Raw genomic sequence first — 62,947 nt, forward strand, 5'->3', positions numbered from 1 at the left:
ACTTATATTCTTGTATATAGGGAGCAGTATTATAGTAGTTATATTCTTGTATATAGGGCAGTATTATAGTAGTTATATTCTTGTATATAGGAGCAGTATTATAGTAGTTATATTCTTGTATATAGAGGCAGTATTATAGTAGTTATATTCTTGTATATAGGAGGCAGTATTATAGTAGTTATATTCTTGTATATTAGGAGCAGTATTATAGTAGTTATATTCTTGTATATAGGGGCAGTATTATAGTAGTTATATTCTTGTATATAGGGGCAGTATTATAGTAGTTATATTCTTGTATATAGGGGCAGTATTATAGTAGTTATATTCTTGTATATAGGAGCAGTATTATAGTAGTTATATTCTTGTATATAAGAGCAGTATTATAGTAGTTATATTCTTGTATATAGGAGCAGTATTATAGTAGTTATATTCTTGTATATAGGAGCAGTATTATAGTAATTATATTCTTGTATATAGGAGCAGTATTTATAGTAGTTATATTCTTGTATATAGGAGGCAGTATTATATTAGTTATATTCTTGTATATAGGAGCAGTATTATAGTAGTAATATATTCTTGTATATAGGAGCAGTATTATAGTAGATATATTCTTGTATATAGGGGGCAGTATTATAGTAGTTATATTCTTGTATATAGGGAGCAGTATTATAGTAGTTATATTCTTGTATATAAGGAGCAGTATTATAGTAGTTATATTCTTGTATATAGGGGCAGTATTATAGTAGTTATATTCTTGTATATAGGGGGCAGTATTATAGTAGTTATATTCTTGTACATAGGGAGCAGTATTATAGTAGTTATATTCTTGTATATAGGGCAGTATTATAGTAGTTATATTCTTGTATATAGGGGGTAGTATTATAGTAGTTATATTCTTGTATATAGGAGCAGTATTATAGTAGTTATATTCTTGTATATAGGGAGCAGTATTATAGTAGTTATATTCTTGTATATAGGGGGTAGTATTATAGTAGTTATATTCTTGTATATAGGGGCAGTATTATAGTAGTTATATTCTTGTATATAGGGGGCAGTATTATAGTAGTTATATTCTTGTATATAGGGGGCAGTATTATAGTAGTTATATTCTTGTATATAGGGGCAGTATTATAGTAGTTATAGTCTTGTATATAGGAGCAGTATTATAGTAGTTATATTCTTGTATATAGGGGGCAGTATTATAGTAGTTATATTCTTGTATATAGGGGGCAGATATTATTTGGTTACATTGTAGAATTGATACGTTTTTGTTTTCTTTCTTAGTGATCAATTAATTCATCAGGGAATTGATTTACAACTAGATCCAAAGATAACCGGTGTATTTTCTGGGAATCCTTATCCATTTGGGATTGACCCGGTGAGTTGATTTACAGTTTTCTTGTCGTTTTTCTTGGCACGTGTATTTTGCTCCCTAATATTTCCTTTTGTCCCCGGTTTTCCGCAGATCTGGAATATTGCTAAGAACAAGCTGACTTTCCTGAACTCCTACAAGATGAAGATGTCGGTGGTTTTGGGGATCACGCAGATGGTGTTTGGGGTGGTTCTCGGTTTGCTGAACCACATGTAGGTTTGGTTGACAGTAACTGGGCTGATACTTGGGCTGTGATATTTTACTGGATCTCCACGTCCGCTGTTCTGTTTTATTTATTTTTTTCAGTAATTTCCGGCGACACATTAACATCATCCTGCAGTTTGTCCCGGAGATGATCTTCATCTTGTGTCTGTTCGGTTATCTGGTGTTTATGATCATCTTCAAGTGGTGCGTGTACAATGTGAATAACTCCCAGGAGGCCCCCAGTATCCTCATTCACTTCATCAACATGTTCCTGTTTAACTACAACGACCCGACCAACGCCCCGCTCTACGAGCACCAGGTAAATCTTCTGGGGGGACCTGAGAAGTCCCGATCCGTGGTCCGTCTGGTGTCGGAGGATCCAGTGACGGAAATCTCTAGTCCTGGAGGGGATCTGACGCTTTAGGATTCTTTAGTTGTGGGATCTGTCAAGGTCTGTTAGGGTGGAGTTGAATTTATTGTAATTGCTCATGTTATCCAGCAGAGGGCTCCAGCTATCTATACACCAGCATGCTGGGACTTGTAGTTCTATTACTTGTGTAGTTCGGTCCCTGTAGCATTTCTTCCCGCCGCCGTCCCCGCGGTTTATCGCGGTCAGTAATATCATGTAACGTTTTTCGGTTTCAGAAAGACATTCAGAGTTTCTTGGTCATATTTGCGCTCCTGGCCGTTCCTTGGATGCTTCTAATAAAACCTTTCATCCTACGAGCCAATCACCAGAAACAGCAGCGAATGGTGAGTGGGGGTCACCGGGCTTTATTATTGGGGAGTAGATTTCCCTGTGGGATTACTATGTACGCAGCTTGTTCCGCTACGGACCATGTCTATGACGACACCGCGCTAGGACTGGAGTTTTTGCAATATTATCAAATTGGCTTGACGTCTGAGATGGCTGACAACAGAAAACAATAGTTTTCACCTGTCCTACCATCAGCCTAATCCCTAGCCTGAGATGGCTGATAACAGAGGACAAGTGCATTGATTTCTGTCCTGCATCAAATGTGGAAAAGTATTTTATTGTAACCCTATTAACCCTTTATCGACCGAAGTGTTTATACCGGATTAAACTGATGTTTACCTGCAAAACCACGTGGCCATTAACAATCAATGTAAAGACTGTTCTGAATTGCGGTAAACCTGCACGTCGGGGGGTATTTCGGCCGCTACATGTGAAGTCACTGATTCCCGGCTCTGCTTTCTGTATCTCTCACAGTTGCACTCCTCATCCTCACCTGAAGAAGATATTGAGATCACAGACGTGGAAAATGCACAATCAAATCACTCCAAAAAGGAAGAAAAAAAGAAGGAACACGGGGCTGGACATGGAGACCATGGAGGGCACGATGATCATGGAGGACACGGGGGTGAGGTAGGAAAGGGGCAGATTATACCCTCATAAACTGTATTAAACCGCGCCAATCATGTCCCAGGCATCGGCAGGATTTAATCCGCACCCACAGACTGTCCTTTACCCATACCATAGCTCCACACACGTCTAATTCCACCTACTTTAGACAAGACCCTCGCCCTTTCAGGATCGGGCTGTCTATCAAGACTAAGTCACGTATAGACAGTATAGAGTTGTATCTATATATCCTTATTTAAAGTCTTTAAAGTAAATAACTCATTGCCTATGACACGGGGTCATTCTAGAAAAGTGATGACAAACAGCAATGGAAGCCCCCCTAACTGTGACGTGAGTGTAGTAGAGAGCTGCAGTACCAGCCCTAGCAGGCAGGTGGCAGCAGAACTGTAGTACCAGTCCTAGCAGGCAGGTGGCAGCAGAACTGTAGTACTAGTCCTAGCAGGCAGGTGGCAGCAGAGCTGTAGTAACAGTCCTAGCAGGCAGGTGGCAGCAGAGCTGTAGTACTAGTCCTAGCAGGCAGGTGGCAGCAGAGCTGTAGTACTAGTCCTAGCAGGCAGGTGGCAGCAGAGCTGTAGTACTAGTCCTAGCAGGCAGGTGGCAGCAGAGCTGTAGTACTAGTCCTAGCAGGCAGGTGGCAGCAGAGCTGTAGTACTAGTCCTAGCTGGCAGGTGGCAGCATAGCTGTAGTACTAGTCCTAGCAGGCAGGTGGCAGCAGGTGTCTTATCCTGCAGAAGCTTCTAGTGTTGGTTTTCTCTGCCGAGTCCATAGGTGTCTAATCTGTCGTGTCTGCACTTTATGGTCTCGTTTGTTGTAATTCTTGGGTTTATATCCAGACCACAAGTCACATGACTAATGAAATGTATGAAATCGTGCAGGAAACGTCTTGTGGCGGCCACGAGGGATTGCGCAGGAAATCTGATGAGCCGCTTTAGTAACGAGATGATCATTTCTTCTGTTCTCCACAATAATCAGGACCTGGCCCGTGTGATGGGGACTTGCTGCTCATTGTTCTCTCTCTTTACAGTTTGATTTTGGGGACGTCTTTGTTCACCAGTCCATCCACACCATAGAGTACTGCCTGGGCTGCATCTCCAACACGGCCTCCTACCTGCGTCTCTGGGCCCTGAGTCTGGCGCATGCACGTAAGACCGACCTCTCACCTGTAACCTCGTCCCTTCCCCCGTCCATCACTTCCTCCTCTTTCTCCAATGACTATGTCCCCATGAGGGACTGAATACAGAACTGGGGGTGTCTGTCTTAAAAAAACCTATTTTGGAATAATAGAGGGGGGGGTCCCTGTTCAGGATTCTAATCTTTATATCCGCGCAGCCACTTTGGATAAAGAGCGTCTGGAGGACCCGGCTTGTCCGCGCATAACACATACATCCCATAGGTTTCTATAGCATCTGAGTAATGCTTCACTTATCCTGTGGTGGCGCTGCAGGTGAATTGGACACTTGCTGCGGGATTCCCATACAGATTACAGCTGATCGTTCTGCGGGGCATCATGTGATGAACTTATTATTGGGGGGAACCTTTCTAACACAAATGGGTTGTCTAAGTCTAAGCCATTAAACCTTGTAATGACCTGTGATGTGCTATAATATAGGAAATGTGTGTGTGTGTATGTGTGTGTGTGTGTATATATATATTTACTGTCATGGTGAATCTTAAAGTTGTGTGAGGATCAAGTAGGGAGCCCCTCCCTGTACACTTATAATAAGCCCCTCCCTGTACACTTATAATAAGCCCCTCCCTGTACACTTATAATAAGCCCCTCCCTGTACACTTATAATAAGCCCCTCCCTGTACACTTATAATAAGCCCCTCCCTGTACACTTATAATAAGCCCATCCCTGTACACTTATAATAAGCCCCTCCCTGTACACTTATTATAAGCCCCTCCCTGTACACTTATAATAAGCCCATCCCTGTACACTTATAATAAGCCCCTCCCTGTACACTTATAATAAGCCCCTCCCTGTACACTTATAATAGGCCCCTCCCTGTACACTTATTATAAGCCCCTCCCTGTACACTTATAATAAGCCCCTCCCTGTACATTTATAATAAGCCCCTATCTGTACATTTATAATAGGCCCCTCCCTGTACACTTATGATAAGCCCCTCCCTGTACACTTATAATAAGCCCCTCCCTGTACACTTATAATAAGCCCCTCCCTGTACACTTATAATAAGCCCCTCCCTGTACACTTATAATAAGCCCCTCCCTGTACACTTATAATAAGCCCCTCCCTGTACACTTATAATAAGCCCCTCCCTGTACACTTATAATAAGCCCCTCCCTGTACACTTATAATAAGTCCCTCCCTGTACATTTATAATAAGCCCCTCCCTGTACACTTATAATAAGTCCCTCCCTGTACATTTATAATAAGCCCCTATCTGTACATTTATAATAGGCCCCTCCCTGTACACTTATGATAAGCCCCTCCCTGTACACTTATAATAAGCCCCTCCCTGTACACTTATAATAAGCCCCTCCATGTACACTTCTAATCTTCTTCCTGCACACTTACAATAAGCTCCTCCATGTACGTGTATAATAAGCTCCTCCCTGTACGTGTATAATAAGCTCCTCCCTGTACGTGTATAATAAGCTCCTCCCTGTACGTGTATAATAAGCTCCTCCCTGTACGTGTATAATAAGCTCCTCCCTGTACACTTATAATAAGCCCCTCCCTGTACACTTATAATAAGCCCCTCCATGTACACTTCTAATCTTCTTCCTGCACACTTACAATAAGCTCCTCCATGTACGTGTATAATAAGCTCCTCCCTGTACGTGTATAATAAGCTCCTCCCTGTACGTGTATAATAAGCTCCTCCCTGTACGTGTATAATAAGCTCCTCCCTGTACGTGTATAATAAGCTCCTCCCTGTACGTGTATAATAAGCCCCTCCCTGTACACTTATAATAAGCCCCTCCCTGTACACTTATAATAAGCCCCTCCCTGTACACTTATAATAAGCCCCTCCCTGTACACTTATAATAAGCCCCTCCCTGTACACTTATAATAAGTCCCTCCCTGTACATTTATAATAAGCCCCTATCTGTACATTTATAATAGGCCCCTCCCTGTACACTTATGATAAGCCCCTCCCTGTACACTTATAATAAGCCCCTCCCTGTACACTTCTAATCTTCTTCCTGCACACTTACAATAAGCTCCTCCATGTACGTGTATAATAAGCTCCTCCCTGTACGTGTATAATAAGCCCCTCCCTGTACACTTATAATAAGCCCCTCCCTGTACACTTATAATAAGCCCCTTGCTGTACGTGTATGATAAGCTTCTCCCTGTACATTATAATAAGCCCCTCCCTGTACATTATAATAATCCCCTCTAGTCTTTTCACACTGATAAGTTTAATGTTTGTTATTAATATATATTTTTTTATCATTTCTATATATTCTGACCCTTTTTTTTTCTCTGTTCCTTTATTGCGATTTCCTCATTTGCTGCTGCTTCATTGACCCGCCCTTGGTTCCTCCCCTGCAGAGCTCTCTGAGGTGTTATGGACCATGGTGATGCACTTTGGACTCTCCAGCGCCGGTTGGGGCGGCCTGATTGGTGTTTTTGTAATTTTTGCCGCCTTTGCTGTCCTCTCGATAGCCATATTGCTGGTCATGGAAGGTCTGTCCGCCTTCCTTCATGCGCTGCGTCTCCACTGGTAAGTACAGGGGTGTCCATGTTGCTGTATATATTCACGTCACAAATATATCCTGATGATCTTGCTGTCTTGAGCCGGCTTCTGGAATCGCCCAATATTTAGATAATAAATATAATATCCCACACATTCTATTTATCGGTTAACAGCATGAGAGCTCCTCGGGGGCGGGGCTTGACACCACATGAGACAGATACATTATAAAACATCCCCTTACTGATCCCACAAGCAGTTGCTACTACTAAGGTCACAGTCAGTCATTAAGGGGTTAAAGTAAAACTTCTTATCCATTGAGCGTGCATACCGAGTGACATCACGGGGAGCTGCAGACCATCCTGACCAATAGGAGACTAATAAGCAAAGAAAAAAAGTTGGTTTCCTTGGAAGCGGCGCCGCCTCTTCCTCGTCTTTGTGTTGTCATGTGATGTTCCCGAGCTGTGCGGTGATTACGGCCTCTCTCTCACCTCCGTCTCTCTCTCTTAAGGGTGGAGTTCCAGAACAAGTTTTACTCCGGCACGGGTCAAATGTTCAGTCCCTTCTCCTTCCAGCGCCTCCTGGACGGATCTGATGATTAGACTGAATATTCTCCAATCATCACAGAAAATGAAACGACCGAAATGAAAAAATAAATTTTCAAAAAATTCCGCCCTGGACGCAATGTTTTATATCATCCGCCTCGGACGTGGAACATTCAGTCTTTATAATAATAAAATACCAAAAATATTCACATTCGTTTTGTGTCTTTTACTGTGTACAATTCTAATCTAATTCTCCAATCACATCCAAAGCTGCATTTATAACATTGCTGGTTTGCTGTTGGCCCTCATCTTAACATCTTAATGCCTCTCCCTGCTGGTTCAGTCTCTTCTGTGGTTGATGTAGTATTTACACCACGCGCTGTTCATGTTCAGCTATTAGAGGTGTGTCAATTCCAGGTAGTAGCTTGCCTCATTGTAAATGCAGCTTTGGATGCGACTGGAGCATAAGACATGAAATAAAAGCAGGATTCTGACTGCGGCAGATCCATCATCAGCAATTTACTGACGGCTGTAATGCCCAGACCGGTGTTCATTAGAGGAGAAGCGTCGCTGTATACATTGTACCGGAGGAATCTGACATTACCCTGTGATTTCAGCGCGGTCCGCAGGATGTTCTCGCCCCGATCCTTGGGTTATATAAATGTCCTGTAATGTAATAACTGCCATTTTCTGCAGATTAAAATATATAATCTCCTGGGATAAATCGCCCCATTGTTCAGTCACAGGTGGAGCTGACGAATTCCATCTGCACTGAACACGTGAGCAGCGGCGCCTGAGAATCTGATCATGGAAACCTCAGTCCTAACATTGGCGCTTCCTCCATTAGATCAGTCTTCAGGTTATTCATCTCTTTGATTTTCTTCCTTTCAGACCTTGTGTATATAAACCAGGGGGAGCAACCGCCTGAGCGACCAATCAGATCACTGATTTTATTTCTTAAACCGCACTGGAAAGTGAACGTCGTAATCTATTGGGATGTTCCGGGCAACGACTCCACTGTGGTTTCAAAATTATTTTTTAAAATAAAGTAAAAATGGCGGAAAAGCTTTATAGGGTCTGGCCGCCATGTTCTCCGCATGTCTGCCAGTTTAGGGGCGTGGCTATATTTCTCAGCTATGGTACTTTCTTGATCCCGCAGCACTTCGTGTTTCAAGGGTGCGTGATTAGGCTTCCACGCCAACGTATAAAAAATGGGAACTCCGCACTCCAAGGTATTATACAATAAGTGATATTTTATTTCACGTATAGCGAAATGTAGTAATTCAAAAATAGGTTTTACGTTTCGGTCCATACATTCGACCTTCTTCAGACACGGATTCCGTCCGTAGATAAGGATATGCGGCATTTGCGACCTCGGTCGCTGTTGGGTAATGGCGCTGTTACTTAACAGCGACCGAGGTCGCAATCGCCATTATATTTCTCAGCTCCCATAGAAATACATAACATTCTGCTGCCTGCAGCCAACACTAGGGGGAGCTCACTACATACAGATATATACAGCTCCCATAGAGTTACATGATAACATTCTGCTGCCTGCAGCCACCACTAGGGGGAGCTCACTACATACAGATATATGCAGCTCCTATAGAGTTACATGATAACATTCTGCTGCCTGCAGCCACCACTAGGGGGAGCTCACTACATACAGATATATACAACTCCCATAGAATTACATAACATTCTGCTACCTGCATCCACCGCTAGGGCGAGCTCACTACATACAGTTCTATACAGCTCCCATAGAGTTACAGAATCTGCTACCTGCAGCCACCACTAGAGGGAGCTCACTACATACAGATGTATACAGTTCCCATAGAGTTACATGATAACATTCTGCTACCTGCAGCCACCACTAGGGGGAGCTCACTACATACAGATATATACAGTTCCCATAGAGTTACATGATAACATTCTGCTACCGACAGCCACCACTAGAGGGAGCTCACTACATACAGATATATACAGTTCCCATAGAGTTACATGATAACATTCTGCTACCTGCAGCCACCACTAGGGGGAGCTCACTACATACAGATATATACAGCTCCCATAGAGTTACATGATAACATTCTACTTCCTGAGCCACCACTAGGGGGAGCTCACTACATACAGATATATACAGCCGTCATTGAACTCCATTATAGATCTATATGCAGTGAGCTCCCCCTAGTGGTAGGCAGATTTAACATTTCATTTACAGAGATTAGTGACCTGATTTATGGACCATGATGCTTTGCAGTTTGGGGGTAAACGATCTGATCACAGGCGGCGGTTACATCACATCCCTCCCCTCAGCAGTAACTTCTCTATAATCTGGAGGATTTCTTCATGGATGGAGAGAATTATTTATTTGGCAACAAGATAATGATAATTTGCAGCCGCCTGTTACGCTTTCTCGTTCTCACTGTGACATTGCGGGTAAGTTACATGTCGCGGTGTCAGGTGACCGATTTCCAGAACATTGTGTGATTTATAGGATCTGATCTCAGCCAAATGGAATTGAAGCAGCAGGAGGATAATTCATGTTCCCTGGAGGCGGCGGATTCACCAATATCACATCTATGGTGAAATATACGGGTCGGGGTCACGTCTACGGTGGTCGGGGTCACGTTTTTGGACCTCGGGGTCATGTCTATGGAGGTCAAGGTCACATCTATGGAGGTCGGGGTCACGTCTATGGAGGTCGGGGTGTCATTGTATAAGTTGGCTGGTTTGCCACTCAGGAATATGGAAAAGCTGGATGACAACGCGTATGGGCGCTGAGATGGCGGCCATTTGGCTTTTTTTTTTATCCAACTGTTCCAAATACTACTAAGAAATGTCAAAAGACCGGAAAAGAGCCGCCGCTTCTCAGTAAGTGATCAGATCCCACCTCGCGTTTCACATGAGCTGATTGGTTACAATTAGCAACTGCTCCACTTTTCCTTTGCAGCAGTTTTGATGACCCCCCCCCCCCCCCATCCTTCATTTCTTGAGTCCTTTTCCTTTAAGAAGGTGAACGTCCCTCGGTTGGGGGTGTGGCCACAGTGCAGGTACCTGAGATAACGTCTCACAACAGCCGCAGAGACGGAGGAAGAGTGCACGACCCGGGACATCACAGCAGGGGCGGCCGGGGTAAGACGCGGCCACTACGGAGAGAATTTAGGGGGAAATTCATTTTGGGGTGTAAATGCAGTGAAGTTTGAGGGTTCAGTTCATCCACCTCATATAATATATACGTTACCTGGAGGGGGAGGGGCTTATGAGCCGTATCTATAATCATTGATGTCTACGTAATATAACTGCGAACCGCACCCTAAATAATGGACGTTAAATATGGATCTGATCCACTTGTAGTAGCCCCCCATAAAGAAGGGTCTCTAAAGCTTATAAAGCCGTGGGGGGAGGGTCCTCAAAAAAAAGTTGATTTAATTTGACAGCAAAAAAATCCCAAAAGTTCTGCACTTCAGCGAAGCGGGGTTTGTATCGTGTCTGTAATAGAAGAAGTGACCAGTGACCCTCGTGTTGGGTGATCAGGAGGAGCCGTCGCGTGTGCCGCTGCCCGAAACCACGGAGATATCAGGGAGACGTAAAAACCAATAAGACGTAAAATCACGAGTGTCGCCAAACCGCAAATATAAGGAGCTGTCTTATGTGTCGTATCTATGACTCGTGACTCTCCTCTAATGCTCCCACCAAAGAGGACGGGGGGGGGGGGGGGGTGGTGTTGAAATGTAACATAGACTACTAAAAAAATATTTTGCCCCATTGGTGTCCCCCTTTTATCCTGTGCATCCATAGGGGGCAGTACAGGGGCAGTATTCTAGTAGTTATATTCTTGTATATAGGGAGCAGTATTATAGTAGTTATATTCTTGTATATAGGAGCAGTATTATAGTAGTTATATTCTTGTATATAGGAGCAGTATTATAGTAGTTATATTCTTGTATATAGGGGGCAGTATTATAGTAGTTATATTCTTGTATATAGGGGCAGTATTATAGTAGTTATATTCTTGTATATAGGGGGCAGTATTATAGTAGTTATATTCTTGTATATAGGAGCAGTATTATAGTAGTTATATTCTTGTATATAGGGGCAGTATTATAGTAGTTATATTCTTGTATATAGGGGCAGTATTATAGTAGTTATATTCTTGTATGTAGGAGCAGTATTATAGTAGTTATATTCTTGCATATAGGGGGCAGTGTTATAGTAGTTATATTCTTGTATATAGGGGGCAGTATTATAGTAGTTATATTCCTGTATATAGGGGGCAGTATTATAGTAGTTATATTCTTGTATATAGGAGCAGTATTATAGTAGTTATATTCTTGTATATAGGGGCAGTATTATAGTAGTTATATTCTTGTATATAGGGGGCAGTATTATAGTAGTTATATTCTTGTATATAGGGGCAGTATTATAGTAGTTATATTCTTGTATATAGGGGCAGTATCATAGTAGTTATATTCTTGTATATAGGGGCAGTATTATAGTAGTTATATTCTTGTATATAGGGGCAGTATTATAGTAGTTATATTCTTGTATATAGGGGCAGTATTATAGTAGTTATATTCTTGTATATAGGGGGCAGTATTATAGTACTTATATTCTTGTATATAGGGGCAGTATTATAGTAGTTATATTCTTGTATATAGGGGGCAGTATTATAGTACTTATATTCTTGTATATAGGGGCAGTATTATAGTAGTTATATTCTTGTATATAGGGGCAGTATTATAGTAGTTATATTCTTGTATATAGGAGCAGTATTATAGTAGTTATATTCTTGTATATAGAGGCAGTATTATAGTAGTTATATTCTTGTATATAGGAGCAGTATTATAGTAGTTATATTCTTGTATATAGGGGGCAGTATTATAGTAGTTATATTCTTGTATATAGGGGCAGTATTATAGTAGTTATATTCTTGTATATAGGGGGCAGTATTATAGTAGTTATTTTCTTGTATATAGAGGGCAGTATTATAGTAGTTACATTCTTATATACAGGAGCAGTATTATGGTAGTTCTATTCTTGTATATAGGAGCAGTATTATAGTAGTTATATTCTTGTATATAGGGGAGCAGTATTATAGTAGATATATTCTTGTATATAGGAGGCAGTATTATAGTAGTTATATTTTTGTATATAGGGGCAGTATTATAGTAGTTATATTCTTGTATATAGGGGCAGTATTATAGTAGTTATATTCTTGTATATAGGGAGCAGTATTATAGTAGTTATATTCTTGTATATAGGAGCAGTATTATAGTAGTTATATTCTTGTATATAGGGGCAGTATTATAGTAGTTATATTCTTGTATATAGGAGCAGTATTATAGTAGTTATATTCTTGTATATAGGAGGCAGTATTATAGTAGTTATATTCTTGTATATAGGGGGCAGTATTATAGTAGTTATATTCTTGTATATAGGGGCAGTATTACAGTAGTTATATTCTTGTATATAGGGGCAGTATTATAGTAGTTATATTCCTGTATATAGGAGCAGTATTATAGTAGTTATATTCTTGTATATAGGAGCAGTATTATAGTAGTTATATTCTTGTATATAGGGGGCAGTATTATAGTAGTTATATTCTTGTATATAGGAGCAGTATTATAGTAGTTATATTCTTGTATATAGGGGCAGTATTATAGTAGTTATATTCTTGTATATAGGAGCAGTATTATAGTAGTTATATTCTTGTATATAGGAGGCAGTATTATAGTAGTTATATTCTTGTATATAGGGGGCAGTATTATAGTAGTTATATTCTTGTATATAGGGGCAGTATTACAGTAGTTATATTCTTGTATATAGGGGCAGTATTATAGTAGTTATATTCCTGTATATAGGAGCAGTATTATAGTAGTTATATTCTTGTATATAGGAGCAGTATTATAGTAGTTATATTCTTGTATATAGGGGGCAGTATTATAGTAGTTATATTCTTGTATATAGGAGCAGTATTATAGTAGTTATATTCTTGTATATAGGGACAGTATTATAGTAGTTATATTCTTGTATATAGGAGCAGTATTATAGTAGTTATATTCTTGTATACATGGGTAGTATTATAGTAGTTATATTCTTGTATATAGGGAGCAGTATTATAGTAGTTATATTCTTGTATATAGTGGGCAGCATTATAGTAGTTATATTCTTGTATATAGGGGGCAGTATTATAGTAGGTATATTCTTATATATAGGGGCAGTATTATAGTAGTTATATTCTTGTATATAGGGGGCAGTATTATAGTAGTAATATTCTTGTATATAGGGAGCAGTATTATAGTAGTTATATTCCTGTGTATAAGGAGCAGTATTATAGTAGTTATATTCTTGTGTATATAGGAGCAGTATTATAGTAGTTATATTCTTGTATATAGGGGGCAGTATTATAGTAGTTATATTCTTGTATATAGGGGGCAGTATTATAGTAGTAATATTCTTGTATATAGGGAGCAGTATTATAGTAGTTATATTCTTGTATATAGGAGCAGTAGTATAGTACTTATATTCTTGTATATAGGGGCAGTATTATAGTAGTTATATTCTTGTATATAGGGAGGTAGTATTATAGTAGTTATATTCTTGTATATAGGAGCAGTATTATAGTCGTTATATTCCTGTGTATAGGGAGCAGTATTATAGTAGTTATATTCTTGTATATAGGAGCAGTATTATAGTAGTTATATTCTTGTATATAGGGGGCAGTATTATAGTAGTTATATTCTTGTATATAGGAGCAGTATTATAGTAGTTATATTCTTGTATATAGGGGGCAGTATTATAGTAGTTATATTCTTGTATATAGGGAGGTAGTATTATAGTAGTTATATTCTTGTATATAGGAGCAGTATTATAGTCGTTATATTCCTGTGTATAGGGAGCAGTATTATAGTAGTTATATTCTTGTATATAGGAGCAGTATTATAGTAGTTATATTCTTGTATATAGGGGGCAGTATTATAGTAGTTATATTCTTGTATATAGGGGCAGTATTATAGTAGTTATATTCTTGTATATAGGGGGCAGTATTATAGTAGTAATATTCTTGTATATAGGGAGCATTATTATAGTAGTTATATTCATGTATATAGGGGGCAGTATTATAGTAGTTATATTCTTGTATATAGGGAGCAGTATTATAGTAGTTATATTCTTGTATATAGGGGGCAGTATTATAGTAGTTATATTCTTGTATATAGGAGCAGTATTATAGTAGTTATATTCTTGTATATAGGGGCAGTATTATAGTAGTTATATTCTTGTATATAGGAGCAGTATTATAGTAGTTATATTCTTGTATATAGGAGGCAGTATTATAGTAGTTATATTCTTGTATATAGGGGGCAGTATTATAGTAGTTATATTCTTGTATATAGGGGCAGTATTACAGTAGTTATATTCTTGTATATAGGGGCAGTATTATAGTAGTTATATTCCTGTATATAGGAGCAGTATTATAGTAGTTATATTCTTGTATATAGGAGCAGTATTATAGTAGTTATATTCTTGTATATAGGGACAGTATTATAGTAGTTATATTCTTGTATATAGGAGCAGTATTATAGTAGTTATATTCTTGTATACATGGGTAGTATTATAGTAGTTATATTCTTGTATATAGGGAGCAGTATTATAGTAGTTATATTCTTGTATATAGTGGGCAGTATTATAGTAGTTATATTCTTGTATATAGGGGGCAGTATTATAGTAGGTATATTCTTGTATATAGGGGCAGTATTATAGTAGTTATATTCTTGTATATAGGGGGCAGTATTATAGTAGTAATATTCTTGTATATAGGGAGCAGTATTATAGTAGTTATATTCCTGTGTATAAGGAGCAGTATTATAGTAGTTATATTCTTGTGTATATAGGAGCAGTATTATAGTAGTTATATTCTTGTATATAGGGGGCAGTATTATAGTAGTTATATTCTTGTATATAGGGGGCAGTATTATAGTAGTAATATTCTTGTATATAGGGAGCAGTATTATAGTAGTTATATTCTTGTATATAGGAGCAGTAGTATAGTACTTATATTCTTGTATATAGGAGGGCAGTATTATAGTAGTTATATTCTTGTATATAGGGAGGTAGTATTATAGTAGTTATATTCTTGTATATAGGAGCAGTATTATAGTCGTTATATTCCTGTGTATAGGGAGCAGTATTATAGTAGTTATATTCTTGTATATAGGAGCAGTATTATAGTAGTTATATTCTTGTATATAGGGGGCAGTATTATAGTAGTTATATTCTTGTATATAGGAGCAGTATTATAGTAGTTATATTCTTGTATATAGGGGGCAGTATTATAGTAGTTATATTCTTGTATATAGGGCGGTAGTATTATAGTAGTTATATTCTTGTATATAGGAGCAGTATTATAGTCGTTATATTCCTGTGTATAGGGAGCAGTATTATAGTAGTTATATTCTTGTATATAGGAGCAGTATTATAGTAGTTATATTCTTGTATATAGGGGGCAGTATTATAGTAGTTATATTCTTGTATATAGGGGCAGTATTATAGTAGTTATATTCTTGTATATAGGGGGCAGTATTATAGTAGTAATATTCTTGTATATAGGGAGCATTATTATAGTAGTTATATTCATGTATATAGGGGGCAGTATTATAGTAGTTATATTCTTGTATATAGGGAGCAGTATTATAGTAGTTATATTCTTGTATATAGGGGGCAGTATTATAGTAGTTATATTCTTGTATATAGGAGCAGTATTATAGTAGTTATATTCTTGTATATAGGGGCAGTATTATAGTAGTTATATTCTTGAATATAGGAGCAGTATTATAGTAGTTATATTCTTGTATATAGGGGCAGTATTATAGTAGTTATATTCTTGTATATAGGGGGCAGTATTATAGTAGTTATATTCTTGTATATAGGGGCAGTATTATAGTACTTATATTCTTGTATATAGGGGCAGTATTATAGTAGTTATATTCTTGTATATAGGGGCAGTATTATAGTAGTTATATTCTTGTATATAGGAGGCAGTATTATAGTAGTTATATTCTTGTATATAGGAGCTGTATTATAGTAGTTATATTCTTGTATATAGGAGCTGTATTATAGTACTTATATTCTTGTATATAGGAGCTGTATTATAGTACTTATATTCTTGTATATAGGAGGGCAGTATTATAGTAGTTATATTCTTGTATATAGGGGCAGTATTATAGTAGTTATATTCTTGTATATAGGAGGCAGTATTATAGTAGTTATATTCTTGTATATAGGAGCTGTATTATAGTAGTTATATTCTTGTATATAGGAGCAGTATTATAGTCGTTATATTCCTGTGTATAGGGAGCAGTATTATAGTAGTTATATTCTTGTATATAGGAGCAGTATTATAGTAGTTATATTCTTGTATATAGGGAGCAGTATTATAGTAGTTATATTCTTGTATATAGGGAGCAGTATTATAGTAGTTATATTCTTGTATATAGGGGGCAGTATTATAGTAGTTATATTCTTGTATATAGGAGCAGTATTATAGTAGTTATATTCTTGTATATAGGGGCAGTATTATAGTAGTTATATTCTTGTATATAGGAGCAGTATTATAGTAGTTATATTCTTGTATATAGGGGCAGTATTATAGTAGTTATATTCTTGTATATAGGGGGCAGTATTATAGTAGTTATATTCTTGTATATAGGGGCAGTATTATAGTACTTATATTCTTGTATATAGGGGCAGTATTATAGTAGTTATATTCTTGTATATAGGGGCAGTATTATAGTAGTTATATTCTTGTATATAGGAGGCAGTATTATAGTAGTTATATTCTTGGATATAGGAGCTGTATTATAGTAGTTATATTCTTGTATATAGGAGCTGTATTATAGTACTTATATTCTTGTATATAGGAGCTGTATTATAGTACTTATATTCTTGTATATAGGAGAGCAGTATTATAGTAGTTATATTCTTGTATATAGGGGCAGTATTATAGTAGTTATATTCTTGTATATAGGAGGCAGTATTATAGTAGTTATATTCTTGTATATAGGAGCTGTATTATAGTAGTTATATTCTTGTATATAGGAGCAGTATTATAGTCGTTATATTCCTGTGTATAGGGAGCAGTATTATAGTAGTTATATTCTTGTATATAGGAGCAGTATTATAGTAGTTATATTCTTGTATATAGGGGGCAGTATTATAGTAGTTATATTCTTGTATATAGGGGCAGTATTATAGTAGTTATATTCTTGTATATAGGGGGCAGTATTATAGTAGTAATATTCTTGTATATAGGGAGCATTATTATAGTATTTGACGGGCGGAGCTTGACCGCGAGCAGAGAAGGTGGATTGAGACAGAGCTCCGGCGGCAACCCGGCTAACCTAAGCTTTTAGCAAGGCAAGACACAGCAGAATGGTGCGGACCGGGAAAGATAAGACCAGGGAACACTCAGGCACCCCAAAACCGGGGAAAAATCAAGCAGACCTGGATAGGTTTTTAAAGAAAACGATGGAGCGCTCTCCGGCGCGAAAATCAAAGATGGCGCCGGATGCAGCATGCAGCCATGAGGCTACAGAAGATTCTGATGTCGGCAGCACAGGAGAGCAATCGGAGGCTGGGGGTGAGTCCACATATGTCCCTGTGTCGAGAGGATTTATAAAGCGGGTTCTCTTTAAAGCCCTGGGCCCCATAGCACAAGACCTGGCAGAAATAAAAGCCGATCTGAGAAATATTGGAGACAGGGTGGACACGCTAGAAACCGCTCAGGCTGAAGTGACCCGGTTTGGAGCAGCAGTACAAGAGACTTTACATGTTCAGCATGATCACATAAATATGGCTTTATTGCATGCGGAAGACCAGGAGAACCGCAGTCGCTGCAAAAATATCAGGATACGGGGCCTTCCTGAGTCTATTCCACATGAAACGCTTCCTAAAGTAGCACGGGAGATTTTTGCATCAATTTTGGGAGGAGAGAAAGCAGGGCCTATCCAAATTGAGCGTATTCACAGGGCACTGAGAGCCAAGCCACGTGCTCAAGATCCACCTAGAGATGTAATTTGTGGCCTGCTTAGCTATGTGGACACTGCTGCACTATTAAAACAAGCAAGATCTTCAGACGGAGTTAATTATGAGGGAACCCCTGTCCTTCTTTTTCAAGATTTGGCTGCTTCAACACTCACGAAACGCCGGATACTAAAACCGCTACTGGATAAGCTAAGATCTAACAACATCCCCTTTCGCTGGTTATACCCTTTTGGAATAGCGATACACAAACAGGATAAACATATCGTGATACGGAATCCTGAAGATCTACATGCGGCCTGGGACTTGCTTGGATTCCAGCCTATGGACATTCCTTCATGGCTCCCGTTGGCATATCCGCCGAAGATACCGTCCCTGTTGGAAGCAGACCCCTGGACAAAGGTTTCTGGCTTTAGATCAGCGCCAGGGAAGAAAAATATCCATACAACCCAAGGACGAGACCCTATCTGAAGTTGTTGGGATGTAACTATGTTTATGTATTTGCATAATTTCTTTGCACTAACATATGGCGTTATGTTAAGGGTTCCTAAGATATATATTTCAGATTTAAATGGTGACAAAGCTATGTTTGCACAGTTAGCAACTAATCACAACCAGTGAACAGGTCCCCACTTTAATGGAGATTAAGCCTTAAAATAAGCACTTGAAGTGTCTTGCCGGTTTTATACCAAAATTTGGAAAAAGCTGCTTAGGTAGGCCTGGGTTGGAGGTCATTCTCATTGGTTCTAATATGACCCCCCTAGTTTGTACTTATAGGGAGACCCCTCCTTATACTAAAGTGAAGCTACAGGTTGTTGTAGCTGATAATGTTTCACTCTTACCTCGTGTCAGAAGTTTACTCCAATACAGAGTATGGTTAAAAAAGGCTAGGTTATTTTTATGTTCTTTTGGTTATATCATGTGGTATGCGCAGAGAAGGGAATGGTCACATGTCACATATGGCAGAAATTAAGATTGTATCTCACAACGTGAGGGGTCTGAATGTCCCACAGAAGCGCAGTCAAGTTATTAGAATGTGGAAAAAACAGGCGGCACAGGTAGTCCTAATACAGGAGACGCACTTTAAAAGGTTAAAAATTCCTAATGTCCCCTCAAGAGATTTTAATTTATGGTTCCACTGCCCATATGAGTCTGCGGCTAGGGGAGTTAGCATAGCGATACATAATAGTATTCCATTTTCATTCCTAATGAAAAAAGAAGATGCAGAGGGCAGATATCTGTTTATAAAAGGGAAAATTGGTAACACTGTATATACCTTTGCTAACCTATACGCACCCAATGCTGGGCAGTCTTCCTGGCTCATTCGGGTCTTGAACGTTCTGAGAGATTTTTCTGAGGGGATTTTAATAATGGGGGGAGATCTGAATATACCGCTTAATCCGATATTAGACACCACAGGGTCACAACATGTCTCATACAAAAGGCTGGCACAATTGAATAAGGTTCTTCATTCCCTACACCTAACAGATATCTGGAGATTATTACACCCTCTAGATAAGGACTACTCATATTTTTCACCTACTCACAATACGTATCACAGACTGGACTATATTTTCTTGTCACAAAAATACACATCACTGGTCAGAGCAGCGGACATAGGACATATTTTACTATCAGATCATGCGCCAATTTCAGTGACTCTCAGTTTGACGGGAATCCCTAAGGGGAACTGGTGTTGGAAATTAAACGACACTCTTATTGCAGACAAGAGTAATATTCAGATAGTAGAAAACCATTTATCTCAATACTTTCAACATAACGCATCAGATTCTATCTCTGACCCAATTATATGGGAAGCTCACAAAGCAGTGTTGAGAGGGGAATTAATTTCATTGGGAACACATGTCAAGAAAAAGACAAATGCAATATTAAATGACCTATTCTCCCAGATTGCACTTTTAGAAAGAGTTCATAAGAAAACTGTAGCTATTTCCTCCCTAGAAGAATTAACCAGTCTCAGAGAAAAAGTAAAGGATGTACTTAACCCCTTAAGGACGCAGCCTAGTTTGGGCCTTAAGGCTCAGAGCCCATTTTTCAAATCTGACATATTTCACTTTATGTGGTAATAACGTCGGAATGCTTAAACCTATCCAAGCGATTCTGAGATTGTTTTCTCGTGACACTTTGGGCTTCATGTTCGTGGTAAAATTTGGTCGATATATTCAGTGTTTATTGGTGAAAAATTGCAAAATTTAGAGAAAATTTTGAAAAAATTGCATTTTTCAGAATTTAAATGCATCTGCTTGTAAAACAGACGGTTATACCACCCAAAATAGTTACTAGTTCACATTTCCCATATGTCTACTTTAGATTGGCATCGTTTTTTTAACATTCTTTTATTTTTCTTGGACGTTACAATGCTTAGAACATAAACAGCAATTTCTCATATTTTTAAGAAAATTTCAAAAGCCTTTTTTTTAAGGTACCTCTTGAGTTCTGAAGTGGCTTTGAGGGGCCTATGTATTAGAAACCCCCATAAAACACCCCATTTTAAAAACTAGACCCCTCAAAGTATTCAAAACAGCATTTAGAAAGTTTTTTAACCCTTCAGGCATTTCACAGGAATTAAAGCAATGTGGAGGTGAAATTTGCAAATTTCATTTTTCTTGCTGAATTTCAATATTATTCCATTTTTTTCTGTAACACAGAAGATTTTACCAGAGAAATACTACTAAATATGTATTGTCCAGATTCTGCAGTTTTTAGAAATGTCCCACATGTGGCTCTAGTGCGCTCGTGGAATAAAACACAAGCCTCAGAAACAAAGGAGCACCTAGTGCATTTTGAGGCCTCTTTTTTATTAGAATATATTTTAGGCAGCATGCCAGGTTTGAAGAGGTGTTGAGGTATGAAAGCAATGGAAACCCACCAGAAGTGACCCCATTTTGGAAACTAGACCCCTCAAGGAATTCATTTATGGTTGTTGTTATCATTTTGACCACACCGTTTTTTCACAGCACCTATTTGAATTGGGCTGTGAATTAAAAAAATGATATTTTTTTCCATTAAGATGTAATTTTTGTTCAAAATTTCTTATTTTCACAAGGAATAAAACACCCCATTTTGTTGCCCAATTTGTCCTGAGTGCGGCAATACCCCATTTGTGGTGATAAACTGATGTTTGGGCCCATGGCAGGACTCAGAAGGAAAGGACCACCATTTGGCCTACTGGAGCTTTTCTTGTGCTAAGTCATGTAGGCAGAAGCCCCTGAGGTACCAGTACAGTTAAAACCCCCGAGAAGTGACCCCATTTTAAAAACTACACCCCTTAAGACATTCATCTAGTGGTGTAGTGAGCATTTTGACCCCACAGTTATTGTGTAAAAGGTAATGCGCAGCAGATGGTGCAAAGTGAGATTTGCAATTTCCTATGCATATATGCCATTTCAGTGTCTGATATATTGTGCCCAGCATGTGCCACTGGAGACATACACCCCATAAATTGTAATGTGGGTTCTCCCGGGTACGGCAATACCCTACATGTGGCTGTTATTAGCTGCCTGGGCACACGACAGGGCTCAGAAGGGAAGGACCACCATTTAGCCTACTGGAGCTTTTCTGGTGCTAAGTCATGTAGGCAGAACCCCTGAGGTACCAGTACAGTTGAAACCCCCGAGAAGTGACCCCATTTTAAAAACTACACCCCTTAAGACATTCATCTAGTGGTGTAGTGAGCATTTTGACCCCACAGTTATTGTGTAAAAGGTAATGCGCAGCAGATGGTGCAAAGTGAGATTTGCAATTTCCTATGCATATATGCCATTTCAGTGTCTGATATATTGTGCCCAGCATGTGCCACTGGAGACATACACCCCATAAATTGTAATGTGGGTTCTCCCGGGTACGGCAATACCCTACATGTGGCTGTTATTAGCTGCCTGGGCACACGACAGGGCTCAGAAGGGAAGGACCACCATTTAGCCTACTGGAGCTTTTCTGGTGCTAAGTCATGTAGGCAGAACCCCTGAGGTACCAGTACAGTTGAAACCCCCGAGAAGTGACCCCATTTTAAAAACTACACCCCTTAAGACATTCATCTAGTGGTGTAGTGAGCATTTTGACCCCACAGTTATTGTGTAAAAGGTAATGCGCAGCAGATGGTGCAAAGTGAGATTTGCAATTTCCTATGCATATATGCCATTTCAGTGTCCGATATATTGTGCCCAGCATGTGCCACTGGAGACATACACCCCATAAATTGTAATGTGGGTTCTCCCGGGTACGGCAATACCCTACATGTGGCTGTTATTAGCTGCCTGGGCACACGACAGGGCTCAGAAGGGAAGGACCACCATTTAGCCTACTGGAGCTTTTCTGGTGCTAAGTCATGTAGGCAGAACCCCTGAGGTACCAGTACAGTTGAAACCCCCGAGAAGTGACCCCATTTTAAAAACTACACCCCTTAAGACATTCATCTAGTGGTGTAGTGAGCATTTTGACCCAACAGTTATTGTGTAAAAGGTAATGCGCAGTAGATGGTGCAAAGTGAGATTTGCAATTTCCTATACATATATGCCATTTCAGTGTCCGATATATTGTGCCCAGCATGTGCCACCGGAGACATACACCCCATAAATTGTAATGTGGGTTCTCCCGGGTACGGCAATACCCTACATGTGGCTGTTATTTGCTGCTTGGGCACATGGCAGGGCTCAAAAGGGAAAGATGAGGGGGATAAGCTGTGCGGAGTGGATCAGGGTAAATTAAAAATCAAGGGATGTATGGTACATTTTAAAACAATCTTTCATACAGAGCCCTGGTTTTTCGGGACACGTGTCGCATTGGTATGTTGTGTCCTTCCTTATCCCCCTCTTATAGCACACTTTGCACCTCTTTTGACTTTTTCCCTTCTTGCCAGTTTGGGGAACTTCTCCTGGAAAGTGTTGCCCTGGTACGATGCGTGTGGCCTCGCTTCCAGAAGTACTGGGTGCCCCTCCTTCCTGGTCGCCAAAAATTAGGTTCTTTATAACCACCTCTTGAAATTCCAGGAAAGTTCCCCTCTGGCCTGCACATCGACGTAGCACGTACGCATTGTACAATGCCATCTGTATGATGTGCACGGCCAGCTTCTTATACCACACCCTCGATTTCCGCGTAGCGCTGTAGGGCTTCAGGACTTGATCTGACAAGTCCACCCCTCCCATGTACCTATTGTAGTCCAGGATGCAATCTGGTTTGGGGGTCTCTGTACTGGTACCTCGTACAGGTACATGGGTACTGGTGTGGCCATGTATTGTTGTCAATACAAGGACATCTCTCTTGTCCTTGTACTTGACACACAATATGTTGCTACTAGAATGTGCCCTGCTCTCACCCCTTCTGAGTGTTTGCCCAAGCAGTGTTTTAGGGAGGCCTCTAAGATTTTTTCTAGCAGTGCCGCATGCCGCAGTCCTTCTGGAAGCGAGGCACTTGAAGAGCGGGACGCTGGTATAAAAATTATCCAGGTAGAGGTGGTAACCCTGGTCCAGCAGTGGGTGCACCAAATCCCACACAATTTTTGCGTTAATTCCCAGTAAGGGGGGGCATTCTGGGGGCTGAATACTGCTGTCCTTCCCTTCATATATCCTGAATTTATATGTATACCCTGATGCACTCTCGCACAGCTTATACAACTTCACGCCATACCTTGCCCTCTTACTTGGCAGGTATTGGCGGAATTGAAGCCTCCCTTTAAAATGTACCAGGGACTCATCAATGGAAATACACTTCTCGGGGGTGTATGCTTGGGCAAACCGGGCACTGAAATGGTCTAATAGGGGTCTCAGTTTATATAAACGGTCAAAACTGGGGTCATCTCGGGGTGGGCACTGCTCATTATCGGCATAATGTAGGAAGCGAAGTATTGCCTCATAACGCATCCTGGACATGGCCATACGGTACATCGGGGTGTGGTATAGGATGTCCGTGCTCCAGTAGGTCCTAATGGATGGCTTTTTTAGAAGCCCCATGTTCAAGAGCAGTCCCCAGAACTTGCCCAACTCTGCTGCGTTTACAGGAGTCCACCTCTGGGATTGGGCATAAAATGAGTTGGGGTTCTTGGTGATATACTGTTGGGCATATAAATTAGTCTGGGTGACCATTAGCTCTATAAAGTTATCAGTGAAGAAGAACTTGAAAAAGTCCATCTCACTGAACCCTGCCGTGTTAAATTTGATGCCTGGGCTGCCCGTGTACTCAGGGATTTGGGGTTCATAATGGTCTGGTGTGGGCGTCCAAATGGGGTCACTTCGCTCAGGGGTATCACTTGTTGTGGGGTCACTTCTCTCAGGGATTTCTACTATGGTGGTGGTCCTGGGGCGTCTCCTAGGGGGTCCCTCCTCTTCATCGCTGGATGAGGAGGTAGACAAATAAAATAGTGTATCGCCATCCGACGAGTCTGTGTCGGAGGCCAGAAATGCATACGCCTCTTCAGCAGTAAATGTCCGTTGGGACATGCTTGTTGTGCGAAGACAAAATTTATATACTGCAAAAAAATAAATCCCTAACTGGGAGCAATAGGATAGCACAACTAGCACAAATGTGTGTTTTGTTTTTAGAGAGCAAGTGGACTTCCCTGACACTAAAGCTAACTAGGGCGAGGGTTCCTAACACTAAACCTAACTAAATTTTATGTGGACTTCCCTAACGCTAAACCTAACTACGGCGACGATTCCCTGACACTAAACCTATCTAGATTATTTCAAGCTTCCCTGACACTAAACCTAACTACGGTGACGGGTGCCTGACACTAAACCTATCTAATTATTCCGAGCTTCCCTGACGCTAAACCTAACTACGGTGATGGATCCCTAACGCTAAGCCTATCTACGGTGACCGATTCCTGACGCTAAATTCCCTGACACTATACCTAACTACGCTTTTTGACGGTTCCCTGACACTAACTAACCCTAATACTAAACTAACCAGTTAAATTTTCAAAATTGGCTAAACTAACTATTTTTTTTTGTTTCTTTTTTTTCTTTTTATATTTTTTTTTTTGTTTTATGTTTTATATAGAAAAAAATGAAAAAAAAATCCCCAGGGACCAAGAAATGTGGTCCTGAAGACTGAAAAGTGGTCAGTGATAGGAGATCACTGACCAAAAAACGTGGGTAGAACTCAAAGAGGAAGGGAACAGGAGTGGGTAGTGGATGGGGTGGTGGGAAGCAAAAAAAACGTTGTTTTAGAAACTTTTTTTCACTTTTTTTCACTTCTTTTCTCTCTGACTCTCTGCTCACAACCGATCTCAACGCCTCGCTAACTCCAACAGGGCGTTCAGGGCGGTTGCAGCAGGATGTGAGGTCAGAGAGAGGAAGTGACGAGAATGATCGCTGCTATTGGCTAGTTACTCACTGACTAGCCAATAGCGGCGATCGGCGAGGCGGGACCATAGTAAATGGTCCCGTCCCATTATGCCGTGATAGCCTGCTGTCAGAAACAGCAGCTATCACAGCGCATGAACGCGCCGGGCGCGCGCACCGCTGTTCTAACTGCAAGACGTACTATTACGGCATGGAGCGCGAACGATAGAGCTGCCATGACGTAATAGTACGTCAAGGAGCGGGAAGGGGTTAATGTTAAATCTGCGCATCTCCTTCAAATATCAAAATATAAGCAGTATGCCCATGGGGACAGGGGAAACAAGATGATGACGGCATTAATCCGTAAACAACAAGCCAGAACTTTTATACCAGAGATTAAACAGGAAACGGGGGGAGTGGCTACAGACACTGCTCAAATAGCAGAGGCTTTTCAGACCTTTTATCACAACCTATATAATTTACAGCATACATTGGGGACATCAACAACAGACCTTGACAGGACTTCCCTGATTACTAAGTTTCTAGACACTATTGACCTTCCCATAATAGAGGGAGAAGACCTAGATATTCTGACAGATCCATTTACGGAAATGGAGTTGGAAAAGATATTGATGTCTATCCCGTCGGGAAAAAGCCCAGGCCCAGATGGGTTCACAGTGGGATACTATAAAAAGTTTAAAGCTACATTATTGCCCCACTTCACCAAATTATGCAATTCCTTACTCAGGGGTGAACACTTTCCAAAACAAGCTCTTGAAGCTCACATTACAATCCTACCCAAAGAGGGGAAAGATCCCACATGTTGCGGCAATTATAGACCCATATCCCTCTTGAATACGGACATAAAGTGGTGGGCCAAGGCGTTAGCAGCTAGATTGGGTGAACTACTACCTAAACTCATAGGACAAGAACAAACTGGCTTTGTTAGAGAACGACAAGGTAAAGACAACACATGTAGAGTATTAAGACTGATTGAATACGCCAAGTCACGTGGAGTTCCCCTTGTCCTCATGGGTACAGATGCCGAAAAGGCTTTTGATAGGGTTGACTGGGAGTATTTAGAAGCGACCCTACGGAAATTTGGGATCCCTCAATTGTTTATTCAGGCGATATTTTCCTTATATAAAGAACCTAGTGCTAGAATTAGGGTAAATGGGACTCTTTCCAAGCCTTTTAATATTAATAATGGCACACGTCAGGGTTGTCCATTATCGCCGTCCCTGTTCATTATGGTCATGGAGACCTTGATTCAAAAAATAAGGCAGGACCCACAAATACAAGGCCTTAAGGTCGGTACTTACACACATACTACAGCAGCATTTGCTGACGATTTGTTAATAATGACTTCCAATCCTGAGACTTCGATTCCTCACCTTACGAACCTGTTCACAGAGTTTGGGGAAGTTTCCAATTTTAAAATAAATTTCGGGAAGTCTGAAATATTAAATATTTCTATACCAGATCCGGTCATAGATCTAATTAAAATTAATTCTCTATTTAAATGGCCTGACTGTACTCTGACATACCTGGGCATTCAGATAGCGAAAGACCCAACACATCTGTATCAGTATAACTACATACCTATGCTAGAGGCTATACAAAAGCAATTAAAAGAACTCAAAGTACCCTTTCTGTCATGGATGGGACGCAAGAATTTATTAAAAACCTATATTGTACCTAAACTGTTATATTTGATACAAGCACTACCGATATGGCTACCTAGAAAGTTCTTTGATAGGGTTCGGAAGATGTTCTCTTCATTTTTATGGAATAATGCTAGGCCACGCCTAAAATACAGGCTACTGATACAGAAACCGCGATTTGGGGGCTTAGGGGTACCAGACGTACTCACGTACTACAAAGCTAACCAATTGAATAGATGGCATTCTTTGATGAATACAACACAGTCCAATATATATGTGGAACTAGAGCGAGAGCTACTAGAGTTATCAGACAGACTTTCGCTATGGGGCCTGAGGCCCTTCTCACCAAATTCCACATGCTCTAGCACCTTGGTGAAGGGCACTATAAGGGTGTGGCAGGAGGTAAATGGGAGGGACCCGCTTTTGTCGGAAAGCATTCCGCTACTACCTATGAGCCTCCTTCCTTACCTGGTAGATAAGAAGAGAATCCCAGTAAGCTCCTTTTGGAAGCATATGGATAATATCACATTGTCCCAATTCTTTGAGTCGGAGTCTCGGGATTGGACAGCTCTATTACTTAGACATACAGGTCTACTTCTTTCTGATTTCATTAAGAGGCAAGATTTTCAGACAGTATGTGATAAATACACAGCTTGTTTTGTTAATTCTCTACATCTGTCCCCACTTGAAAAAGCATTACAGCAACCTACAATTCAAAAAGGTGCTTTAGCTAGATCGTATGATAGGCTATTGTTGGGAGAAAAAGAGGATAAGCTGGAATTAATCACTAAGTGGGAACAGGACCTCCAGGTTAACTTTTCAGTGGAGGAACAACGAATTAGGGTATGTTCACACGGCCAAATTTCAGACGTATACGAGGCGTATTATGCCTCGTTTTACGTCTGAAAATATGGCTACAATACGTCGGCAAACATCTGCCCATTCATTTGAATGGGTTTGCCGACGTACTGTGCAGACGACCTGTTATTTACGTGTCGTCGTTTGACAGCTGTCAGCATAAAAATACAGCCTCGTCAAAAGAAGTGCAGGACACTTCTTTCAGACGTTTTTGGAGCTGTTTTCTCATAGACTCCAATGAAAACAGCTCCAAAAACGAGTTGGTAAAAAAATGAGTTGGTAAAAATGCGAGTTGGTAAAAAACGTCTGAAAAGCAGGGTCTGTTTTCCCTTGAAAACAGCTCTGGATTTTCAGACGTTTTGGTTGACTACGTGTGAACATACCCTTATACTGAAACACTCACAGGGGTTCTCGCAATGCATTAGAATCAGAGAAAATTCTTACAAATTTATCACCAGGTGGTACAAAACCCCAGTATGGTTACACAAAATAAATCCAGATATTCCGGAGGCATGTTGGAGGTGCTCACTGAATAAGGGTTCTTTAGTGCATATATGGTGGGACTGTACCTTGATACAGGGATTTTGGAAAGCGGTTATCTCAGAAATTAACTCGATCTGTTTAACATCAATTCCTGTGTCCCCACAAGTGATACTTCTATGGTTATCGTCTGATTCATTTACGCCCAAGAAACAAGATCTGGCGACTAACTTACTTACTGCAGCTAAATTGTTGATTCCGCTATTGTGGAAATCCACCAAGTCACCCACTATAGAAGATTGGATTAGGAAGGTACAAGAGATACGTAGGTTCGAAGAACTCCTACACTGGGAAAGACAAACGAGGGTGGGTTTTCTACATACCTGGTCACCATGGATGACCTATCTGGATAAACCCAGATCCGTCTAGAGAAGGTACTAAAGAGAGTCATCCCAGGAGAGACATTGACTTCTCCAGGGGCAGGTAGACTGTGCTTGTTACTCGTTTCACGTGATCCATAAGAAGCTCCATGATATACCACATGAATGTTTAAAATTATGGTTAATTTATCTTGTTAAGTTTATGTATTAAAGAATTGATTCCATAGTACAGTCCCCATGGTTAAAGTCGATTAACATAAACAGTTGAATGATTGTACTATGTTTTTTATGTAAAACCAAGAGTGTGAAAAGCATAATACTTGAATTGTTATATGACTCTGTGACATTCTTAATAAAAACAGTTTGAAAACATTATTATAGTAGTTATATTCATGTATATAGGGGGCAGTATTATAGTAGTTATATTCTTGTATATAGGGAGCAGTATTATAGTAGTTATATTCTTGTATATAGGGGGCAGTATTATAGTAGTTATATTCTTGTATATAGGAGCAGTATTATAGTAGTTATATTCTTGTATATAGGGGCAGTATTATAGTAGTTATATTCTTGTATATAGGAGCAGTATTATAGTAGTTATATTCTTGTATATAGGGGCAGTATTATAGTAGTTATATTCTTGTATATAGGGGGGTAGTATTATAGTAGTTATATTCTTGTATATAGGAGCAGTATTATAGTAGTTATATTCTTGTATATAGGGGCAGTATTATAGTAGTTATATTCTTGTATATAGGAGCAGTATTATAGTAGTTATATTCTTGTATATAGGGGCAGTATTATAGTAGTTATATTCTTGTATATAGGGAGGTAGTATTATAGTAGTTATATTCTTGTATATAGGAGCAGTATTATAGTCGTTATATTCCTGTGTATAGGGAGCAGTATTATAGTAGTTATATTCTTGTATATAGGGGCAGTATTATAGTAGTTATATTCTTGTATATAGGGGCAGTATTATAGTAGTTATATTCTTGTATATAGGAGCAGTATTATAGTAGTTATTTTCTTGTATATAGGGGGCAGTATTATAGTAGTTATATTCTTATATATAGGGGCAGTATTATAGTAGTTATATTCTTGTATATAGGGGGCAGTATTATAGTAGTAATATTCTTGTATATAGGGAGCATTATTATAGTAGTTATATTCATGTATATAGGGGGCAGTAATATAGTAGTTATATTCTTGTATATAGGGAGCAGTATTATAGTAGTTATATTCTTGTATATAGGGGGCAGTATTATAGTAGTTATATTCTTGTATATAGGAGCAGTATTATAGTAGTTATATTCTTGTATATAGGGGCAGTATTATAGTAGTTATATTCTTGTATATAGGAGCAGTATTATAGTAGTTATATTCTTGTATATAGGAGGCAGTATTATAGTAGTTATATTCTTGTATATAGGGGGCAGTATTATAGTAGTTATATTCTTGTATATAGGGGCAGTATTACAGTAGTTATATTCTTGTATATAGGGGCAGTATTATAGTAGTTATATTCCTGTATATAGGAGCAGTATTATAGTAGTTATATTCTTGTATATAGGAGCAATATTATAGTTGTTATATTCTTGTATATAGGAGCAGTATTATAGTAGTTATATTCTTGTATATAGGGACAGTATTATAGTAGTTATATTCTTGTATATAGGAGCAGTATTATAGTAGTTATATTCTTGTATACATGGGTAGTATTATAGTAGTTATATTCTTGTATATAGGGAGCAGTATTATAGTAGTTATATTCTTGTATATAGTGGGCAGTATTATAGTAGTTATATTCTTGTATATAGGGGGCAGTATTATAGTAGGTATATTCTTGTATATAGGGGCAGTATTATAGTAGTTATATTCTTGTATATAGGGGGCAGTATTATAGTAGTAATATTCTTGTATATAGGGAGCAGTATTATAGTAGTTATATTCCTGTGTATAAGGAGCAGTATTATAGTAGTTATATTCTTGTGTATATAGGAGCAGTATTATAGTAGTTATATTCTTGTATATAGGGGGCAGTATTATAGTAGTTATATTCTTGTATATAGGGGGCAGTATTATAGTAGTAATATTCTTGTATATAGGGAGCAGTATTATAGTAGTTATATTCTTGTATATAGGAGCAGTAGTATAGTACTTATATTCTTGTATATAGGAGGGCAGTATTATAGTAGTTATATTCTTGTATATAGGGAGGTAGTATTATAGTAGTTATATTCTTGTATATAGGAGCAGTATTATAGTCGTTATATTCCTGTGTATAGGGAGCAGTATTATAGTAGTTATATTCTTGTATATAGGAGCAGTATTATAGTAGTTATATTCTTGTATATAGGGGGCAGTATTATAGTAGTTATATTCTTGTATATAGGAGCAGTATTATAGTAGTTATATTCCTGTGTATAGGGAGCAGTATTATAGTAGTTATATTCTTGTATATAGGGGGCAGTATTATAGTAGTTATATTCTTGTATATAGGGGCAGTATTATAGTAGTTATATTCTTGTATATAGGGGGCAGTATTATAGTAGTAATATTCTTGTATATAGGGAGCATTATTATAGTAGTTATATTCATGTATATAGGGGGCAGTATTATAGTAGTTATATTCTTGTATATAGGGAGCAGTATTATAGTAGTTATATTCTTGTATATAGGGGGCAGTATTATAGTAGTTATATTCTTGTATATAGGAGCAGTATTATAGTAGTTATATTCTTGTATATAGGGGCAGTATTATAGTAGTTATATTCTTGAATATAGGAGCAGTATTATAGTAGTTATATTCTTGTATATAGGGGCAGTATTATAGTAGTTATATTCTTGTATATAGGGGGCAGTATTATAGTAGTTATATTCTTGTATATAGGGGCAGTATTATAGTACTTATATTCTTGTATATAGGGGCAGTATTATAGTAGTTATATTCTTGTATATAGGGGCAGTATTATAGTAGTTATATTCTTGTATATAGGAGGCAGTATTATAGTAGTTATATTCTTGTATATAGGAGCTGTATTATAGTAGTTATATTCTTGTATATAGGAGCTGTATTATAGTACTTATATTCTTGTATATAGGAGCTGTATTATAGTACTTATATTCTTGTATATAGGAGGGCAGTATTATAGTAGTTATATTCTTGTATATAGGGGCAGTATTATAGTAGTTATATTCTTGTATATAGGAGGCAGTATTATAGTAGTTATATTCTTGTATATAGGAGCTGTATTATAGTAGTTATATTCTTGTATATAGGAGCAGTATTATAGTCGTTATATTCCTGTGTATAGGGAGCAGTATTATAGTAGTTATATTCTTGTATATAGGAGCAGTATTATAGTAGTTATATTCTTGTATATAGGGGGCAGTATTATAGTAGTTATATTCTTGTATATAGGGGCAGTATTATAGTAGTTATATTCTTGTATATAGGGGGCAGTATTATAGTAGTAATATTCTTGTATATAGGGAGCATTATTATAGTAGTTATATTCATGTATATAGGGGGCAGTATTATAGTAGTTATATTCTTGTATATAGGGAGCAGTATTATAGTAGTTATATTCTTGTATATAGGGGGCAGTATTATAGTAGTTATATTCTTGTATATAGGAGCAGTATTATAGTAGTTATATTCTTGTATATAGGGGCAGTATTATAGTAGTTATATTCTTGTATATAGGAGCAGTATTATAGTAGTTATATTCTTGTATATAGGGGCAGTATTATAGTAGTTATATTCTTGTATATAGGGGGCAGTATTATAGTAGTTATATTCTTGTATATAGGGGCAGTATTATAGTACTTATATTCTTGTATATAGGGGCAGTATTATAGTAGTTATATTCTTGTATATAGGGGCAGTATTATAGTAGTTATATTCTTGTATATAGGAGGCAGTATTATAGTAGTTATATTCTTGGATATAGGAGCTGTATTATAGTAGTTATATTCTTGTATATAGGAGCTGTATTATAGTACTTATATTCTTGTATATAGGAGCTGTATTATAGTACTTATATTCTTGTATATAGGAGGGCAGTATTATAGTAGTTATATTCTTGTATATAGGGGCAGTATTATAGTAGTTATATTCTTGTATATAGGAGGCAGTATTATAGTAGTTATATTCTTGTATATAGGAGCTGTATTATAGTAGTTATATTCTTGTATATAGGAGCAGTATTATAGTCGTTATATTCCTGTGTATAGGGAGCAGTATTATAGTAGTTATATTCTTGTATATAGGAGCAGTATTATAGTAGTTATATTCTTGTATATAGGGGGCAGTATTATAGTAGTTATATTCTTGTATATAGGGGCAGTATTATAGTAGTTATATTCTTGTATATAGGGGGCAGTATTATAGTAGTAATATTCTTGTATATAGGGAGCATTATTATAGTAGTTGAGGGGCGGAGCTTGACCGCGAGCAGAGAAGGTGGATTGAGACAGAGCTCCGGCGGCAACCCGGCTAACCTAAGCTTTTAGCAAGGCAAGACACAGCAGAATGGTGCGGACCGGGAAAGATAAGACCAGGGAACACTCAGGCACCCCAAAACCGGGGAAAAATCAAGCAGACCTGGATAGGTTTTTAAAGAAAACGATGGAGCGCTCTCCGGCGCGAAAATCAAAGATGGCGCCGGATGCAGCATGCAGCCATGAGGCTACAGAAGATTCTGATGTCGGCAGCACAGGAGAGCAATCGGAGGCTGGGGGTGAGTCCACATATGTCCCTGTGTCGAGAGGATTTATAAAGCGGGTTCTCTTTAAAGCCCTGGGCCCCATAGCACAAGACCTGGCAGAAATAAAAGCCGATCTGAGAAATATTGGAGACAGGGTGGACACGCTAGAAACCGCTCAGGCTGAAGTGACCCGGTTTGGAGCAGCAGTACAAGAGACTTTACATGTTCAGCATGATCACATAAATATGGCTTTATTGCATGCGGAAGACCAGGAGAACCGCAGTCGCTGCAAAAATATCAGGATACGGGGCCTTCCTGAGTCTATTCCACATGAAACGCTTCCTAAAGTAGCACGGGAGATTTTTGCATCAATTTTGGGAGGAGAGAAAGCAGGGCCTATCCAAATTGAGCGTATTCACAGGGCACTGAGAGCCAAGCCACGTGCTCAAGATCCACCTAGAGATGTAATTTGTGGCCTGCTTAGCTATGTGGACACTGCAAGCAAGCAAGATCTTCAGACGGAGTTAATTATGAGGGAACCCCTGTCCTTCTTTTTCAAGATTTGGCTGCTTCAACACTCACGAAACGCCGGATACTAAAACCGCTACTGGATAAGCTAAGATCTAACAACATCCCCTTTCGCTGGTTATACCCTTTTGGAATAGCGATACACAAACAGGATAAACATATCGTGATACGGAATCCTGAAGATCTACATGCGGCCTGGGACTTGCTTGGATTCCAGCCTATGGACATTCCTTCATGGCTCCCGTTGGCATATCCGCCGAAGATACCGTCCCTGTTGGAAGCAGACCCCTGGACAAAGGTTTCTGGCTTTAGATCAGCGCCAGGGAAGAAAAATATCCATACAACCCAAGGACGAGACCCTATCTGAAGTTGTTGGGATGTAACTATGTTTATGTATTTGCATAATTTCTTTGCACTAACATATGGCGTTATGTTAAGGGTTCCTAAGATATATATTTCAGATTTAAATGGTGACAAAGCTATGTTTGCACAGTTAGCAACTAATCACAACCAGTGAACAGGTCCCCACTTTAATGGAGATTAAGCCTTAAAATAAGCACTTGAAGTGTCTTGCCGGTTTTATACCAAAATTTGGAAAAAGCTGCTTAGGTAGGCCTGGGTTGGAGGTCATTCTCATTGGTTCTAATATGACCCCCCTAGTTTGTACTTATAGGGAGACCCCTCCTTATACTAAAGTGAAGCTACAGGTTGTTGTAGCTGATAATGTTTCACTCTTACCTCGTGTCAGAAGTTTACTCCAATACAGAGTATGGTTAAAAAAGGCTAGGTTATTTTTATGTTCTTTTGGTTATATCATGTGGTATGCGCAGAGAAGGGAATGGTCACATGTCACATATGGCAGAAATTAAGATTGTATCTCACAACGTGAGGGGTCTGAATGTCCCACAGAAGCGCAGTCAAGTTATTAGAATGTGGAAAAAACAGGCGGCACAGGTAGTCCTAATACAGGAGACGCACTTTAAAAGGTTAAAAATTCCTAATGTCCCCTCAAGAGATTTTAATTTATGGTTCCACTGCCCATATGAGTCTGCGGCTAGGGGAGTTAGCATAGCGATACATAATAGTATTCCATTTTCATTCCTAATGAAAAAAGAAGATGCAGAGGGCAGATATCTGTTTATAAAAGGGAAAATTGGTAACACTGTATATACCTTTGCTAACCTATACGCACCCAATGCTGGGCAGTCTTCCTGGCTCATTCGGGTCTTGAACGTTCTGAGAGATTTTTCTGAGGGGATTTTAATAATGGGGGGAGATCTGAATATACCGCTTAATCCGATATTAGACACCACAGGGTCACAACATGTCTCATACAAAAGGCTGGCACAATTGAATAAGGTTCTTCATTCCCTACACCTAACAGATATCTGGAGATTATTACACCCTCTAGATAAGGACTACTCATATTTTTCACCTACTCACAATACGTATCACAGACTGGACTATATTTTCTTGTCACAAAAATACACATCACTGGTCAGAGCAGCGGACATAGGACATATTTTACTATCAGATCATGCGCCAATTTCAGTGACTCTCAGTTTGACGGGAATCCCTAAGGGGAACTGGTGTTGGAAATTAAACGACACTCTTATTGCAGACAAGAGTAATATTCAGATAGTAGAAAACCATTTATCTCAATACTTTCAACATAACGCATCAGATTCTATCTCTGACCCAATTATATGGGAAGCTCACAAAGCAGTGTTGAGAGGGGAATTAATTTCATTGGGAACACATGTCAAGAAAAAGACAAATGCAATATTAAATGACCTATTCTCCCAGATTGCACTTTTAGAAAGAGTTCATAAGAAAACTGTAGCTATTTCCTCCCTAGAAGAATTAACCAGTCTCAGAGAAAAAGTAAAGGATGTACTTAACCCCTTAAGGACGCAGCCTAGTTTGGGCCTTAAGGCTCAGAGCCCATTTTTCAAATCTGACATATTTCACTTTATGTGGTAATAACGTCGGAATGCTTAAACCTATCCAAGCGATTCTGAGATTGTTTTCTCGTGACACTTTGGGCTTCATGTTCGTGGTAAAATTTGGTCGATATATTCAGTGTTTATTGGTGAAAAATTGCAAAATTTAGAGAAAATTTTGAAAAAATTGCATTTTTCAGAATTTAAATGCATCTGCTTGTAAAACAGACGGTTATACCACCCAAAATAGTTACTAGTTCACATTTCCCATATGTCTACTTTAGATTGGCATCGTTTTTTTAACATTCTTTTATTTTTCTTGGACGTTACAATGCTTAGAACATAAACAGCAATTTCTCATATTTTTAAGAAAATTTCAAAAGCCTTTTTTTTAAGGTACCTCTTGAGTTCTGAAGTGGCTTTGAGGGGCCTATGTATTAGAAACCCCCATAAAACACCCCATTTTAAAAACTAGACCCCTCAAAGTATTCAAAACAGCATTTAGAAAGTTTTTTAACCCTTCAGGCATTTCACAGGAATTAAAGCAATGTGGAGGTGAAATTTGCAAATTTCATTTTTCTTGCTGAATTTCAATATTATTCCATTTTTTTCTGTAACACAGAAGATTTTACCAGAGAAATACTACTAAATATGTATTGTCCAGATTCTGCAGTTTTTAGAAATGTCCCACATGTGGCTCTAGTGCGCTCGTGGAATAAAACACAAGCCTCAGAAACAAAGGAGCACCTAGTGCATTTTGAGGCCTCTTTTTTATTAGAATATATTTTAGGCAGCATGCCAGGTTTGAAGAGGTGTTGAGGTATGAAAGCAATGGAAACCCACCAGAAGTGACCCCATTTTGGAAACTAGACCCCTCAAGGAATTCATTTATGGTTGTTGTTATCATTTTGACCACACCGTTTTTTCACAGCACCTATTTGAATTGGGCTGTGAATTAAAAAAATGATATTTTTTTCCATTAAGATGTAATTTTTGTTCAAAATTTCTTATTTTCACAAGGAATAAAACACCCCATTTTGTTGCCCAATTTGTCCTGAGTGCGGCAATACCCCATTTGTGGTGATAAACTGATGTTTGGGCCCATGGCAGGACTCAGAAGGAAAGGACCACCATTTGGCCTACTGGAGCTTTTCTTGTGCTAAGTCATGTAGGCAGAAGCCCCTGAGGTACCAGTACAGTTAAAACCCCCGAGAAGTGACCCCATTTTAAAAACTACACCCCTTAAGACATTCATCTAGTGGTGTAGTGAGCATTTTGACCCCACAGTTATTGTGTAAAAGGTAATGCGCAGCAGATGGTGCAAAGTGAGATTTGCAATTTCCTATGCATATATGCCATTTCAGTGTCTGATATATTGTGCCCAGCATGTGCCACTGGAGACATACACCCCATAAATTGTAATGTGGGTTCTCCCGGGTACGGCAATACCCTACATGTGGCTGTTATTAGCTGCCTGGGCACACGACAGGGCTCAGAAGGGAAGGACCACCATTTAGCCTACTGGAGCTTTTCTGGTGCTAAGTCATGTAGGCAGAACCCCTGAGGTACCAGTACAGTTGAAACCCCCGAGAAGTGACCCCATTTTAAAAACTACACCCCTTAAGACATTCATCTAGTGGTGTAGTGAGCATTTTGACCCCACAGTTATTGTGTAAAAGGTAATGCGCAGCAGATGGTGCAAAGTGAGATTTGCAATTTCCTATGCATATATGCCATTTCAGTGTCTGATATATTGTGCCCAGCATGTGCCACTGGAGACATACACCCCATAAATTGTAATGTGGGTTCTCCCGGGTACGGCAATACCCTACATGTGGCTGTTATTAGCTGCCTGGGCACACGACAGGGCTCAGAAGGGAAGGACCACCATTTAGCCTACTGGAGCTTTTCTGGTGCTAAGTCATGTAGGCAGAACCCCTGAGGTACCAGTACAGTTGAAACCCCCGAGAAGTGACCCCATTTTAAAAACTACACCCCTTAAGACATTCATCTAGTGGTGTAGTGAGCATTTTGACCCCACAGTTATTGTGTAAAAGGTAATGCGCAGCAGATGGTGCAAAGTGAGATTTGCAATTTCCTATGCATATATGCCATTTCAGTGTCTGATATATTGTGCCCAGCATGTGCCACTGGAGACATACACCCCATAAATTGTAATGTGGGTTCTCCCGGGTACGGCAATACCCTACATGTGGCTGTTATTAGCTGCCTGGGCACACGACAGGGCTCAGAAGGGAAGGACCACCATTTAGCCTACTGGAGCTTTTCTGGTGCTAAGTCATGTAGGCAGAACCCCTGAGGTACCAGTACAGTTGAAACCCCCGAGAAGTGACCCCATTTTAAAAACTACACCCCTTAAGACATTCATCTAGTGGTGTAGTGAGCATTTTGACCCCACAGTTATTGTGTAAAAGGTAATGCGCAGCAGATGGTGCAAAGTGAGATTTGCAATTTCCTATGCATATATGCCATTTCAGTGTCTGATATATTGTGCCCAGCATGTGCCACTGGAGACATACACCCCATAAATTGTAATGTGGGTTCTCCCGGGTACGGCAATACCCTACATGTGGCTGTTATTAGCTGCCTGGGCACACGACAGGGCTCAGAAGGGAAGGACCACCATTTAGCCTACTGGAGCTTTTCTGGTGCTAAGTCATGTAGGCAGAACCCCTGAGGTACCAGTACAGTTGAAACCCCCGAGAAGTGACCCCATTTTAAAAACTACACCCCTTAAGACATTCATCTAGTGGTGTAGTGAGCATTTTGACCCAACAGTTATTGTGTAAAAGGTAATGCGCAGTAGATGGTGCAAAGTGAGATTTGCAATTTCCTATACATATATGCCATTTCAGTGTCCGATATATTGTGCCCAGCATGTGCCACCGGAGACATACACCCCATAAATTGTAATGTGGGTTCTCCCGGGTACGGCAATACCCTACATGTGGCTGTTATTTGCTGCTTGGGCACATGGCAGGGCTCAAAAGGGAAAGATGAGGGGGATAAGCTGTGCGGAGTGCATCAGGGTAAATTAAAAATCAAGGGATGTATGGTACATTTTAAAACAATCTTTCATACAGAGCCCTGGTTTTTCGGGACACGTGTCGCATTGGTATGTTGTGTCCTTCCTTATCCCCCTCTTATAGCACACTTTGCACCTCTTTTGACTTTTTCCCTTCTTGCCAGTTTGGGGAACTTCTCCTGGAAAGTGTTGCCCTGGTACGATGCGTGTGGCCTCGCTTCCAGAAGTACTGGGTGCCCCTCCTTCCTGGTCGCCAAAAATTAGGTTCTTTATAACCACCTCTTGAAATTCCAGGAAAGTTCCCCTCTGGCCTGCACATCGACGTAGCACGTACGCATTGTACAATGCCATCTGTATGATGTGCACGGCCAGCTTCTTATACCACACCCTCGATTTCCGCGTAGCGCTGTAGGGCTTCAGGACTTGATCTGACAAGTCCACCCCTCCCATGTACCTATTGTAGTCCAGGATGCAATCTGGTTTGGGGGTCTCTGTACTGGTACCTCGTACAGGTACATGGGTACTGGTGTGGCCATGTATTGTTGTCAATACAAGGACATCTCTCTTGTCCTTGTACTTGACACACAATATGTTGCTACTAGAATGTGCCCTGCTCTCACCCCTTCTGAGTGTTTGCCCAAGCAGTGTTTTAGGGAGGCCTCTAAGATTTTTTCTAGCAGTGCCGCATGCCGCAGTCCTTCTGGAAGCGAGGCACTTGAAGAGCGGGACGCTGGTATAAAAATTATCCAGGTAGAGGTGGTAACCCTGGTCCAGCAGTGGGTGCACCAAATCCCACACAATTTTTGCGTTAATTCCCAGTAAGGGGGGGCATTCTGGGGGCTGAATACTGCTGTCCTTCCCTTCATATATCCTGAATTTATATGTATACCCTGATGCACTCTCGCACAGCTTATACAACTTCACGCCATACCTTGCCCTCTTACTTGGCAGGTATTGGCGGAATTGAAGCCTCCCTTTAAAATGTACCAGGGACTCATCAATGGAAATACACTTCTCGGGGGTGTATGCTTGGGCAAACCGGGCACTGAAATGGTCTAATAGGGGTCTCAGTTTATATAAACGGTCAAAACTGGGGTCATCTCGGGGTGGGCACTGCTCATTATCGGCATAATGTAGGAAGCGAAGTATTGCCTCATAACGCATCCTGGACATGGCCATACGGTACATCGGGGTGTGGTATAGGATGTCCGTGCTCCAGTAGGTCCTAATGGATGGCTTTTTTAGAAGCCCCATGTTCAAGAGCAGTCCCCAGAACTTGCCCAACTCTGCTGCGTTTACAGGAGTCCACCTCTGGGATTGGGCATAAAATGAGTTGGGGTTCTTGGTGATATACTGTTGGGCATATAAATTAGTCTGGGTGACCATTAGCTCTATAAAGTTATCAGTGAAGAAGAACTTGAAAAAGTCCATCTCACTGAACCCTGCCGTGTTAAATTTGATGCCTGGGCTGCCCGTGTACTCAGGGATTTGGGGTTCATAATGGTCTGGTGTGGGCGTCCAAATGGGGTCACTTCGCTCAGGGGTATCACTTGTTGTGGGGTCACTTCTCTCAGGGATTTCTACTATGGTGGTGGTCCTGGGGCGTCTCCTAGGGGGTCCCTCCTCTTCATCGCTGGATGAGGAGGTAGACAAATAAAATAGTGTATCGCCATCCGACGAGTCTGTGTCGGAGGCCAGAAATGCATACGCCTCTTCAGCAGTAAATGTCCGTTGGGACATGCTTGTTGTGCGAAGACAAAATTTATATACTGCAAAAAAATAAATCCCTAACTGGGAGCAATAGGATAGCACAACTAGCACAAATGTGTGTTTTGTTTTTAGAGAGCAAGTGGACTTCCCTGACACTAAAGCTAACTAGGGCGAGGGTTCCTAACACTAAACCTAACTAAATTTTATGTGGACTTCCCTAACGCTAAACCTAACTACGGCGACGATTCCCTGACACTAAACCTATCTAGATTATTTCAAGCTTCCCTGACACTAAACCTAACTACGGTGACGGGTGCCTGACACTAAACCTATCTAATTATTCCGAGCTTCCCTGACGCTAAACCTAACTACGGTGATGGATCCCTAACGCTAAGCCTATCTACGGTGACCGATTCCTGACGCTAAATTCCCTGACACTATACCTAACTACGCTTTTTGACGGTTCCCTGACACTAACTAACCCTAATACTAAACTAACCAGTTAAATTTTCAAAATTGGCTAAACTAACTATTTTTTTTTGTTTCTTTTTTTTCTTTTTATATTTTTTTTTTTGTTTTATGTTTTATATAGAAAAAAATGAAAAAAAAATCCCCAGGGACCAAGAAATGTGGTCCTGAAGACTGAAAAGTGGTCAGTGATAGGAGATCACTGACCAAAAAACGTGGGTAGAACTCAAAGAGGAAGGGAACAGGAGTGGGTAGTGGATGGGGTGGTGGGAAGCAAAAAAAACGTTGTTTTAGAAACTTTTTTTCACTTTTTTTCACTTCTTTTCTCTCTGACTCTCTGCTCACAACCGATCTCAACGCCTCGCTAACTCCAACAGGGCGTTCAGGGCGGTTGCAGCAGGATGTGAGGTCAGAGAGAGGAAGTGACGAGAATGATCGCTGCTATTGGCTAGTTACTCACTGACTAGCCAATAGCGGCGATCGGCGAGGCGGGACCATAGTAAATGGTCCCGTCCCATTATGCCGTGATAGCCTGCTGTCAGAAACAGCAGCTATCACAGCGCATGAACGCGCCGGGCGCGCGCACCGCTGTTCTAACTGCAAGACGTACTATTACGGCATGGAGCGCGAACGATAGAGCTGCCATGACGTAATAGTACGTCAAGGAGCGGGAAGGGGTTAATGTTAAATCTGCGCATCTCCTTCAAATATCAAAATATAAGCAGTATGCCCATGGGGACAGGGGAAACAAGATGATGACGGCATTAATCCGTAAACAACAAGCCAGAACTTTTATACCAGAGATTAAACAGGAAACGGGGGGAGTGGCTACAGACACTGCTCAAATAGCAGAGGCTTTTCAGACCTTTTATCACAACCTATATAATTTACAGCATACATTGGGGACATCAACAACAGACCTTGACAGGACTTCCCTGATTACTAAGTTTCTAGACACTATTGACCTTCCCATAATAGAGGGAGAAGACCTAGATATTCTGACAGATCCATTTACGGAAATGGAGTTGGAAAAGATATTGATGTCTATCCCGTCGGGAAAAAGCCCAGGCCCAGATGGGTTCACAGTGGGATACTATAAAAAGTTTAAAGCTACATTATTGCCCCACTTCACCAAATTATGCAATTCCTTACTCAGGGGTGAACACTTTCCAAAACAAGCTCTTGAAGCTCACATTACAATCCTACCCAAAGAGGGGAAAGATCCCACATGTTGCGGCAATTATAGACCCATATCCCTCTTGAATACGGACATAAAGTGGTGGGCCAAGGCGTTAGCAGCTAGATTGGGTGAACTACTACCTAAACTCATAGGACAAGAACAAACTGGCTTTGTTAGAGAACGACAAGGTAAAGACAACACATGTAGAGTATTAAGACTGATTGAATACGCCAAGTCACGTGGAGTTCCCCTTGTCCTCATGGGTACAGATGCCGAAAAGGCTTTTGATAGGGTTGACTGGGAGTATTTAGAAGCGACCCTACGGAAATTTGGGATCCCTCAATTGTTTATTCAGGCGATATTTTCCTTATATAAAGAACCTAGTGCTAGAATTAGGGTAAATGGGACTCTTTCCAAGCCTTTTAATATTAATAATGGCACACGTCAGGGTTGTCCATTATCGCCGTCCCTGTTCATTATGGTCATGGAGACCTTGATTCAAAAAATAAGGCAGGACCCACAAATACAAGGCCTTAAGGTCGGTACTTACACACATACTACAGCAGCATTTGCTGACGATTTGTTAATAATGACTTCCAATCCTGAGACTTCGATTCCTCACCTTACGAACCTGTTCACAGAGTTTGGGGAAGTTTCCAATTTTAAAATAAATTTCGGGAAGTCTGAAATATTAAATATTTCTATACCAGATCCGGTCATAGATCTAATTAAAATTAATTCTCTATTTAAATGGCCTGACTGTACTCTGACATACCTGGGCATTCAGATAGCGAAAGACCCAACACATCTGTATCAGTATAACTACATACCTATGCTAGAGGCTATACAAAAGCAATTAAAAGAACTCAAAGTACCCTTTCTGTCATGGATGGGACGCAAGAATTTATTAAAAACCTATATTGTACCTAAACTGTTATATTTGATACAAGCACTACCGATATGGCTACCTAGAAAGTTCTTTGATAGGGTTCGGAAGATGTTCTCTTCATTTTTATGGAATAATGCTAGGCCACGCCTAAAATACAGGCTACTGATACAGAAACCGCGATTTGGGGGCTTAGGGGTACCAGACGTACTCACGTACTACAAAGCTAACCAATTGAATAGATGGCATTCTTTGATGAATACAACACAGTCCAATATATATGTGGAACTAGAGCGAGAGCTACTAGAGTTATCAGACAGACTTTCGCTATGGGGCCTGAGGCCCTTCTCACCAAATTCCACATGCTCTAGCACCTTGGTGAAGGGCACTATAAGGGTGTGGCAGGAGGTAAATGGGAGGGACCCGCTTTTGTCGGAAAGCATTCCGCTACTACCTATGAGCCTCCTTCCTTACCTGGTAGATAAGAAGAGAATCCCAGTAAGCTCCTTTTGGAAGCATATGGATAATATCACATTGTCCCAATTCTTTGAGTCGGAGTCTCGGGATTGGACAGCTCTATTACTTAGACATACAGGTCTAATTCTTTCTGATTTCATTAAGAGGCAAGATTTTCAGACAGTATGTGATAAATACACAGCTTGTTTTGTTAATTCTCTACATCTGTCCCCACTTGAAAAAGCATTACAGCAACCTACAATTCAAAAAGGTGCTTTAGCTAGATCGTATGATAGGCTATTGTTGGGAGAAAAAGAGGATAAGCTGGAATTAATCACTAAGTGGGAACAGGACCTCCAGGTTAACTTTTCAGTGGAGGAACAACGAATTATACTGAAACACTCACAGGGGTTCTCGCAATGCATTAGAATCAGAGAAAATTCTTACAAATTTATCACCAGGTGGTACAAAACCCCAGTATGGTTACACAAAATAAATCCAGATATTCCGGAGGCATGTTGGAGGTGCTCACTGAATAAGGGTTCTTTAGTGCATATATGGTGGGACTGTACCTTGATACAGGGATTTTGGAAAGCGGTTATCTCAGAAATTAACTCGATCTGTTTAACATCAATTCCTGTGTCCCCACAAGTGATACTTCTATGGTTATCGTCTGATTCATTTACGCCCAAGAAACAAGATCTGGCGACTAACTTACTTACTGCAGCTAAATTGTTGATTCCGCTATTGTGGAAATCCACCAAGTCACCCACTATAGAAGATTGGATTAGGAAGGTACAAGAGATACGTAGGTTCGAAGAACTCCTACACTGGGAAAGACAAACGAGGGTGGGTTTTCTACATACCTGGTCACCATGGATGACCTATCTGGATAAACCCAGATCCGTCTAGAGAAGGTACTAAAGAGAGTCATCCCAGGAGAGACATTGACTTCTCCAGGGGCAGGTAGACTGTGCTTGTTACTCGTTTCACGTGATCCATAAGAAGCTCCATGATATACCACATGAATGTTTAAAATTATGGTTAATTTATCTTGTTAAGTTTATGTATTAAAGAATTGATTCCATAGTACAGTCCCCATGGTTAAAGTCGATTAACATAAACAGTTGAATGATTGTACTATGTTTTTTATGTAAAACCAAGAGTGTGAAAAGCATAATACTTGAATTGTTATATGACTCTGTGACATTCTTAATAAAAACAGTTTGAAAACATTATTATAGTAGTTATATTCATGTATATAGGGGGCAGTATTATAGTAGTTATATTCTTGTATATAGGGAGCAGTATTATAGTAGTTATATTCTTGTATATAGGGGGCAGTATTATAGTAGTTATATTCTTGTATATAGGAGCAGTATTATAGTAGTTATATTCTTGTATATAGGGGCAGTATTATAGTAGTTATATTCTTGTATATAGGAGCAGTATTATAGTAGTTATATTCTTGTATATAGGGGCAGTATTATAGTAGTTATATTCTTGTATATAGGGGGGTAGTATTATAGTAGTTATATTCTTGTATATAGGAGCAGTATTATAGTAGTTATATTCTTGTATATAGGGGCAGTATTATAGTAGTTATATTCTTGTATATAGGAGCAGTATTATAGTAGTTATATTCTTGTATATAGGGGCAGTATTATAGTAGTTATATTCTTGTATATAGGGAGGTAGTATTATAGTAGTTATATTCTTGTATATAGGAGCAGTATTATAGTCGTTATATTCCTGTGTATAGGGAGCAGTATTATAGTAGTTATATTCTTGTATATAGGAGCAGTATTATAGTAGTTATATTCTTGTATATAGGGGGCAGTATTATAGTAGTTATATTCTTATATATAGGGGCAGTATTATAGTAGTTATATTCTTGTATATAGGGGGCAGTATTATAGTAGTAATATTCTTGTATATAGGGAGCATTATTATAGTAGTTATATTCATGTATATAGGGGGCAGTATTATAGTAGTTATATTCTTGTATATAGGGAGCAGTATTATAGTAGTTATATTCTTGTATATAGGGGGCAGTATTATAGTAGTTATATTCTTGTATATAGGAGCAGTATTATAGTAGTTATATTCTTGTATATAGGGGCAGTATTATAGTAGTTATATTCTTGTATATAGGAGCAGTATTATAGTAGTTATATTCTTGTATATAGGAGGCAGTATTATAGTAGTTATATTCTTGTATATAGGGGGCAGTATTATAGTAGTTATATTCTTGTATATAGGGGCAGTATTACAGTAGTTATATTCTTGTATATAGGGGCAGTATTATAGTAGTTATATTCCTGTATATAGGAGCAGTATTATAGTAGTTATATTCTTGTATATAGGAGCAGTATTATAGTAGTTATATTCTTGTATATAGGGACAGTATTATAGTAGTTATATTCTTGTATATAGGAGCAGTATTATAGTAGTTATATTCTTGTATACATGGGTAGTATTATAGTAGTTATATTCTTGTATATAGGGAGCAGTATTATAGTAGTTATATTCTTGTATATAGTGGGCAGTATTATAGTAGTTATATTCTTGTATATAGGGGGCAGTATTATAGTAGGTATATTCTTGTATATAGGGGCAGTATTATAGTAGTTATATTCTTGTATATAGGGGGCAGTATTATAGTAGTAATATTCTTGTATATAGGGAGCAGTATTATAGTAGTTATATTCCTGTGTATAAGGAGCAGTATTATAGTAGTTATATTCTTGTGTATATAGGAGCAGTATTATAGTAGTTATATTCTTGTATATAGGGGGCAGTATTATAGTAGTTATATTCTTGTATATAGGGGGCAGTATTATAGTAGTAATATTCTTGTATATAGGGAGCAGTATTATAGTAGTTATATTCTTGTATATAGGAGCAGTAGTATAGTACTTATATTCTTGTATATAGGAGGGCAGTATTATAGTAGTTATATTCTTGTATATAGGGAGGTAGTATTATAGTAGTTATATTCTTGTATATAGGAGCAGTATTATAGTCGTTATATTCCTGTGTATAGGGAGCAGTATTATAGTAGTTATATTCTTGTATATAGGAGCAGTATTATAGTAGTTATATTCTTGTATATAGGGGGCAGTATTATAGTAGTTATATTCTTGTATATAGGAGCAGTATTATAGTAGTTATATTCCTGTGTATAGGGAGCAGTATTATAGTAGTTATATTCTTGTATATAGGGGGCAGTATTATAGTAGTTATATTCTTGTATATAGGGGCAGTATTATAGTAGTTATATTCTTGTATATAGGGGGCAGTATTATAGTAGTAATATTCTTGTATATAGGGAGCATTATTATAGTAGTTATATTCATGTATATAGGGGGCAGTATTATAGTAGTTATATTCTTGTATATAGGGAGCAGTATTATAGTAGTTATATTCTTGTATATAGGGGGCAGTATTATAGTAGTTATATTCTTGTATATAGGAGCAGTATTATAGTAGTTATATTCTTGTATATAGGGGCAGTATTATAGTAGTTATATTCTTGTATATAGGAGCAGTATTATAGTAGTTATATTCTTGTATATAGGGGCAGTATTATAGTAGTTATATTCTTGTATATAGGGGGCAGTATTATAGTAGTTATATTCTTGTATATAGGGGCAGTATTATAGTACTTATATTCTTGTATATAGGGGCAGTATTATAGTAGTTATATTCTTGTATATAGGGGCAGTATTATAGTAGTTATATTCTTGTATATAGGGGCAGTATTATAGTAGTTATATTCTTGTATATAGGGGGCAGTATTATAGTAGTTATATTCTTGTATATAGGAGCAGTATTATAGTAGTTATATTCTTGTATATAGGGGCAGTATTATAGTAGTTATATTCTTGTATATAGGGGCAGTATTATAGTAGTTATAGTCTTGTATATAGGAGCAGTATTATAGTAGTTATATTCTTGTATATAGGAGCTGTATTATAGTAGTTATATTCTTGTATATAGGAGCTGTATTATAGTACTTATATTCTTGTATATAGGAGCTGTATTATAGTACTTATATTCTTGTATATAGGAGGGCAGTATTATAGTAGTTATATTCTTGTATATAGGGGCAGTATTATAGTAGTTATATTCTTGTATATAGGAGGCAGTATAAGGGCATGACCACACATGGCGGAATTCCTCCGCAACTGTCCGCATCAATGCCGCACCTAATCCGGGTTGCGGATTACGGCTGCGGATCTGCACAAAATGTGCAGAAAATTGATGCGGACTAGCTGCTGCGGACTGCGGGAAAAGTGCTTCCCTTCTCCCTATCAGTGCAGGATAGAGAGAAGGGACAGCACTTTCCCTAGTGAAAGTAAAAGAAATTCATACTTACCGCCCGTTGTCTTTATGACGCGTCCCTCCTTCGGCATCCAGCCCGACCTCCCTGGATGACGCGCCAGTCCATGTGACCGCTGCAGCCTGTGCTTGGCCTGTGATTGGCTGCAGCCGTCACTTACACTGAAACGTCATCCTGGGAGGCCGGACTGGAGACAGAAACAGGGAGTTCTCGGTAAGTACGAACTTCATTTTTTTTTACAGATACATGTATATTGGGATCGGTAGTCACTGTCCCGGGTGCAGAAACAGTTACTGCCGATCGCTTAACTCTTTCAGCACCCTGGACAGTGACTATTTACTGACGTCTCCTAGCAACGCTCCCGTCATTACGGGAGCCCCATTGACTTCCTCAGTCTGGCTGTAGACCTAGAAATACATAGGTCCAGCCAGAATGAAGAAATGTCAAGTAAAAAAAGCAAGACGCATCCGCAGCACACATGACATGTGCATGACAGCTGCGGACTTCATTGCGGAACTTTGAATCTCCATTGAAGTCAATGGAGAAATTCCGCCATGAGTCCGCCACTGCTCCGCAACAGACAAAGCATGCTGCGGACACCAAATTCCGCTCCGCAGCCTATGCTCCGCAGCGGAATTGTACGCATCGTGTAAACGAACACTGCTAAATTAAAGTGAAAGTCAATGTAGAAACGGCTCCGCTGCGGATTAACGCTGCGGAGTGTCCGCAGCGGAATTTAAGTGCAATTCCGCCATGTGTGAACCCGCCCTTATAGTAGTTATATTCTTGTATATAGGAGCTGTATTATAGTAGTTATATTCTTGTATATAGGAGCAGTATTATAGTCGTTATATTCCTGTGTATAGGGAGCAGTATTATAGTAGTTATATTCTTGTATATAGGAGCAGTATTATAGTAGTTATATTCTTGTATATAGGGGGCAGTATTATAGTAGTTATATTCTTGTATATAGGGGCAGTATTATAGTAGTTATATTCTTGTATATAGGGGGCAGTATTATAGTAGTAATATTCTTGTATATAGGGAGCATTATTATAGTAGTTATATTCATGTATATAGGGGGCAGTATTATAGTAGTTATATTCTTGTATATAGGGAGCAGTATTATAGTAGTTATATTCTTGTATATAGGGGGCAGTATTATAGTAGTTATATTCTTGTATATAGGAGCAGTATTATAGTAGTTATATTCTTGTATATAGGGGCAGTATTATAGTAGTTTTATTCTTGTATATAGGAGCAGTATTATAGTAGTTATATTCTTGTATATAGGGGCAGTATTATAGTAGTTATATTCTTGTATATAGGGGGCAGTATTATAGTAGTTATATTCTTGTATATAGGGGCAGTATTATAGTACTTATATTCTTGTATATAGGGGCAGTATTATAGTAGTTATATTCTTGTATATAGGGGCAGTATTATAGTAGTTATATTCTTGTATATAGGAGGCAGTATTATAGTAGTTATATTCTTGTATATAGGAGCTGTATTATAGTAGTTATATTCTTGTATATAGGAGCTGTATTATAGTACTTATATTCTTGTATATAGGAGCTGTATTATAGTACTTATATTCTTGTATATAGGAGGGCAGTATTATAGTAGTTATATTCTTGTATATAGGGGCAGTATTATAGTAGTTATATTCTTGTATATAGGGGGCAGTATTATAGTAGTAATATTCTTGTATATAGGGAGCATTATTATAGTAGTTATATTCATGTATATAGGGGGCAGTATTATAGTAGTTATATTCTTGTATATAGGGAGCAGTATTATAGTAGTTATATTCTTGTATATAGGGGGCAGTATTATAGTAGTTATATTCTTGTATATAGGAGCAGTATTATAGTAGTTATATTCTTGTATATAGGGGCAGTATTATAGTAGTTATATTCTTGTATATAGGAGCAGTATTATAGTAGTTATATTCTTGTATATAGGGGCAGTATTATAGTAGTTATATTCTTGTATATAGGGGGCAGTATTATAGTAGTTATATTCTTGTATATAGGAGCAGTATTATAGTAGTTATATTCTTGTATATAGGGGCAGTATTATAGTAGTTATATTCTTGTATATAGGGGGCAGTATTATAGTACTTATATTCTTGTATATAGGGGCAGTATTATAGTACTTATATTCTTGTATATAGGGGCAGTATTATAGTAGTTATATTCTTGTATATAGGAGGCAGTATTATAGTCGTTATATTCTTGTATATAGGAGCTGTATTATAGTAGTTATATTCTTGTATATAGGAGCTGTATCATAGTACTTATATTCTTGTATATAGGAGCTGTATTATAGTACTTATATTCTTGTATATAGGAGGGCAGTATTATAGTAGTTATATTCTTGTATATAGGGGCAGTATTATAGTAGTTATATTCTTGTATATAGGAGGCAGTATTATAGTAGTTATATTCTTGTATATAGGAGCTGTATTATAGTAGTTATATTCTTGTATATAGGAGCTGTATTATAGTACTTATATTCTTGTATATAGGAGCTGTATTATAGTACTTATATTCTTGTATATAGGAGGGCAGTATTATAGTAGTTATATTCTTGTATATAGGGGCAGTATTATAGTAGTTATATTCTTGTATATAGGAGGCAGTATTATAGTAGTTATATTCTTGTATATAGGAGCTGTATTATAGTAGTTATATTCTTGTATATAGGAGCAGTATTATAGTCGTTATATTCCTGTGTATAGGGAGCAGTATTATAGTAGTTATATTCTTGTATATAGGAGCAGTATTATAGTAGTTATATTCTTGTATATAGGGGGCAGTATTATAGTAGTTATATTCTTGTATATAGGGGCAGTATTATAGTAGTTATATTCTTGTATATAGGGGGCAGTATTATAGTAGTAATATTCTTGTATATAGGGAGCATTATTATAGTAGTTATATTCATGTATATAGGGGGCAGTATTATAGTAGTTATATTCTTGTATATAGGGAGCAGTATTATAGTAGTTATATTCTTGTATATAGGGGGCAGTATTATAGTAGTTATATTCTTGTATATAGGAGCAGTATTATAGTAGTTATATTCTTGTATATAGGGGCAGTATTATAGTAGTTATATTCTTGTATATAGGAGCAGTATTATAGTAGTTATATTCTTGTATATAGGGGCAGTATTATAGTAGTTATATTCTTGTATATAGGGGGCAGTATTATAGTAGTTATATTCTTGTATATAGGGGCAGTATTATAGTACTTATATTCTTGTATATAGGGGCAGTATTATAGTAGTTATATTCTTGTATATAGGGGCAGTATTATAGTAGTTATATTCTTGTATATAGGAGGCAGTATTATAGTAGTTATATTCTTGTATATAGGAGCTGTATTATAGTAGTTATATTCTTGTATATAGGAGCTGTATTATAGTACTTATATTCTTGTATATAGGAGCTGTATTATAGTACTTATATTCTTGTATATAGGAGGGCAGTATTATAGTAGTTATATTCTTGTATATAGGGGCAGTATTATAGTAGTTATATTCTTGTATATAGGGGGCAGTATTATAGTAGTAATATTCTTGTATATAGGGAGCATTATTATAGTAGTTATATTCATGTATATAGGGGGCAGTATTATAGTAGTTATATTCTTGTATATAGGGAGCAGTATTATAGTAGTTATATTCTTGTATATAGGGGGCAGTATTATAGTAGTTATATTCTTGTATATAGGAGCAGTATTATAGTACTTATATTCTTGTATATAGGGGCAGTATTATAGTAGTTATATTCTTGTATATAGGGGCAGTATTATAGTAGTTATATTCTTGTATATAGGAGGCAGTATTATAGTAGTTATATTCTTGTATATAGGAGCTGTATTATAGTAGTTATATTCTTGTATATAGGAGCTGTATTATAGTACTTATATTCTTGTATATAGGAGCTGTATTATAGTACTTATATTCTTGTATATAGGAGGGCAGTATTATAGTAGTTATATTCTTGTATATAGGGGCAGTATTATAGTAGTTATATTCTTGTATATAGGAGGCAGTATTATAGTAGTTATATTCTTGTATATAGGAGCTGTATTATAGTAGTTATATTCTTGTATATAGGAGCAGTATTATAGTCGTTATATTCCTGTGTATAGGGAGCAGTATTATAGTAGTTATATTCTTGTATATAGGAGCAGTATTATAGTAGTTATATTCTTGTATATAGGGGGCAGTATTATAGTAGTTATATTCTTGTATATAGGAGCAGTATTATAGTAGTTATATTCTTGTATATAGGGGGCAGTATTATAGTAGTTATATTCTTGTATATAGGGGCAGTATTATAGTACTTATATTCTTGTATATAGGGGCAGTATTATAGTAGTTATATTCTTGTATATAGGGGCAGTATTATAGTAGTTATATTCTTGTATATAGGAGGCAGTATTATAGTAGTTATATTCTTGTATATAGGAGCTGTATTATAGTAGTTATATTCTTGTATATAGGAGCTGTATTATAGTACTTATATTCTTGTATATAGGAGCTGTATTATAGTACTTATATTCTTGTATATAGGAGGGCAGTATTATAGTAGTTATATTCTTGTATATAGGGGCAGTATTATAGTAGTTATATTCTTGTATATAGGAGGCAGTATTATAGTAGTTATATTCTTGTATATAGGAGCTGTATTATAGTAGTTATATTCTTGTATATAGGAGCAGTATTATAGTCGTTATATTCCTGTGTATAGGGAGCAGTATTATAGTAGTTATATTCTTGTATATAGGAGCAGTATTATAGTAGTTATATTCTTGTATATAGGGGGCAGTATTATAGTAGTTATATTCTTGTATATAGGGGCAGTATTATAGTAGTTATATTCTTGTATATAGGGGGCAGTATTATAGTAGTAATATTCTTGTATATAGGGAGCATTATTATAGTAGTTATATTCATGTATTAAGGGGGCAGTATTATAGTAGTTATATTCTTGTATATAGGGAGCAGTATTATAGTAGTTATATTCTTGTATATAGGGGGCAGTATTATAGTAGTTATATTCTTGTATATAGGAGCTGTATTATAGTACTTATATTCTTGTATATAGGAGCTGTATTATAGTACTTATATTCTTGTATATAGGAGGGCAGTATTATAGTAGTTATATTCTTGTATATAGGGGCAGTATTATAGTAGTTATATTCTTGTATATAGGGGGCAGTATTATAGTAGTAATATTCTTGTATATAGGGAGCATTATTATAGTAGTTATATTCATGTATATAGGGGGCAGTATTATAGTAGTTATATTCTTGTATATAGGGAGCAGTATTATAGTAGTTATATTCTTGTATATAGGGGGCAGTATTATAGTAGTTATATTCTTGTATATAGGAGCAGTATTATAGTACTTATATTCTTGTATATAGGGGCAGTATTATAGTAGTTATATTCTTGTATATAGGGGCAGTATTATAGTAGTTATATTCTTGTATATAGGAGGCAGTATTATAGTAGTTATATTCTTGTATATAGGAGCTGTATTATAGTAGTTATATTCTTGTATATAGGAGCTGTATTATAGTACTTATATTCTTGTATATAGGAGCTGTATTATAGTACTTATATTCTTGTATATAGGAGGGCAGTATTATAGTAGTTATATTCTTGTATATAGGGGCAGTATTATAGTAGTTATATTCTTGTATATAGGAGGCAGTATTATAGTAGTTATATTCTTGTATATAGGAGCTGTATTATAGTAGTTATATTCTTGTATATAGGAGCAGTATTATAGTCGTTATATTCCTGTGTATAGGGAGCAGTATTATAGTAGTTATATTCTTGTATATAGGAGCAGTATTATAGTAGTTATATTCTTGTATATAGGGGGCAGTATTATAGTAGTTATATTCTTGTATATAGGAGCAGTATTATAGTAGTTATATTCTTGTATATAGGGGGCAGTATTATAGTAGTTATATTCTTGTATATAGGGGCAGTATTATAGTACTTATATTCTTGTATATAGGGGCAGTATTATAGTAGTTATATTCTTGTATATAGGGGCAGTATTATAGTAGTTATATTCTTGTATATAGGAGGCAGTATTATAGTAGTTATATTCTTGTATATAGGAGCTGTATTATAGTAGTTATATTCTTGTATATAGGAGCTGTATTATAGTACTTATATTCTTGTATATAGGAGCTGTATTATAGTACTTATATTCTTGTATATAGGAGGGCAGTATTATAGTAGTTATATTCTTGTATATAGGGGCAGTATTATAGTAGTTATATTCTTGTATATAGGAGGCAGTATTATAGTAGTTATATTCTTGTATATAGGAGCTGTATTATAGTAGTTATATTCTTGTATATAGGAGCAGTATTATAGTCGTTATATTCCTGTGTATAGGGAGCAGTATTATAGTAGTTATATTCTTGTATATAGGAGCAGTATTATAGTAGTTATATTCTTGTATATAGGGGGCAGTATTATAGTAGTTATATTCTTGTATATAGGGGCAGTATTATAGTAGTTATATTCTTGTATATAGGGGGCAGTATTATAGTAGTAATATTCTTGTATATAGGGAGCATTATTATAGTAGTTATATTCATGTATTAAGGGGGCAGTATTATAGTAGTTATATTCTTGTATATAGGGAGCAGTATTATAGTAGTTATATTCTTGTATATAGGGGGCAGTATTATAGTAGTTATATTCTTGTATATAGGAGCAGTATTATAGTAGTTATATTCTTGTATATAGGGGCAGTATTATAGTAGTTATATTCTTGTATATAGGAGCAGTATTATAGTAGTTATATTCTTGTATATAGGGGCAGTATTATAGTAGTTATATTCTTGTATATAGGGGGCAGTATTATAGTAGTTATATTCTTGTATATAGGGGCAGTATTATAGTAGTTATATTCTTGTATATAGGGGCAGTATTATAGTAGTTATATTCTTGTATATAGGAGGCAGTATTATAGTAGTTATATTCTTGTATATAGGAGCTTTATTATAGTAGTTATATTCTTGTATATAGGAGCTGTATTATAGTACTTATATTCTTGTATATAGGAGCTGTATTATAGTACTTATATTCTTGTATATAGGAGGGCAGTATTATAGTAGTTATATTCTTGTATATAGGGGCAGTATTATAGTAGTTATATTCTTGTATATAGGAGGCAGTATTATAGTAGTTATATTCTTGTATATAGGAGCTGTATTATAGTAGTTATATTCTTGTATATAGGAGCTGTATTATAGTACTTATATTCTTGTATATAGGAGCTGTATTATAGTACTTATATTCTTGTATATAGGAGGGCAGTATTATAGTAGTTATATTCTTGTATATAGGGGCAGTATTATAGTAGTTATATTCTTGTATATAGGAGCAGTATTATAGTAGTTATATTCTTGTATATAGGGGCAGTATTATAGTAGTTATATTCTTGTATATAGGGGCAGTATTATAGTAGTTATATTCTTGTATATAGGGGGCAGTATTATAGTAGTTATATTCTTGTATATAGGAGGCAGTATTATAGTAGTTATATTCTTGTATATAGGGGCAGTATTATAGTAGTTATATTCTTGTAAATAGGGGCAGTATTATAGTAGTTATATTCTTGTATATAGGAGGCAGTATTATAGTAGTTATATTCTTGTATATAGGAGCTGTATTATAGTAGTTATATTCTTGTATATAGGAGCAGTATTATAGTAGTTATATTCTTGTATATAGGAGCAGTATTATAGTAGTTATATTCTTGTATATAGGATCAGTATTATAGTAGTTATATTCTTGTATATAGGGGGCAGTATTATAGTAGTTATATTCTTGTATATAGGGGGCAGTATTATAGTAGTAATATTCTTGTATATAGGGAGCATTATTATAGTAGTTATATTCATGTATTAAGGGGGCAGTATTATAGTAGTTATATTCTTGTATATAGGGAGCAGTATTATAGTAGTTATATTCTTGTATATAGGGGGCAGTATTATAGTAGTTATATTCTTGTATATAGGAGCAGTATTATAGTAGTTATATTCTTGTATATAGGGGCAGTATTATAGTAGTTATATTCTTGTATATAGGAGCAGTATTATAGTAGTTATATTCTTGTATATAGGGGCAGTATTATAGTAGTTATATTCTTGTATATAGGGGGCAGTATTATAGTAGTTATATTCTTGTATATAGGGGCAGTATTATAGTAGTTATATTCTTGTATATAGGGGCAGTATTATAGTAGTTATATTCTTGTATATAGGAGGCAGTATTATAGTAGTTATATTCTTGTATATAGGAGCTTTATTATAGTAGTTATATTCTTGTATATAGGAGCTGTATTATAGTACTTATATTCTTGTATATAGGAGCTGTATTATAGTACTTATATTCTTGTATATAGGAGGGCAGTATTATAGTAGTTATATTCTTGTATATAGGGGCAGTATTATAGTAGTTATATTCTTGTATATAGGAGGCAGTATTATAGTAGTTATATTCTTGTATATAGGAGCTGTATTATAGTAGTTATATTCTTGTATATAGGAGCTGTATTATAGTACTTATATTCTTGTATATAGGAGCTGTATTATAGTACTTATATTCTTGTATATAGGAGGGCAGTATTATAGTAGTTATATTCTTGTATATAGGGGCAGTATTATAGTAGTTATATTCTTGTATATAGGAGCAGTATTATAGTAGTTATATTCTTGTATATAGGGGCAGTATTATAGTAGTTATATTCTTGTATATAGGGGCAGTATTATAGTAGTTATATTCTTGTATATAGGGGGCAGTATTATAGTAGTTATATTCTTGTATATAGGAGGCAGTATTATAGTAGTTATATTCTTGTATATAGGGGCAGTATTATAGTAGTTATATTCTTGTAAATAGGGGCAGTATTATAGTAGTTATATTCTTGTATATAGGAGGCAGTATTATAGTAGTTATATTCTTGTATATAGGAGCTGTATTATAGTAGTTATATTCTTGTATATAGGAGCAGTATTATAGTAGTTATATTCTTGTATATAGGGGCAGTATTATAGTAGTTATATTCTTGTATATAGGATCAGTATTATAGTAGTTATATTCTTGTATATAGAGGCAGTATTATAGTAGTTATATTCTTGTATATAGGAGCAGTATTATAGTAGTTATATTCTTGTATATAGGGGCAGTATTATAGTAGTTATATTCTTGTATATAGGGGCAGTATTATAGTAGTTATATTCTTGTATATAGGGGGCAGTATTATAGTAGTTATATTCTTGTATATAGGAGGCAGTATTATAGTAGTTATATTCTTGTATATAGGGGCAGTATTATAGTAGTTATATTCTTGTAAATAGGGGCAGTATTATAGTAGTTATATTCTTGTATATAGGAGGCAGTATTATAGTAGTTATATTCTTGTATATAGGAGCTGTATTATAGTAGTTATATTCTTGTATATAGGAGCAGTATTATAGTAGTTATATTCTTGTATATAGGGGCAGTATTATAGTAGTTATATTCTTGTATATAGGGAGCAGTATTATAGTAGTTATATTCTTGTATATAGGAGCAGTATTATAGTAGTTATATTCTTGTATATAGGGGGCAGTATTATAGTAGTTATATTCTTGTATATAGGAGCAGTATTATAGTAGTTATATTCTTGTATATAGGGGGCAGTATTATAGTAGTTATATTCTTGTATATAGGAGCAGTATTATAGTAGTTATAGTCTTGTATATAGGGGGCAGTATTATAGTAGTTATATTCTTGTATATAGTGACAGTATTATAGTAGTTATATTCTTGTATATAGGAGGCAGTATTATAGTAGTTATATTCTTGTATATAGGAGCAGTATTATAGTAGTTATATTCTTGTATATATGGGGCAGTATTATAGTAGTTATATTCTTGTATATAGGGGCAGTATTATAGTAGTTATATTCTTGTATATAGGGGCAGTATTATAGTAGTTATATTCTTGTATATAGGAGCAGTATTATAGTAGTTATATTCTTGTATATAGGGCAGTATTATAGTAGTTATATTCTTGTATATAGGGGGCAGTAGGTCAGTCATCATATATTATTTATTGCAGCTTATTTATTACTCAGCAGGGTAAAGAGAGTAGGGTACCCGTGTTGTACCCTTAGGCATTATGGGAGGGCAGTTCATAATGAAAAGTGTTTTTATTTAAATATTTTTTTAAATCGGTTCTCTGTAAAGTGAGCTCAGTTTTCCTTTAATCCTCTGTGCCTCCTGTGGTTCTGCGATTAGATGTAAGTTGTTAATGTGGAGCTGTCGTCACTTGTTATGATACGGTCGCTCACACGATAGATCTTTACGAGGCGCTGTATAATATCCGTGGTTATAATAATTAGTTATTAGTCTTTCCCTTCCCCCGGTAGCGATTGGTGTTTATATCGTGCACTAATTGCGCCATTGATCAGGAACCTGCGAACAGTTAAAAAAATCAGAGTACGTAGCGAAGTTTGTAAATCTGGTGATACTTTGTATTAAAGCAAATGTGTCGCATACAGAATTTAAGAACAAACCCGCAATATAACCGCATTGCACAAAATTAATGTAGTCTTATACTCCATCCACATCCAGAGCTGCATGCACAAATCCATTGTCACATGGGGCCATTTTCTCCAGTCCCATCCAGAGCTGCAGTCACAATTTGGCTGTTGCATTATGACTTATACTCCAGTCACATTCAGAGCTGCAATTATACAAATTCACACACTGAAATTTCTCTCCGCTAATATCGGACATGGATGTGCTGCAGATTTCAGCAGTGGATCACAGTCCCAGCTACGTGGTGACATTTGTACAAGTCTCATCCACAAATATTTTCTGTACGGAAATCCGAGAGTGCGCATTATTTTCAGTATACAAGGGGTGAAACCCGCTGTGAATCTGCAACAAAATCCACTTTGTGTGTGGATATCAATACAGGTTGTGGGGGGGGGGGGGTGAAATTAGAGGATGAGAGGATCACACAGGTGCCGCCCTCGGATCACACAGGGGCCGCCCTCGGATCACACAGGGGCCGCCCTCGGATCACACAGGTGCCGCCCTCGGATCACACAGGGGCCGCCCTCGGATCACACAGGTGCCGCCCTCGGATCACACAGGGGCCGTTGCCGGATCACATATAAATATAATGTACAGAGTGCGTCGTGTGCGTCTGATCGTTTATCCTCTTTTGTTTCCTCCGTTTCAAGGCAAGAAAAACGCAGTCACATGACAAAAGATGGAGCCTCAGCTGACAAAATATGTGAGCACCGTGAAGATGGAGGAAATGGCGCCACGTGTTACAGAACCCGCAAAAAGTATGTTTGATGAGAATTTATAGTTCGTTGGGGGAAGCATTTTATGATCCGAACCAAAGTTCATGAAAATTAAGATGGTGACCGGGCAAAATGCGCCAAAAGTCTTCTGAAACTCCCAGCATGCTATAGATTTACTTGAACCCAACAATAGATCAGGACAATCAATATATCGCGTCTTACACCACATGACTGATACCGTGGGGGGGGATGTGTGGCCCGGGCTCCTGCAGCCTCGTCCTGATCACTGATCTATATCGATACTTATCAATATCATGTTACGTCCACTTGTGTTTTCATATCCGGCCCATAGAGGGAGCTAGAGCTCTGGCTGCCGGTGTATAATATACAGGGGATTATATAGGCAGCGGGTGATTGAAGGATGTTCTGTCCCTGCGTGTGTATTTATATATATATTTCCAAACGAATAGGCAGCACAACACCGGCTCCAATTCAGTGAGAAAAGGTTTATTCACCCATATGTCAGTGCGACGTTTCAGCCCACATGGGCGTTTCTCAAGCGTGTATATATATATATATCCCTGCATACCCTACTATACGAGGAGAATCTACACATACAAGTACCAAACATGATGATGATGGATGGAGATGATGATGATGGATGGAGATGATGATGATGATGATGGATGGGGATGATGGATGGAGATGATGATGATGATGATGGATGGAGATGATGATGATGATGGATGGAGATGATGATGATGATGATGATGATGGATGGAGATGATGATGATAATGGATGGAGATGATGATGATGATGGTCGGAGATGTCCAACAGTAATAACTGCGTCTCTTCTCTAGGTCCAAAGACATATTCAGTGGAGGATGCGGTGGAGACCATTGGATTTGGCTGGTTCCATATTATGCTTTTTTTAATTATGGGGAGCACTGGGGTAAGTAAGTTAAACTCAAGGTGGGAGATGAGGAGCAGCAGAGGCTAGCAGGCCAGGCAGGGGAGGAGCAGAGGCTAGCAGGCCAGGCGGGGGAGGAGCAGAGGCTAGCAGGCCAGGCGGGGGAGGAGCAGAGGCTAGCAGGCCAGGCGGGGGAGGAGCAGAGGCTAGCAGGCCAGGCGGGGGAGGAGCAGAGGCTAGCAGGCCAGGCGGGGGAGGAGCAGAGGCTAGCAGGCCAGGCGGGGGAGGAGCAGAGGCTAGCAGGCCAGGCGGGGTAGGAGCGGAGGCTAGCAGGCCAGGCAGGGGAGGAGCGGAGGCTAGCAGGCCAGGCAGGGGAGGAGCAGAAGCTAGCAGGCCAGGCGGGGGAGGAGCAGAGGCTAGCAGGCCAGGCGGGGGAGGAGCAGAGGATAGCAGGCCAGGCAGGGGAGGAGCGGAGGCTAGCAGGCCAGGCGGTGGGAGGAGCAGAGGATAGCAGGCCAGGCGGGGGAGGAGCGGAGGCTAGCAGGCCAGGCGGGGGAAAAGCGGAGGATAGCAGGCCAGGCAGGGGACAAGCGGAGGATAGCAAGCCAGGCAGAGGATAGCAAGCTAAGCAGGAGAAAGGACCGTTCCATGTTGATACCCCCTTACATGAGGACTGGTTGTTAGTGACCTTACAGGGGGTTGAGTTTTGCTTCTACTGGATGAACACAGCGAGGGAGTAGAGTAAACTGGAGCTGAACCTCTTGAGGAACTGATTGTTTTTCTACTACCGGCAGATCGCTGAAGCCATGGAGATTATGCTCTTGGCCGTAATCTCGTCCTCCATTCGCTGTGAGTGGCATCTTCAAAGCTGGCAGGTGGCGCTGGTCACTACGGTGGGTGCAGTGGCCTCAAATCACAAAGATTATTGGTCCTTGGACTGGTATATATATATATATCTATATATAGGCTGTAACTCAGGATCAGTACAGGATAAGTAATGTAATGTATGTACACAGTGACTCCACCAGCAGAATAGTGAGTGCAGCTCTGGAGAATAATACAGGATGTAACTCAGGATCAGTACAGGATAAGTAATGTAATGTATGTACACAGTGACTCTACCAGCAGAATAGTGAGTGCAGCTCTAGAGTATAATACACGATGTAACTCAGGATCAGTACAGGATAAGTAATGTAATGTATGTACACAGTGACTCCACCAGCAGAATAGTGAGTGCAGCTCTGGAGTATAATACAGGATGTTACTCAGGATCAGTACAGGAGAAGTATGTACACAGTGACTCCACCAGCAGAATAGTAAGTGCAGCTCTGGAGTATAATACAGGATGTTACTCAGGATCAGTACAGGAGAAGTATGTACACAGTGACTCCACCAGCAGAATAGTGAGTGCAGGTCTGGAGTATAATACAGGATATAACTCAGGATCAGTACAGGATAAGTAATGTAATGTATGTACACAGTGACTCCACCAGCAGAATAGTGAGTGCAGCTCTGAAGTATAATACAGGATGTAACTCAGGATCAGTACAGGATAAGTAATGTAATGTATGTACACAGTGACTCCACCAGCAGAATAGTGAGTGCAGCTCTGGAGTATAATACCGGATGTAACTCAGGATCAGTAATGTAAAGTATGTACACCTTGACTCCACCAGCAGAATAGTGAGTGCAGCTCTGGAGTATAATACAGGAATTAGCTCAAGATCAGTACAGGATAAATAATGTATGTACACAGTGACTCCACCAGCAGAATAGTGAGTGCAGCTCTGGAATATAATACAGGATGTAACCCAGGATCACTACAGGATAAGTAATGTAATGTATGTACACAGTGACTCCACCAGCAGAATAGTGAGTGCAGCTCTGGAATATAATACAGGCTGTAACTCAGGATCAGTACAGGATAAGTAATGTAATGTATGTACACAGTGACTCCACCAGCCGAATAGTGAGTGCAGCTCTGGCGTATAATACAGGAATTAGCTCAAGATCAGTACAGGATAAATAATGTATGTACACAGTGACTCCACCAGCAGAATAGTGAGTGCAGCTCTGGAATATAATACAGGATATAACTCAGGATCAGTACAGGATAAGTAATGTAATGTATGTACACAGTGACTCCACAAGCAGAATAGTGAGTGCAGGTCTGGAGTATAATACGGGATGTAACTCAGGATCAGCACAGGATAATTAATGTAATGTATGTACACAGTGACTCCACCAGCAGAATAGTGAGTGCAGCTCTGGAGTATAATACGGGATGTAACTCAGGATCAGCACACGATAATTAATGTAATGTATGTACACAGTGACTCCACCAGCAGAATAGAGAGTGCAGCTCTGGAGTATAATACAGGATGTAACTCAGGATCAGTACAGGATAAGTAATGTAATGTATGTACACAGTTACTCCACCAGCAGAATAGTGAGCGCAGCTCTGGAGTATAATACAGGATATAACTCAGGATCAGTACAGGATAAGTAATGTA

At 38.2% G+C, this 62,947-nt stretch overlaps 1 protein-coding gene and 1 long non-coding RNA gene across 2 annotated transcripts; both read left to right on the forward strand.

Annotated features, from left to right (window-relative positions):
* Positions 1–1,284: 1,284 nt before the first annotated feature.
* LOC142731599 (V-type proton ATPase 116 kDa subunit a 4-like) lies at positions 1,285–7,363 on the forward strand (the record flags this gene model as incomplete). Its single annotated transcript, XM_075849448.1, has 8 exons — positions 1,285–1,378; positions 1,466–1,584; positions 1,679–1,895; positions 2,222–2,329; positions 2,808–2,963; positions 3,985–4,102; positions 6,485–6,656; positions 7,138–7,363. Coding segments are annotated over 8 exons (1,075 nt in total), but the record flags the coding sequence as incomplete, so codon positions are not given.
* Positions 7,364–10,257: 2,894 nt separating this feature from the next.
* On the forward strand, positions 10,258–60,466 carry LOC142731600 (uncharacterized). The gene is made up of 3 exons (XR_012879039.1): positions 10,258–10,306; positions 59,458–59,565; positions 60,385–60,466. It is a non-coding gene; the product is annotated as an uncharacterized LOC142731600 (long non-coding RNA).
* The last annotated feature ends 2,481 nt before the right edge of the window (positions 60,467–62,947 follow it).

The sequence above is a fragment of the Rhinoderma darwinii genome, unplaced genomic scaffold (assembly GCF_050947455.1).
Source record: "Rhinoderma darwinii isolate aRhiDar2 unplaced genomic scaffold, aRhiDar2.hap1 Scaffold_831, whole genome shotgun sequence".
NCBI lineage: Eukaryota > Metazoa > Chordata > Amphibia > Anura > Rhinodermatidae > Rhinoderma > Rhinoderma darwinii.